Source organism: Dermacentor variabilis, chromosome 8, assembly GCF_050947875.1.
Source record: "Dermacentor variabilis isolate Ectoservices chromosome 8, ASM5094787v1, whole genome shotgun sequence".
Classification (NCBI taxonomy): Eukaryota; Metazoa; Arthropoda; class Arachnida; order Ixodida; family Ixodidae; genus Dermacentor; species Dermacentor variabilis.
This window is the reverse complement of record NC_134575.1, coordinates 137,108,023-137,180,111: the sequence shown is the minus strand read 5'-3', so window position 1 is coordinate 137,180,111 and position 72,089 is coordinate 137,108,023. Positions and strand designations below refer to the sequence as shown.

Sequence of the window (72,089 nt, the reverse complement as noted above, 5' to 3'; positions counted from 1 at the left end):
GGGTAAAAGACAGCCAAGAGTTCTCATAAAGAATGAGAAAGAAAGAGAGATAGTTAATTGGAGAAAGAGAATGGAAGCGAAAACATCCATGGATCATTACAAGAGTGACAAGAAAGAAATTAGAAGGGAAACTCTGTAAGATAAGACAAAGGGCAGTGTCTTGCTACTTGAGGCTCGAGCCGGTTGCCTATGTACAAAAGCATACCGGATAAAGTATCTGGAACTAGATGAGGAAAGTACATGCTGAAGCGAAAATGCCGAGGCCACTAAGCACATCCTTATGGAACGCTGAGGTATTCACCCAATAAATAACGTCAGAAGCGCTTGGGTTTAAAGTGGACGGAAACGCCAACCTGCCAGCAGTCCAGATAAACATGAGACGCTTAGAGTACTGCGGCAGAAAAAGCAAGGATGAAATTGATACGACCGGATTCGTTAAAGTGATAACTAGCGGTGCAAGGAAGATTCTGAAGGCAAAAACCAGTAAGGAGATCTATAGAAAAATACTAGATTAAAACATGCATAGCATACCTCAATAAATGAAACACGGGCGCTATAACGTAAAACTATTCAAATATGTGTTTATTCCAATCTCCTGATGTCAAATTTGCGTAACCGCCGACGCGAGCAGCCGGCGATGACCGACAGGGTTCTCTGAACAGACAAATCAAACGCTCTCCTCGTTTATATATCACTTTTCTTTGCCTTATAAACAAAGAGCATTACCTACAGTGAGCGGCTTATCTTATTTAATTGGCTGAGAAGAGGCGAGGAACACACTCAAGTGGAAAGAGATTCGAAGGGGCCGAGCCAGTGCACTGAAAATCGATAACGGGATGAGGAGGCTGGTGCCGATGCCTGTGATTGGTCCGCTTTCCCTTGCTTAGCTTGCGGTGGCTGGTCGAAAATCGCGGCGGGATGCAATGAAAGGACAAGAATGACGCTAAACCGGACTCTGAGCAAAGAAGAGTTGTAGAATGAGGTCGCAAATGGGCCGAAACTGTTTGAAAACGTTACACGGCAACTCAGAAAGCTTTATTATGCGCAAATAAACGCGGGCTATCCGGCAGGTGGGAGTAGCCAGTGCCTGAGTGATCGCCGGCAGCCATCTTTTATTCCTTTCGGAACGGGACAGCCTGCGGCTATTCACAAGAAAATTAAGTTTTGTTCGACAGTTTAATGCATCCTTAACGCGTACACGCAACGTTGACGCGTTGAGTATTCGCGGTTTTGTGACGTCGCGTGACAAGCAGGTGAAGTGGATGCCACCCGAAAACATTTGACCAATAGTCGGGGGCTAATGGCGAAAAAAGTCGAATGATTTTGACCAATACCGGAGGCCTGATCGCAGAGAGTGAATAGAAAGGTTTTTAATAGCTTTACGCTATGGCACCCCTATACCAAACATTTCTATTCCAAATTTCTCTATTCCATTTCTGCAATCATCCCTCCATGACTGGTAAAAAAATTTTTCGGGTCACCCCCACTTCGCCTGTCTCTCATGCGACGTCACCACAACAACGAAAACACTCCATCTGACAGGATGTGTGCACACGGATTATGCATGTTTAGAGCAATAGAAAAAAAAAATATTCATTTCTCATTTGATGTCTTTTTCGCCACAATACACTGCCAGTGATCCAACGTTTGCAGGCTACGCCTACTTCATCTGTCTGTCGCGCGACCTCACAAAACCGCAAATACCCAGTGCGTGAAAGTGATGCGTACGCGTTAAGAACGCAATAATAAGCCGAACAAAACTCAATTCTTTACGAATAGCCGGAGCCTGCCCCGTTCCGAAGGAAATAGGAGATGGCTGCGCACCAATTGTTCTTGCGCTATTTACTGGGAGCGGCTGCGGAGCGTGGATTTATTTGCGTATAATAAACATTGTTTTGTTGCACTATAACGTACTCGATCCTTTCGGCACGTTTGCGACCTCGCTCTGCCAAATATTCTTTGCTCAGGCTGCGTTCTGCCGGTATTCTTAACGTTCCGCTGCACGCCGCCGCGATTTTCGACCATCCACCGCAAGCTAAGTAAGAGGAAACGGACCAATCACCGACGCCGGCACCACCCTCCTATTCTGGTTATCGATTTTCAGTGCACTGGCTCGGCCCCATCGAATCCCTCTAACTTGAGTGTGTTCCCCGCCTCTTGTCAGCCAATTACATAAGACAAGCCGCTCAATGTAGGCAACGCTATTCGCTCTGAATGCAAAAAAAAAGTGGCCTCCTATAAACCAGGAGTGCGTTTCATTGTGTTTTTCAAACAACGCTGCTGGTTACCGCCTTATGCTAGTGTCGGTGGTTACGTACATTTGCTGTCAAATGCTTGGAATAAAAACAGATTGCAACCGTCTTACGTTATAGGGCCCCGGGCTAGGTGACCATTGGTCACAGCCACGTCTCAAAGCGGATGCCATTCAATCATCATCATCATCATCATCATCATCATCATCATCATCATCATCATCATCATCAAAACAAGAGCGCGAATGTCTGCGTGCAGTCGAGCTTTTATATTTTTTTCTTGCTTTCCTATTTGTTTTTTTTTATTTTTTGCTTTTATTTGCGTCAATGCCGTGACACTTGTTCGTAGCTACCTTACTGTGCTGCGTCAGCCAATGTGTGCGGGGGTCCTTCGCGCGAATTCTGAGGCCGCTCTAGCGTCGTTATCGATGTTTCTCTTGCGGGGTGCTTTGCTACGAAGTCTGAAGAATGCAAGAATGGAGTTGCCTTGCGCGAAGTATCTATCACACATCAGCAATGCAAGTTTGACTGTTGTGAACCAATGCGTGGATGTCGCTGCCTCTGAAAAACTTGTGCATAAGGCGGCTATTCTATGTACGTGATTATTGCTCGCAAGAACCACAATCAATTTTTGGACTGCGTTACATGATAATAATTCTGCGAATTATGAATAAGCTAGAGTACTGCACAATACAGACGAACAAGCGCACGTTTATACATTATGAAAGTTTCATCTGCTCGACTTTTGTAATAAACGCACTCCAAACATAACTAGGCTGCATTTTTTAAACTCCAGGTCCCAAATTTAGCAAAAAATGCTAAGAAATTAAGCACAAAAACGTCAACTTTTGCTCAAACAAACCAAGCACGGACCGCGTTACAAGTTTGGTCCGAGAAACATGAAAATGCCGGTTGGAGTTAGGAAATTTCCAAGCAAACATTCTTGTGCATACGCGTTTGCTGTTACATTACGTAGATCTATGATAAGAAATGTGCGATTGTATCGAATTACCTTAAGATACAAATCGAAAGTATCGTAGAAGATGCAATAATTGCGGTAGTACCTTGTATGTATATCTCAGATTAACAATACTTGTTGCCCAAGTATCTTGTATCGTATCATGACAGAATTGCAAAGTAGCTTTGTCATGCCCTGTGTGTGATTCGTTGTAATGCAAATCGAGACTGTGGTAATCCATCAAAACGAAGCTTTCTTCTGTATTTGTTTTTATTGACGATAATGAGCGGTGTTGTTTAATGGGGAATGTCGAAGTTATTCAGCATTTAGTGCAGTATGTGTGTGGTGATGTGATTAAAGATTGCCTTCCGTGTACTAATGCTATTTTATGCTTAGGTCACAGAACACAATTCGAGATGTGTTTCCTTGGCGCGTTATTGTGGCCCGTTGTTCATAACCTCGATAATATTAGCATTATCATGGCCGCGCGCAGGACATCGCCTTGTGGGAGAAGTGTTAAACTTTATTTGAACTGTAGGGCAGGGCACCTGAAAACCACCTTGTTGGGCTAGTTAGTGCAATGCATTAAAAAAACACACACAAACAAGACGTACACAGGAAACACACAAGAATAAAGGAAAGTGTTCTCGTATGTTTTCTGTTCACGTCTTTTTTTGCTTTTGGCTGGTTTATTTTTAATGCACCTGAAAACCAGAATCTGATAACCACAAACGACGGACTCTGGACTAATTTTCACTCCCTACGATTTTTTAACGTCCACACAAGTTTAAATAATCTGTATAACACCGCCGTCCAAATGCGGCTGCCAGGGTGAGAATTGAACGCGCCACCTCTAGAAATGCCAAGGGCGCAAGCCTACCGCGGCGGGTTTGAAAAGTGTCGATTTGACGTTCAACCCCATTCGTAGTGCCGCCTAGATGCTACGGTACTCCACTGCAGCCTTGCGTCTCAACGCCCTGCGTCAGTTGTCCACTTACCAAATTTACGCGGTGTTTAACTTTCAGATACAGCGGAAGCGCACCATAACGCACATTGAACGAAAATTTATTCAGTCTGTCCGCAACACGCTGTCCTTTCTAAGAGTAGCTTTCCTTGCCTTCTTACCTCGCCTATTGCCTCTTCCACCTTGCCCCCATGTATGCGAGCTGCGAACGGAACAGTGGTAAGGCTGTTATTTGCTCTGTTTGGGACTTCGTCGCTTTGACCCATTGTCTTCCTCCCCTCCTTATCTACAGTATGTCACTATATTTACCTCCCCTCGGAATTGTTGCCCGTTCGTACAAAGGTAAGTGCTGCGATAGTGTCTGCGACGTTATTGATGGGGTCATGGATAATTACACCCGTCAGGAGGGTATTGTGAGGACCGTCAAAGAAAACTTCCGGACGAGTTTCGCGCGCCGTTCCTTTCTGCCACGCTTCTACGCCGTATGTACATGCTCTAATCTACCCCCTCTCCGCCTCCCACCGCCCATGCGGCGTGCAAGACGAATACAGCAGCCGCTGCAGTAGCAACAACAGAAAAGTCGAATGAAGACGCAAAGGAAGCTTCGATGTAAGACAGAAGCCAGTGTTTTCGCGTCGGTTACTGTTGCCAGAACAAATCACCGGGAAGGAAGTATACCCCTTGCCACGGATAGAGGCCACATTGGACCGACTCAGCAATGCGAAGTATTTTTCATCGGCGGATCTGAAGACTCACTACTGACCGCCTTCATCATTACCGACAACCTGTGTGAGTTTAGAACTGCTGTTCGGACTTTGCTGGGCACCTCCAATATTCCAGTACGTGGAGGACACCGTCTTCGCAGGTTTGAAGGGACAAACTTTTAGTCGTTTACTTGGATTTGGTCGTCGTCCTTGTAGCGAGTTTTCACGATGACCTCAGGTGGCTTCGGACAATTTTAGAGGCACTCAAGACATCGGGACTCACCCTGAAAGCATGAAAGTGCCGCTTCGCTTACGAAAAGTTCCTGTTTCTCGGCCAGGTGATGAGCTAGTCCGGAGTTGGCGCAAATCCGCAAAAGGCAGAGGCCATCGCAATGTTCTAGCAGTCCATGGACAAGAAGCAGTGAGTATATTCACTGACTTGTATGCCCATTACATGCGCTTTGTCAACGACCTTTCACACATCGACGTGGATGCCGACACTGAAATCCGCACTCGCGCAAGTAGCGGACTCGCCGTCGTGCTTGCCTAGAGGGAACATGGGCGCTACAACGTAAAGCTATTCTAAACTTTGCTATTCCAATTCTGCAATCAGCCCTTCGCGATTGGTTAAAAACCTTTTTGAAACACCACCATTTTGCCTGTGTGTCACGCGACATCACTAAAACCGTGATAGTTCCCTATCTGATATGACGCGTAGACACTAATTACGCATCAATGCACCGATAAAAAAAAATTATTTCTGATTCGACGTCTTTTGGCCATCCAAGTCAAGGCACCACCTAGGTCACGAAGGCTTGCCTCGGTCCTGGACGGCAGTACGACTTGTCCGTGGCGTCGAACCAGCGCCGTCTGCTCACGTCGATTGTCTACAAGAGCAGTGAAGTATCCTATGTCGTTGGCGCGTACCCGTTGCATAGGAAGCTACCGCCTTTCGTATCGGACGGTCCGAGATGGGGTTTGTTGGCAGTTCTAGTACCCAAGGCGTCCACACAAAAAGCATTTGAGGCGCGACGTAGCTGACTCTTACGCAGTAACGACCACACACAGCCTTGCGCTACCCTGCAACCATACCGCTCGCCGGACGAAAACCTGGAACTCGTGTTCGACTGTCTGCACATAGAGTATGAGCACGTGCGTCAACATATTGTCACGGGCTAAGGCCAGAGTAGGCAGCAGTATCAGGAGCCAGACACGAAAATGTCAGACACAAAAGAGACGGTTCTCCAGCTGGCGCGTGATCTTTGACTTCGTCGTCTTCAATCGCCGTTTTTGCTGGGCATGCAACGCTGGATCAAAACACCAGGTGGAATTATATCCTCCTCCCAAATGGAGCATCAACTCGATGCTGAAACACCAAACGTACTCGGAAAGTACGCAAATTAGGTAAGACAAAAAAAGGAAATGCGCTAGCACACATACAGAAATGCTGACGGAAAAGTGTGTTCTTTGGTCGGGAACAAAAAGAACGATTCGAAGTTCTTTGTAGGACGACGCGACGACAGCAAAAAAAAATAAGCTAGTTTGACTAGCACACTTCACATCACCGTGTAAAATACGGCTTGACGCGGACGACATGTACAGATTCTGCACGTGGTAAACGGCGCTTGGGCGATGGCAGGTATCCGTCTGGAATCACTTCATAGTTCACGTCGCTTACACACTTTAGTACTGTGTATGGTCTGAAGTACTTGCTCAGGAGTTTCTCGCTGAGGCCTCGCCGTCTAATTGGTGTCCAAACCCAAACTTGGTCCCCAGGCTCATAGGCAACTTGTCGATGGAGATTGTACCTTATAGCATCAGTACACTGCTGCTGTCTTATGTGCAGACGGGCCAGTTGACGTGCTTCCTCGGCGCGCTGAATGTACTCCTCGACGTCAGGAGTTAACTGGTCGAGCTGGCCGGTATCTTCATACGGAACAATGGCGTCTAGCACAGTTTGGACATCTCCACCATAAATAAGGCGGAATGGCGTGAAGCGTGTAGTTTCCTGCGTGGCAGTGTTGTACGCAAACGTTAAGTACGGCAGGATTTCGTCCCGCGTTTTGTGCTGCACGCCCACGTACATAGGGATCATGTCTCCCAGTGTTTTGTTTAGTCTTTCTGTCAAGCCATTAGTCTGAGGGTGGTATGCAGTGGCCTTTCGATGAGTCGTGTAACTCAGCTTGAAGATGTCGTCCAGAAGCTTCGCCGTAAATGCCGTCCCTTTGTCAGTGATGATGAACGACGGTGCGGCATGCCGAAGCACAATGTGATACATAAAAAACTGGGCAATTTCAGATGCTGTCCCACGTGGTAGTGCCTTCGTCTCAGCGTAACGCGTCAAGTAATCCGTTGCAACAGTAATCCACTTATTGCCGGAGGAAGACAAGGGCAATGGTCCAAGACGGTCCATTCCAACTTGATCAAACGGCACACGCGGAGGGTCGATGGGTTGTAGAAGGCCTGTAGGCTTGAAGGGTGGTGAGTTGCGGCGCTGGCATTCACGACGTCCTTTCACGTAGCGTTCGACGCAAGCAGTCAGTCTAGGCCAGTAGTACAGTTGCCGTACCCTGTCCAGAGTCCTTGAGTAGCCCAAGTGACCAGATGTCGGCTCGTCGTTCGTGGCAGGCTAATGGGATGTCGTCGCGAAGGGCTTGAGGTACTACTAGCAGATGTGGTTTGTCGCCGGTACCTGTGTTTCTTTTGTATAAGATGCCCCCTCGTAGGCAAAATGACGACAACCGTCGCGAAAGTGGGCGAGGAATGGACGCGATGCCGCCTTCTAAGTGATCGATGACGGGTCTTAACTCAGCGTCCGATCGCTGTTTAGCGAGCAGATCCGGCCCGCTGAGGGCTCCCAGAAAGGCGCTGTCGTCTTCCTCGTCAGGATTCTGAGATTCAACAGGAGCTCGCGATAACATGTCAGCATCTTCATGTTTTCTGCCTGACTTATATACGATGGTGATGTTAAATTCCTGGAGTCGCACTCTGCAACATGCGAATCGTCCAGAAAGGTCTCGGATGTTTGTCAACCAGCACAAAGCCTGATGGTCGGTCACAACTTTAAATGGCCGCCCGTAGAGATACGGCATAAACTTTTTGGTAGCCCAAATAACCTCGAGGCACTCCTTCTCTCTGATGGAATAATTGGATTCGGCACGTGAAAGAGTGCGGCTCGCGTAGACAATAACTCGTTCAGTCCCGTCTTGCCGTTGCACCAGGATAGCTCCGAGACCAATATTGCTGGCGTCAGTGCATACTTCTGTGTCAGCATCCTCATCAAAATGACCGAGCACGGGAGGAGAAGACAATCGAGGTTGCAGCTCCACAAAGGCCGTCTGTTCTTCATCAGTCCAGAGGAATGTTGTGTCGTCACACGTAAGGCGAAATAGCGGCTCTGCAATCTTCGAAAAATTTTCAATGCAGCGCCGATAATATGCACACAAGCAAGAAAATCGTCGGACACTTTCCTGTCGTTTGGAGCGGGTAAAGCTGCTACGGCAGCAGTCCTCTCTGGGTCGGGCCGAACACCTGCCACGCTTACAACGTGACCAAGGAACTTCAGTTCCTCGTAATAAAATGGCATTTCTCTGGCTTGAGTGTAAGGTCAGCCGATCTAATTGTTTCGAGTACGTTCCGAAGGCGTCGAAGGTGCTCGTCAAAAGTTTCCGAAAAGACATCATCGAGATAGACGAGGCAGCTTTTCCATTTGAGGTCAGCGAGTACGGTATCGCATGAATCGCTGGAATGTGGCTGGAGCGGAACAGAGGCCGAAAGGGAGTAATCTAAATTCGTTAAGGCCGTCCGGAGTCACGAAAGCAGTTTTCTCGCGGAAACGCTCATTTACTTCAGTTTGCCAGCAGCCACTTTTCAGATTGATACAGGAGATATACTTCGCGCGCCTCAGCCTTCCAGAGAACCGTCGACACGAGGCAACAGGTACACGTCTTTCTTTGGGACGTTGTTTAACTTTCGGTTCTCAACACAAAATGGAAGCGTGCCATCTTTCTTGCTAACAAGAACGACTGGCGACGACCAGGGACTACATGAAGGCTGGATTACGCCATCTTGAAGCATTTCCTTCACCTGCATTTGAATCGCATGTCGTTCGGTCGGGGAAACATGATAAGGCTGTTGCCGTATGGGGGGCACGTCGTCATAGGTGAAGATACGGTGTTTCGTAATCGATGTTTGACGTATCTTCGACGACCATGCAAAGCAAGACTGGAACTCAAGTAAGAGCTCGCGCAGGGGTTGTCTGTTCTCTTCAGGAAGCGTTGGACTAATGTCGACGTTGCGTAGAGGTGCTTAAGCAGTGCCGATTGCCTCGGAAGAAAAACACTCAGTGACATCGGCGATTGGGTCGGCGTAGGCGATGACAGTACCGGGGAAAATTTGCCGATGTTCGTAGGCGAAATTCGTGATAAGAGCCTCACAGTGGCCATCATGGAGATCGACAAGGCTTCTTGCTACTCAAGCAACGGCTCACCATAAACTACTAAGAAAAATTGATGTTATGTTAAAAAATGCTGCCATTACACAGTGGTTCTCTTCCTATTTTCTTTTCTTTCTCGCGAGCAATATGTCGAAATTAGTGGTACAAGGTCTCTGATTTCATGTGTTAAGTCTGTAGTTCCCCAAGGCAGTGTTTTTGGCCCCCTTTTATTCCTCTTATTTATAAATGACCTCCCGAATGAAGTAGACGTTTCCATCAGGCCCTTTGCAGATGATTGCATTATATACAATAAAATTGATACAGTAGGAGACCAGCCTAAATTACACGCAAATTTACAGAAGGTAAAGAACTGGTGTGATGAATGGCAAATGGTGCAAAACCCGTTAAGAACTGTAGTGATGACAGTCTCTAGAAAGTTAAATTATTTAAACTACTCTTATTTTATTAATAATCATGAACTTATATGAGGTGATCAGTATAAGTATCTTGGCATGATTTTCACAAGTGATCTTCGCTGGAACCACCATATAGATTATGTGTGTGCCAAGGCCAACAAGTCACTCTGGTGTCTGAGGCGTAATTTGCCATTCGCAACTCAAGAAACAAAACTTCAAGCTCATAGAAGATTAATTGGACCTACAATTGAATATGCGAAGGTTGTCTGGGATCCTTACACTGCTATAAATATATTAAAAATCGAAAGAATACAGCGTCTGGCAGATTCATATTCAATAAATACCGGCGGACGGACTCCCCTTCTCAACTTTTTGTACAGGCAGACCTACCGACATTACAGGCTAGAAGTATATCTGAAAGACTTAAATATATTTACCTAATAATTCATGATCATGTTCATATTAGTTATACAGACTTTTTTAAATTCTTTTCCGGTGAAACCACTACACATCGTCATTCAATGTTTATTCGTCCCCCTGTTATTCATACCAATTGGTTGAAGTATACCTTTTTTCCAAGAGCTATGAAAGAATGGAACTCCGTGTCGTAAAAAAGCGTTTCATCCTCATCAATTATTTCTTCGCAAAACACATTGGAGATATCCTAGTTTGTAAATAATATACTTTACTTTGTGTCTTTGTTATCTTCAGTGATTTATGCTGTTACCTCTTGGTGTTAATAATCTTAATTTATTGTCCCTTTCTGTGTTTCAATGCACAATTTTCCATGTACAAAATATTTGATTTGTAAATGTTCGTATTCCCCTTCTGCTATAGCCCTGTGTAAGGGCTGGACGAAGAGATGCTCGCGGGTGGATGGTGTTGGTCGTCGCTTTGGCGCTCTTCGTCGAGAAAGTGACGAGGCGTTGTCGAATGTTGATGATAGCTCCGCGCTCGCTGAGAAAGTCCATGCCGATGATTCGGTCACGAGAACACTGAGGGAGAATGCTCAAACTGGCAACAAACGTAGAGCTGCGAATCTGTATTCGTGCCGTGCACGTGCCGAGTGTTGTGACGATGTGCCCGCCAGCTGTACGAACTGATGTTTGATTCCAAGGCGTGGTCACTTTCTTCAGAAGGGTGGCCAGTTTTCGCTAATTATTCAATACACCGCTCCAGTGTCCACTGAAGCAGTCAATTCACGACCGTAGAGCAGTACATGAAGGTACAAGGAAATTCTTCCGTAATCAGTAGGTACTGTCGTCGTCGATGTATCGTCGGTCCGCGTACGCGTCAGTAGGGGTCCTTGAGCACGTCCAGACTGAGCGGCCTCGCCCTCAAAGCTCGCTGTGGTTAGTTTTCCCGGCGTGGGCTGGTTGACCGACCCTGAACCACGCTGGAATACGTACAGTGAGTCGGGGAAAACCGCCGCGGCGAAGGGGAGCGTGACTGGTGTCGATCTGATGGAGATTCGCGCTGCTGGGCAACGTATTCTTCAATTTCAGGAGAACGCTGGCCGAACCTAGGTCGCGGCGAGTTCGCTGAGAATCCGCGCAGTCCGAGCTCTCGATAGGAGCATTGTCGGTAGACACGCCCAGCTTCGCCACAGTGACTGCAAAGGGGATGGCGCTCAGGTGCCCACCACACGTCTGATTTCCTTGGGGCCTGTCGGTGGTCCTGGTAATACGAGGCAGCTTGGACGGGCTCTAGGATGGCCGGGTGCGCGGCGCGAATCGGGGAGGGAGGTGGGGCAGGTTGCCTCAAAGCTTGCGAATATGAGATACGGGGGCTGTCGTTTCTTAGTGGTTTAGCTTCTGTGTTGAAAGGTGGTTCTCATATTGCATGCTTGACTTCGTCACGGAGAATGCTGGACAAAGAGCTGACCGTCGGCTGTGAGGGTACCGAAAGTTTCTGGAGTTCTTCGCGGATTACGCACCGAATGAGCTCTCGAAAGAAATCGACGTCGCCACCGAGAGCTGCGAAGTCCGTAGGTGAATCAGTGTTCACTTGGCGTTCGTATTATGGTGTCCGCTGCCGAAGACTGTTCCATGGTGATGGCCTCGCAAAGAAATTCTGACACAGTCTTGGGAGGACTGCGCACGAGACCGCCGAACAGCTGCTCTTTCACTCCGCGCATCAGGTAACGCACTTTCTTTTCTTCCGACATGCTGGGGTCGGCTCGTCGAAAGAGACGCGTCATGTCCTCGACATACATTGCGACACCCTCGTTTGACATTTGTATACGGAACTGGAGATCACGCTCAGCTCGCTCTCGGCTATCAGGGCTCGCATACGTCTCAAGAATTCGGCGTTTGAATTCTGCCCATTAAGTTAGGGCATCTGTACGGTTCTCACACCAAACACGTGCGCCATCGTTATGGCTGAAATTAAGTTTTTCAGTTTGTCTGCGTGATCCCACTTGTTGAACGCGGCAACAGGTTCATAGTACACCAGCCAATCTGCAACATCGTCATCTATGGCACTGTGGAAGGAATTCGGCGTTCGCGGATTGAGTGGCGTACAATGAATCGGCGTTGTGCCTTCCATACCGGTTGGGGTGGTCGGAGCTGCCATTTTCATTAGGGAGGAGTCCAAACTCAGAGCTTGTCCACGGATCCTTCTGCTGACGCGGTGTACAGGCGTAACCACCGGTACGGGGCTGGAGTTCCTGCTGCTCGGGTGGGTTCGGTGCATAGATTAGATTACCGCGCACAAGAGATTACCCGCACACGATTACCCCTGCGAGAGGTACGGGGATCGATACGCCGCACCTCCACCAGTTTGTCACGCGCTAAGTCCAGAGTAAGCAGCAGTATCAGCAGCCAGACACGAAAATGTCAGATACAAAAGGGACGGTGTCCACACAGTAATTACATCGGTAATCCCAACCCTACACTGACGCCGATTTCAGCGAACTTAAAATAGATGCTGCTCTTCGCAAGCTTTATGATCGTTGTGCTCCAGGGTCACTAACAAAATCCTTCGTAATCTCGATGACGAGTCTGTGTCCCATCTGACTGTCTACATCAACGATTGCTGGAGCAGTGGCACCCTCCCAGCATCCTGGAAGACTGCCAACGTTATCCTAATCCCAAAGCCTGGAAAACCATCTAGCCTCAATAATCTAAGGCCCATCTCCCTCCCTTCGTGCGTAGGCAAGGTGATGCATTCGCCTTCTTAGCACGTATCAACAGTCACCTCGAAGACAACTCTCTCAATCCCCACACCATCATTGGATTTCGCCATCACCTTTCTACTGAAGACGCTATGTTGCAGCTCAAACATCAAGTGCCGAAGGATCGTTCCCGTAACATGAAAGCCATCCTCGGACTCGACCTCACTTAGCCGTTTAATAACATTTCCCATGCAGCTATCACTGACCAGGTCTCCCACCTCCATCTGGGAGAGCGAGCCTACAATTACATTCGTGACTTTCTCTCCAATCGCACGGCCACCCTCTCGGCCGGGATTTACGACCAGACCAGCTTCCCCTTGGCAGCGAAGGCACCGCGCAAGGTTCAGTTATCTCTCCCATGCTCTTTAACTTAGTCATCATTGGCGTTACCCAGCAACTACAACGAGTCGACAGTATCAACCGTACCATTTACGCCGACGACATCGCCATCTGGCCATACCGAGGCAGTGATGGTCAGGTGGAGTCAGTCCTCCAAACGCCGATTGACGCGGTTGAAGCCTATATCCAAGGGACCGGTCTGCGCTGTTCGCCGGCTTAATCGGAGCTTCTGCTCTACAAGCTCATTCAGTGTGGTCGCCCTCACAAACACCAATCTGATCACCTACCCTGTGACGCCGTCACCCTACGCCTTCAAGATGGCAGTCCTATCCCACACGTCCCTAGTATCCGGCTTCTCGGTCTCGCCGTCTCTACCAACGGCTCCAACGCCTTGGCTCTCAACAAGATCTGTGCCCAACCTCAAAACACCCTACGACTTCTTAAACGTATCTCTAACCGACGATGGGGGATTCAAAGAAGAAAGCCTTCCTCACCTCGTCCAATCCTTTGTCATATGTAACATTACCTACGTTGCTGCGTACCTCAACTGGTACCAGGCTGAGCAAAACAAGCTCGACACCCTCATACGAGGGGTCTAAAAGCAAGCACTTGGCCTCCCGCATTGCACCAGCACTGAATTCTTCAACCAACTGGGAGTTCACAACAACCTTTCCGAACTAATTGAAGCCCAACAACGCTCTCAGCTTGAACGGCTCACCCTTACTGAAACGGGATGCTTCCTTCTATCCACGCTTGGCTTCACCTACTATCAGCAACAGGGCCCCAAACAACCAATCCCGACCGACATCCGTAGCTGGATCTACATAGACCCTATCCCCAGAAACATGCACCCTGAATATAACAGGGACCGGCGCGCAGCTCGGGCCGGAGCTATCATAAAAGCCCTTGCTCAGGTACCTGGCGTCACATTTGTTGATGCAGCCGAAAATTCCCATGGCACATGATTTGTGGCCGTCGCAACACGCGATGGAGACCTACACCACGCCTCCAGCATAACCATCCCCAACTGCCGAGATGGCTGAAGAAGTGGCCATCGCCCTGACCACACTAGATCCCACCTGTCACGCCATCGTGTGTTACTCTCGCTCAGCCGTCCCTAACTTCAGCAAAGGTCGTATTTATAACCAAGCTCTTCGCATCTTCTGCCCGGCACCACACTCTCAAGACAGCATAATCTCCCTAACTTGGATCCCGGCCCATGCGGGCCCTGTCCACCCAAACCTCTCCAATCTCAACGAGGTCTCACACTCCATTGCGCGAGGCCTAGTCAACTGCGCCGGAGTCACTGGATATGAGTTGGACACCAGGGACAATCTGACAACTTATAACGATCTCGTTAAGGCCTTTTACCTCAGCTACCGGACCTTCTCCCCGCCTCACCCCAAGTTCAGCCGAGCACAGGCTACCACTCTGCGTCTGCAAGAAACAAACACGGACTCTTCACCCGCCCGCCTCCACCTTATATTTCCAGACGTCTACAGTACCCCCAACTGCCGGTGCTGTGGCATTCACCCGGCTACGCTTTCGCATATGCTGTGGAAGTGCCCAACACAGCACACAGACTAACACCACGACTCTCTCGTCGAGGTTGCATGAGGGTCTGCGGAGCTCCGCCCTCGACGACCAAACCTGGGCGACCCAGCACGCCCGTGAGGCGGCGGCGAGGCAAGCCCTCGACGTCCCTTCATGGGAGGCTTAGGCCCGGCCATCATAAAGTGCTGGTTGTAGAAGAAAACTTTATTCCTCCTGCTCCAGCTGGCGCGTGATCTTTGACTTCGTCGTCTTCAATCGCTGTTTTTGCTGGGCACGCAACGCTGGCTCAAAACACCAGGTGGCATTATGTAGGCCATCGACGACAAGCTGTCTGGCTTTTTTTAGAAGTCCAGGTCAGGCTGCAAGCTTCCAAGACACGTACTTTGTAGTACATCTACACTGCGACGGCCTCACTCTTGGATATTGCGCGCGACAGCATTTCCATAAAACCAGCATCATAAACGCTAAGAAGCGCTGAAAATGCCCATTTCAGCGCCGCAGTCTAAGATAGCCATGCGGGATACGTGCTTCCTTGGAAGTAATGGCAGGCTTGGTCTGCTCCTAGGAGTCGCCTTTCCGCGAGCAATATCCTGAGAGGTTCTGACCAAGACTCTTCGAGGGCAACATAGTGAACAGTGCGGATCCGGAAGAAAACCACGGAACTCGGGAAGCTATTTCCCTGGAGGCTGTGTAAATGCGGTGCACCCTAAAAAGGAAGGTTAATACAAGAATTTTAGTTTTCTTACAGTAACAAAATTCCCCATCCTGCTTTCCTTGCGCTTCTGCGAACGATATTTGAAATGTAGTTCGTTTTAACTAATATGCGCTTCAGCAATATCACGAAACGCCCCTACTGACTACTCTGCATGCGGATGGCCACGAGAGTCAGAGCACCATCCTACTTACGGCGTCAAGACGCAGAGAAGTTGTGAACTAGGCTAGGGAGTAGCACACTTGCTCCTCAAGTCAATACAGCATAGCTGTCATTTATGAGCGCTCCACCACCTGATTTCAAGCATAAGCTGCGTTAAAGCTCTAATGTGACAGCAGCTGCGCCTAAAAGGGCTATAATAGCTGTCTTTCGATGATCGAGGAGCCATGCAAGTCGGTTGAGAGAGAGAATTTGTCGTGTGCATAGATGCTCTTTAATCGGTGATTAAAGGCCGACAACCGAAAACAGAAAAACAGCAGAAGCCAATAAACCTATTCGATTTGAATTCTATATATGGCATCGCTGTCACCAAACAGAAAAGCCATATTGTCTACCCTGAGGCCAATGTACACCGGGGAATTTATCCATTGTTCACCCGAAATTAGGATTTAAACCGTTGCTTTTATAAAAGAACACGATAATGGCTACAAAATAAGGGAAGCAGGGCGTGGCATTTCAAGTCCCCAAACAAGCATGGGTCCAGTCTTTCTATAAATTCGTACAAGCACACTGATGTCGTGCCACAGCAGATTAGGACTTTGAAACCATTAGCACTATCATTATGTTTCCTAGTGACAACTTTCCTACAAATGCAAGAGCATGTGCGCGCGCCCAACAGGCGCACCACTAAGATTCGCGTGGAGGTGTCAATGTTACGAATGTTCTTCGCATGCATAATATCACGTTGCAACAGCTTGTCTATCTATAAGCGAAGGCGCGCCAATTCCCGCCATATAGAATCATCTCCGCAATTGGTCAAGGTCGTAAGAAACCATATTGTCACGTGGTACCTCCGGAGTAGAAAACAATCTGTGCTTCTTCAATCACGGCAATATTATCGTCACACATTCCTTAAAACAGAGGCCCTCGTGGCCATCAGAATTTCAGAATATCGTTATTTACCGCATGTCCGCGTTCAAACGCGAGTGCTGTTGCGACCGTACTGTGACTTGCAAACAATTTATGGGACCGGAACATTCATATGTGGACAGATTACCTGTGCCTCCCGTTCAGGCTGCATACATGGGCCGCATACATAATAAACTCATACATTTATTTTTCATACGGCACCACACCACGTCGACACGAGCTCAGCCGCAGTCACCTCACCTCCCGTGCATCTGCCGCAACCGCTGCTGTAGCCGCACCTGCACCTCCTGTGCGCGTGACCTTATACCTACAGAAGCGCAGGCCAACACACAGCTTGCGCGGCCAACTTGCGCAGGCGCCGTCGCCACACTCCTTCCCCCCTCGCCTCCTTCACTCGTCTCCACTGCTGCAGCGCTGTCACCAAACTCTTTCCAACTCTCTGCTGCCCACCTCCATTGGTGCACTGCCTTGCCACTCTCTTCTCTCTCACTTACCCGTCTCTATTGCTGTCCGGGCGTCGTGTTCCCGATACGGACGTAAGCTGCCCAAAGTATGACCCCTGGCAACGCATGCGGGGGATGCATATAGGGGCTTGAGGTAAACAGCTTCGCTGTGAAAACAACTGCAGAAACGTGACAACTAAACACACTGCTGTGTGCCTTTAACTTAACCTTTATTTAGTTACTTGCAGATCTGGTGAAGCACCGCAAGATCTTTCGGTGAATAAATCTGCCAGCTTTGTAGTTTTCTTCTTAGTGCAGGTGTTGGCCATATTCTCCGCACTGCAAAACTTGTTTTCTTTGCTTAGGCAAGCTCTTATTTTTCATTTGTACAGAGCTGCTTCTCAAGAACACACATTGATTTTACCAAAACTATTTTGACATTAGATACCGTTGTAGAGCTACCAGTCAAAGGCTGAGGCAAGCTTTTCGTCCTGTCCACGAGACATACTGCGTTGTGTGACGTTTGCGAATTGCGGGGATAAATTATTTTCTGAATATTGCATGGACATTACATAAAGAGGATAAATCACGCATTTTCAAAGACGTTTTGTGCGAAACAAAGATCTTAAGCCGCTGACAAACTGTTCCATTAAAAAGTTGGTTTGCAACCTTAAAGTAAATGCAGCAACCTTAGCTTACCTAGCCATAAACGAAATTCTATTCTGCAGCATTTCAAGGGGGCATTGAGGCACTACACAAAAAAAATTCAACTTTCTCTGAGCCGTGCAGAGCTTCTGGAAATGGAAATAATGAAGCTGATAAAATATAGATCCTCAAATGTCAAAGCAGCCGGGTGACAGCAAAAATATCCCTTGGCTGTCTTTGTTATCAGATCTACTCCGCCGCACATTAATTATTTCTGTACACAAAATAAACTCGGACTTCTTCGACAACAACAAAAGGGAAAAGTTTCCTATTGAGTTCTTTTACTGGTGACAAAAAAGGCAGTCAGAAAGAGGAGAAAGACACTTCTATGTGGCAAAATTTAGAATATGAAAACAGCACAATGTTCTAAACAGAAATGCCTTCAAAATGCGTAAGTAAAATGCCCGAACAGGTGGTACCATGTTCCATATTTGTTACATGAAGCTAATTCTTCGAAGCCCCGCTAACTGGTGTTTACGAGTGGGGCTACTGTTGTCTTTCACAGAGGCGCTTCTGGTTTCACATATTCACAGTACAATGTGTTTTAGAGCTTGAACAATACAAACTTCTGTTTTAGCTCCTTGTGGAAGGAGCTTAAAAATGTGCAAGTTCTACAGGCTCCCGAACAGCATATGCATGGGGCAATAGAGCGAGAAGCACAAACCGGAAAAATCCAGTAACGTTCTGCTGAAGGAAGGTTTCCAATTTGCACTTTGTATAGGATATGAACATTCAGAGGACTTGAACGGACCGAGACTAACCGCCGAGAGCACACGATGCTTAAAAAGTTCACGCTGTGTAGGCACCGTAACGTACCTCGAACGCGTCGATAGTTTGCTACAATACAATGAGGCGATGAAGCGTTCCTCCACTTTTGACGTTCTTTTCATCCTACCACCATAGGCCAAGTTTACTTGGAGAGTTGTCTGTTTGAATTAACAAGCGCGTGCCAATACATAGCCAGTTTTCTTTCCTTGTATTGCTGGTTCATGTCTAATTGCTTCACAAACTTCTCTAACAAAAAATAGCCGCGGAAAGACTGGCTGTAACGGAATCAATTGTAAAAGCTGGTTCAGTGCTTCTTGTCTGACTTTTCTCTTTTCATTACGGCTACTTTGCCTTAACCTACCATGAGTTGGCTGCTTGCATTGTTTTCCTTCCGTGTAGGCTCTACTGCACTGACACGTAGAGAAATATAGTCTCTTTGCACCTGCTCCTTACAGCATTTTTCGCGAGTTTTCAGCTAGGTTGGCATGTGCGCTTTATATCCCAATATGTTATTAGTAGTACCATATTTGCGTAGCGTCCGCTTAACAGCGGTGGCAGGCAGCAGGACATAATGAAACCTTGGTGAAAAATACATTCGACTCTGCATGCAGTAGGCTTGACATACAGGAGATATTGAACATGAAAAAAAAATTCAATTACGCAAGCCACTCTTTATAATGCACGGATATACATTTGACTATATGCGTTACCAGGGAATCACGGGATGTAGACGCCTGCCCCATCCTTCAATACCGCAAATCATTCCATGGGAAGAAGCATCGTCACGATGTTAAGAAATCAGGGTGTCGTGTTTTTATAAGTGTTGTTCAAAAAAAGCCGAAGATTAGCTTAATTATGACATATTTCTATATATATTCTAATGATCTCGTACACTTATTTTTTCCCTGATCCAAACGTCTGAATGAACAAGAAAAAGCAGCCTTGTGTGCCATGTTGTCAGCTGTTGTTTGGAAAGATGCAACACTTCCTTCATGTCATTGCACGTAATGGTTCCACAAGCATATTCATTGAGGGACTTTATTCGCATCTGATACTGCTGTGCCAAAAAATGTTTGCATGCTACTTCTAAATCTATTTTTCAATGTCTATTTCTTTTATTTCATGTACGTGAACACATCGCTCTTGGACGTGATCTCCGATAAAGTTTACATGAAACTTGATGAGGCGGTAAGCCATTTGTTTCTGTCTGTTATTGCAATAAAGAAATGATGTGTGCAGAAAAAAAAGTATGCCGCATGCAGTCCTGCGTAAATACTTAATGTGTTGGGAGCGCCTCACACCGGCTGATGGTAAAAGGATTGGCTACGGCTTCGGCTGGCGTGAGCACTGGCGCGCGTGCTCACAAGGCCCAGCGGTCACTGACTAAACCTTGACTGTATGGGGTCTCGACCTCTTTCTTTAAGGCAACACGAGAACGCGCAAACGAACGTCCTCGCAAATGGTACCTAACTCCCAGCAGCCAGCGAGAGCTACCCTAGAAGTAAGAATTGTTATCTAAATCTTTTTATTAAAACCCTTCCTTCATAGCTTAAATTGTGATGTCGCCTATTTGCGCGCCTATCTCTGTTCACTGTAGCGTAGGTGTAAGGATGAGTACAGCTCAATACGCAAATGGGAAACCATGAGGTCCATTGACCTAACCCGAGTCTCGTATTGCAAAAAAATCGTCCTAAAACGCGGCTCCTCGCTGACGTGAAAGATCAGTTTTGCCCCCATTCTTTCCAAAACAACATTTCAAAACAATATTTGTTTTTTTTTACAAATGCCATGTTGACCCCAGCATCATCTCTTTTATGATTCCATGCAATGCCCAGCTTACCCATTTGTATTACTAAACAGGCATTTATTTAAGGTTGAGCATTGCACATCGCATTCAGTATATTCTATTAAGAGGAAGTACTAAGGGCCTAGCCGAACCTATTCAAGTACATCTGATGAAGAGAATTACCGGTTGAAGAAAGAAATCACATTACTATGGATGTATTTTATTTATAGAAATGTTTTACACAATTCAATATAATATTGCGTTGTAAATATCTGCAACTAGTTTGGCAAAACAAGCTTTTTGGCCTTGCGCTCAGCAGATGGTTCTCGTAGAGTCCACATATCAAACCGCTAAAGGGCAAGTCAATTGTGAAAATGCCATCCTCCGGGAATTTGCAGGCATCAGATGGGTAGGCATCACATCGTATATAATATGTGTACACACTGCTGCAATCCATAGTGACCACTTATGCAGCTCAACACAAGCTCCTGAAAGACTATGAGCTGGAAGCCTTCGTGTATGTTCAGTCTTCTATTGAGCATTCGCCAGCTCCCTTTTCAGGCATTGAGGTTTGCCAAGACGCGTTACTTTCGCGTAACGAGTCAACTTGCCAACCACACCCCTCACGAAAAGCTTAACAAGCGAGATGAGGTATATATGCGTACAATGCGGGAATTTCATTATTCTAGAAGAGTATTAAACGGGTATTTCTTAGCTTCGGCGCAATCGCCATATCCCTCCTAAAATTCAGGAAATGCGTGTAAATCCAAGTTAAATGCAAAAGATGTGCTATGTCTACCATTGTAACAAATTTACATTGCGCTTCACGATCGAGTTCAAGTGTATACGGACGGATGACGCAATGATCGACGCTCTACCACACGTTCTTAAATCCAGTTACGGCGAAATTCCAACACATAAATTTCTCTCCGCGCGACCTTTACTCTAATGAAATGTATATGCTAACAAAGACAACCACGCCGATGGGTAGCTTCACCGCATTCTCAACCAAGAATACTGTCATTAAGAAACACGAGCTTCTGGACAGCCAATGCTGCTTTAGTCGACGAGTTACAAAAGACTTACAATTGTTGCAAAAAAAAGCAATACATCATGTCGTACTCAGGCGGGTACTAGATCCTTGTGGAACGGTATGGTATTAATAGTGCTGTAAATCCGTTATGCATGTGAGGCACATAAATATATAGACAGTTCGCTTTGCGCTTTCCTAGCGCGCTGCGCTATTACGAAAGTCTTCGTCAAAATTGCGAGAGGGACAACATATATTAATCCGAAATATTGGAGATTGCTTAGAATGGGGATCCCCTTCTGACGTCCACGATAACGAGCAAGATCATTCGTGCAATTCGCGATAATTATGATTGAAACAGAGATTGAAACGTTTGAAAGAGAGCGATGACAAATAGTCACCTGGCCTGCTTCAGTTATACAGGCACCTTATTCATACTGTTCATTCTTGCATTTTTGTTATATATCTACTTAATCAGCTTTCCCTTTCTCAATACTTCTCCCTCTAGCTTGTACTGATACTCATGCCTGTAATGAATCCAGTCGTATTGATCTAAATCCTGCTTTTTTCCCGCCAATATACTAAACTTATCTTGCTTATCTCGACTGTTAACTGGTTGAAGCCCTTCCGTTTACTTTAACTACAAACACTTCGGGAAGTTGCACATTCCCTACGTGTCTCTTGGGGTAAATCGCTTCGCATTCCATTAGGCTGTGCTTAGTGGACTGAGTAAAACATTCATATAAAACAAACATGTACAAGTACATCGCGAATAGGTCAGGATGCTGCGTACGTATAGAACTGTGACACATAGCGTGTTTCTTTTTTAGCGCGTTTGTACAATTCTTTGTCAACCCATGGTTCGCGCGCCCTTTTTTAGAAGCCGCTGGGTGAGGCGAAAAGCCAAATTTTAGCAGGCGAGCAAAGTCCGCAAACAAGGTTAACGCTCTCTTTACATCTGTTTCATTATCAATTTCTTCGTAGTGTATACCCTGGTGGAGACATCTGAATTGCCCGTTATTATGCTGCCGTTAGTATGCCCCATTATTATTCAGCGAAATCGTTGTCAGGAGTCTCTCTTTTCTTTGTCGCGGTCTTTAGGTATAAGCGAAAACAGGGGTAAATGATCACTTACTACAGGTATTATAAGACCTCATAAGCACAGGCTTCGGTTTTACAGATAATAGCTGCTATACCAGTGAGCTCTCTTAAAAGCGACCACTGCGACTCGGAGTGAAAAACGTGCTATGCCTCTGTCAACGTCGAGCGAGATGCGAAATTTAACTTCAGTGGGTCATGCGCGCCAAACCGCCATAATCGTGTAATAGTTTATTTTGTCTCGTCCACAATGGCAAAGTAAGGCGCGTAAGACATCTGAATTGCCCGTTATTATACTGCCGTTAGTATACTCCCTTATTATTCAGCGAAGTCGCTGTCAGGAGTCTCTCTTACAGTGGCACAGTGGCATTGATATAAGCCTCAATGCTATAATGTTCTTTCATCAAGTGCGGTTTAGAGGTCCCCCCCTTCTGAATAATTTCAATTATGTTTGACGTCAATTCACGAACCAGAAAAAAACTAACTAGAGCGAGCATGTGGAAAAATATCCCTTGTCCAAAAAGTTTATATGTAATAACAATATTGTCTTTCTAACGCCCACTCGCTATGCTCTCAACTAAGAGTGGCAGTATTGAAAATAAATAAATAAATAAATAATGCGGTGCAAAAATAACCTAATAAAGAAATATGGTCTGTAGTTACTGCATTATGTGACAGTGACAGTGACAAGAACTTTATTAGAATGTCCTGAGGAACTTGATTGGGGGGAACCGAAGGCTCGCCGATCAAGTTGGTGGCTCCGCCCACGACGGGACAGGGAGATGGTGACTCTCCGCGACGTCGCGGGCCCTCTGGACGGCCTGTAGTTGGTTTGGGAAATGCGAGCTCTTCAGCAAGGCGTCCCACTTGGACTTGTTATGAAAGTCGGAGCCCGCGTTGTACGGGCACAGCCAGAGCATGTTGTCGAAGGAGCAGCACGCGTAACCGCATTTGCAGCACGACTGCGGAAAGTTCGGGTCTATCCAACTAAGCGCTCTCGGGGTGACGTACGATCTCGTCTGTAAAAGCCTGAAAGTAACAGCCTGAACCCTGTTCAGTTTCGGGCTGGGGGGAGGGAATTTTCTCCGGCTGTGTCTGTAATGTGACGTAATTTCGTGAAAGGTTGTAAGTTTATCTTTGAAGGGGCAATCCTGTGGGAGAGCCGGACCGCTAGCTCGGGCGCGGTTCGTGAATTCACGCCCCAGGCAGTTGGCCCGCTCGTTAGGGTTGCAACCCGCTCGGTTAGTTGCATCGTCCATGTGGGCCGGGAACCATGCTATGGTATGACCTGCAGTTTCTTCTCGCGTATTAATGCTGCATTAAGTGATGGGAATATTATGATGTTCGTTATTTAGAGCGCTCTAACTGCACAATTTATAGAACCGTGGGATATGTGCTCAAGTCTATTTGTGCTGCAATGACCGGTTTTACGGGTTAGAAAATCAAAGGCCTACTTCTATTCCAAAACAATAAAAAATGACATAACCCATCTGACGATAACTATAGATGGCAATGCAAATAGCATTTGAGCAGTGTAGCGACAGACCATATTCCCATAGTCACGCTCACTTAACATGTGTAGTGGTAATTCTGAGCGTTTCATTGCTTCGGCTACATGCCACGTGCTCCGACATGGTCCCACTTTACTATAGCAACGATTGCCAAGGTCACTAATAAGTCTGACAACATGGCAACGATTGTGTGACGCCGGCGAAATGACGATGAAATCACAAAGGACGATATTGATAGAACGAAAAAGGCGCTATTACGACGACGACATGGCAAAAATGAGACGTCGATTCTTTAATTTGACAACATGACAACATGATTCTTGAATTGACAACAGCGTGACGACGATGACATGAAGACAATGAGATTACGACGTCAGTATGGCCGGAAGATGATGGCATGACGGCAACCGGATGAAGAAGCTGGAATGACGTTAATGAAACGACCACAGCGGCATGACGACGACGGTATGAAAATGGATGCGTGGCAACGTTTGTTTAACGACCATGCAATGACGATGACGGTATGAAAAGGGCAGCATAATCACGATTCAATGACGGCAGCTTGATTACAATAGAATGAAAAACAAACGAGGACGTCGTTGCATTGACGAAGGTCGCATGATGTCCAGGGAAAGACAGCAACATAATGACGTTTCTGATTTGATGACGATGGTGAAAACGACAGCCTGACGATGATGGCATGATAACAACGGTATAATACAACTGTGCGACGACGATGGCTCACGATGATGGCATGACGAGAATTGGATGTGGATGTTACATTATCGTCGATGTAACGACCTCGACGGCATCACGCCGACGGAACGACAGCGAATGCATACGACAACGCAATGACGATGATGGCGCGACAACGGCATCAGGACAATGGGATGCCGACGAGCATACAGTGACAATGGCGGGACAATGGCTGTATAAGAAAGCCTGCGTGACGACGATCGTGTTACGGCGACAGCATGACGACCGTTGGGTGACGAAGCTGGAGTGACCACGATGCTATCCCCACAATAGCAGAAATGTGGTGTGACACCAAACACAAGATGACTGTATGACGACCATAGCATGACGACAACGTCATGATGACACTTGGATGACAAGTCTTAAATGACCATGCAACGGCCCCGACGATAGCACGAGCGTGAGCTACTGGCCCTAGCTATTAGAAAACTAGAAACAGTGGTTCGTGGTAGAGGAGTGACTACGAATGTATGACAAGGGTCAGATCACAAAACTGAAATTACCACAATTGTACGACCATGACGGCACCACGATGGCAGTATGACAAGGAATGAACTGTAACTGCATGATGGCAATGGCGCGCCGACGACGGCATGACGAGAGTAGGGTGATAAATCAAGAATAACGGCGATGCAATGATCGAGAAGGCTTCACGACCATGAGCCTAGTGGCCCAAGATATTAGACAAATTTGATCACTCGGTCAGTGTAGAGGGCGTGACGACGAAGGCATAACAAGAGTAAGATAACGAAGACAGTGTGTGACCCATCGGAAAATTATGACAGCAACACAACCAGCAGCAAATACCTTATGGTCGAAGCACGTAGACCACTTCAATCGCTAAGTTAGCGTAAGGGGATAGCTAGATCGATAGTTTAGGAGAATGTCTTGCTGGACGAGTGGGCGCATGGCTCTGTTAAGAAGAGTTGCGCGTACGAAAGGGCCAACACAAGGGAAAAACGTAGTAGACGGAAAGAGCCCTCTTTCCGTCTACTTTGTCACTTTATGTTTTCGTCCTTTTGAACGCGCAACTCTTCCGACGATAGACAAACAGTTAGGTTCAAAATAGGTGAAGTAGGGCAAGGTAATATCAACGCGCATATTGGTTGGGCCATTTCGTGCGGCATCATAACTGTGATATACAACTTCACGCTTACATTGCAAATAAAATAACGTGATGCATTCGTTACCACGTCTGTGTGTGTATTTAGAATGCAGTAATTGCATGGGTGCGCTTTAAAACCACGGTGCTGCAATTTTGCTTTCCTTTCCTTCCTTCTTCTCCGCCCTTAAACTGGCTCTTTTAACTACTACACGCAGAGACAAAGCAGCAGCGCGCGCATGCGATCTCATAGATGAGATGAATACATATATATATAGCAAATTATCAGTCATAGCTCTCGTAGTATAGCCTTCTGGGCCGTTTCCTATTTTTTTTTCGAAAGTGTTTCTATTAGGGTTATTATAATTACACGAAGGTATTTCGCCCTCGTCAGCCGCAGTCCTTGAGATAGTTATTCTGGCGGCTACCTTCCCACGCTATGCGTGCCGCCCTCGCACCTGTTTAAGCTTTTCCTAGACGCTAGAGTTATACTATGTCCGCGCGGTGAGCCCTCTCGGTGAGCGCATACTTCCCCCCTCATCTTTTAAGAGGTACAATACTTACAAGCATTTGTCTCGCAAACCATATTTATTTCAAGGGAATTTTCCACGTCTCAATAATTTCTCTCGTCGTATTCGAGTGCTGATTGCCGTGTTATTGTTTGTTAACGAAGCTTTCCCCTCAAGTCTAAATATTTTAAGGCAGTTTGTCGTGTGCGTATCATAGCCACGCACGCTTATATCGCCTTCCGTTTCTCTACCACGGGTGCGCTTTAAAACCACGGCGCTGCATTTTTTGCTTTCCTTTCCTTCCTTCTTCTCTGCCCTTAAACTGGCTCTCTTAACTACTACACGCAGAGACAAAGCAACAACGCGCGCATTAGATCCCATAGATGAGATGAATATTTACAATTATTATTAGGGTTATAACTATATTCGAGTGCTGATTGCTGTGCTATCGTTTGTTAACGAAGCTTTCTCTCAAGTCTAAATATATTAAGGCAGTTTGTCGTGTGCGTATCATAGCCACGCACGCTTATATCGCCTTCCGCTTCTCTACCACGGTTGTGCTTTAAAACAAAGGCGCTGCAATTTTGCTTCAGAGACTTTCCTTCCTTCTTTTCCGCCCTTAAACTGGCTCTCTTAACTACTACACGCAGAGACAAAACAACAATGCGCGCATTAGATCCCATAGATAAGATGAATATTTACAATTATTATTAGGGTTATAATTATATTCGAGTGCTGATTGCTGTGCTATCGTTTGTTAACTAAGCTTTCTCTCAAGTCTAAATATTTTAAGGCAGTTTGTCGTGGTGCGTATCATAGCCACGCACGCTTATATCGCCTTCCGTTTCTCTACCACGGGTGCGCTTTAAAACCACGGTGCTGCAATTTTGCTTTCCTTTCCTTCTTTCTTCTCCGCCCTTAAACTGGCTCTCTTAACTACTACACGCAGAGACAAAGCAGCAGCGCGCGCATGCGATCCCATAGATGAGATGAATACATATATATATAGCAAATTATCAGTCATAGCTCTCGTAGTATAGCCTTCTGGGCCGTTTCCTTTTTTTTCGAAAGTAGTTCTATTAGGGTTATTATAATTACACGAAGGTATTTCGCCCTCGTCAGCCGCAGTCCTTGAGATAGTTATTCTGGCGGCTAGCTTCCCACGCTATGCATGCCGCCCTCGCACCTGTTTAGGCTTTTCCTAGACGCTAGAGTTATACTATGTCCGCGCAACCTTGAGCGATCGAAAAGAGCGTTTTCCCCGCTTGGCCGGCGGAGAAGGGGGGCTTTGTTCCGGCCGCAGAGCTCTCCACGTCTCAGTAAGGCGCCTGGTGGTGGTCTCGTGCGGACGATGCCCTCTCGGTGAGCGCATACTTCCCCCCTCATCTTTTAAGAGGTACAATACTTACAAGCATTTGTCCCGCAAACCATATTTATTTCAAGGGAATTTTCCACGTCTCAATTATTTCTCTCGTCGTATTCGAGTGCTGATTGCCGTGTTATTGTTTGTTAACGAAGCTTTCCCCTCAAGTCTAAATATTTTAAGGCAGTTTTCCTAGTCTCTAAAGCCGCTCGAGTTCGCTGTTCTCCTCGGGCGGCCAATTTTTTCCAAGAAAGTATGCCTTCCAACCACTCGGACTTTCGCAGACAACGTCAGTCCCTTTGCACGTAAGTATGAGGCTCGGAGCAGGAGCTATGGCGCTTGAAAGTAACCGTTGGCTTGACGAACCAACCGACTGAGATATCATTACGGGCAACATCCAAGGGTGACGAGTTCAAATCACCCTCTTATGTTCCTTATTTTATTTCTCCCCTTTTTTTCTTTTTTTCTTTCGTTTTAATGTCTTTTCCTTTATTTGATCACTGTACGGGAACCCTCCTAAAAAACTATATATATCCTTAATTATGTATGGCCACACATGTGCAGGTCATAAATACCAGGTTCTCTAGCCGAGTGCCATGCGTGCGGTATAACCGAGCTCAGATTGGTCCACCTTGATTGATCAAATAGGGCACCACTGTAGGTTAAATAAGGCGTACAACTCGTGCGGTACCCGCTGTGGTTGCTCAGTGGCTATGGTGTTAGACTGCTGAGCACGAGGTCGCGGGATCGGATCCTGGCCACGGCGGCCGCATTTCGATGGGGGCGAAATGCGAAAACACCCGTGTAATTAGAATTAGGTGCACGTTAAAGAACCCCAGGTGGTCTAAATTTCCGGAGTCCTCCACTACGGCGTGCCTCATAGTCAGAAAGTGGTTTTGTCACTTAAAACCCCATAATTTAATTTTTTAAATTTAACTCCTGCGGGGACGGTAGAGTATCCGTCTCCCGTGCAAGAGGACAGTGGTTCAAATCCCGGTGCCGCGCGTTTCTCCACCGGAGAATACCGCGTGTTGAGAAAATTGCACAAACAGGCCTGGAGTGCGGCCTGATCCCGGTGACCGGAACCGGAAACGCACTCTCTCACCAGAGCAGCATTGGCCACCCTGGTGCAGTACTTGGCCACAACCTCCTATATGAATACAACAATCAAACCCCGGCCCTCAGTCCCCAGCAGCCGCGAAGCAACTGACCAAGGCGGCGGTCAGATCTGTGACGCTGCAGAGGGTGCTAAGAATACCTGGCTCCGGACAGGCCGCCATTGGAATCTGAACCTGGTAACGTTTAAAGTTAGAACGTTATCTAGTGAGGCGAGTCTAGCAGTGTTATTGGAGGAATTAGAGGGCAGTAAATGGGATATAATAGGGCTCAGTGAGGTTAGGAGAACAAAAGAAGCATATACAGTGCTAAAAAGCGGGCACGTACTGTGCTACCGGGGCTTAGCGGAGAGACGAGAACTAGGAGTCGGATTCCTGATTAATAAGGAAATAGCTGGTAACATACAGGAATTCTACAGCATTAACGAGAGGGTGGCAGGTCTTGTTGTGAAACTTAATAAGAGGTACAAATTGAAGGTGGTACATGTCTATGCCCCTACATGCAGTCATGATGACCAGGAAGTCGAAAGCTTTTATGAAAACGTGGAATCGGCGATGGGTAAAGTAAAAACAAAGTACACTATACTGCTGGGCGACTTCAATGCCAGGGTAGGCAAGAAGCAGGCTGGAGACAAGTCAGTGGGGGAATATGGCATAGGCTCTAGGAATAGCAGAGGAGTGTTATTAGTAGAGTTTGCAGAACAGAATAATATGCGGATAATGAATACCTTTTTCTGCAAGCGGGATAGTTGAAAGTGAACGTGGAGGAGCCCGAAGGGTGAGACTAGAAATGAAATAGGCTTCATACTCTGCGCGAACCCTGGCATCATACAAGATGTAGACGTGCTCGGCAAGGTATGCTGCAGTGACCATAGGATGGTAAGAACTCGAATTAGCCTAGACTTGAGGAGGGAACGGAAGAAACTGGTACACAAGAAGCCAACAATGAGTTAGCGGTAAGAGGGAAACATGAGGAATTCCGGATCAAGCTACAGAACAGGTACTCGGCTTTAACTCAGGAAGAGGACCTTAGTGTTGCAGCAATGAACGACAATCTCATGGGCATCATTAAGGAGTGCGCAATAGAAGTCGGTGGTAACGCCGTTAGACAGGAAACCAGTAAGCTATCGCGGGAGACGAAAGATATGATCAAGAAACGCCAATGTATGAAAGCCTCTAACCCTACAGCTAGAATAGAACTGGCAGAACTTTCTAAGTTAATCAACAAGCGTAAGACAGCGGACATCAGCAACTATAATATGGATAGAATTGAACAGGCTCCCAGGAACGGAGGAAGCCTAAAAAAGGTGACCTATGTTCAATCGACAGCGTTACCGATCTGGTAACCTATGTTAAAAATCAAAAGACGTGCAAGAGATTATCTGTCGCAATGTTCCCAGATAAACAACGTTCTTCATGATGCCATACTGGAAGCATTGAAGTCGGTAGGCCTAGGCGGTCAATTATATCGTTGGACACGCAGTCATTTACATAGACGGAGTTTATTTGTTAACACTGAAGCTGGTCCTACCTCGTAATATTATAAGCATCATGGAGTTCCGGAAAGTAGTGTCTTGAATCCAACGCTCTTCAACCTTGGACTCATTGGTGTCGTGGAATGACTGCCGAAGGCGGTCAAAGGTTCAATGTATGACGATGAAATCTGCGTGACACGGCCGCAGGTATGCGCAAGGCTTCAAAAAGATGCAACCTTAACATCGACGTTCCTAGATGAACAAGACCTCAACGTCACGCCAGAAAGATTCTCATTCGCCGCTTTTGGCCGAAAGCCAATGAAATCATACGATGTCCCTATCGACGCTCAAAGCACGCCTTATGTCAGGACGCACCTGTTTTTAGGCGTACTCATAGATCGTGACTTCTGCTCGAGCACTCATGTGGCCTACCTAAAGAAGCGCCTGACGGTTGTTTTTTAATCTGTGCAAAGTTTCTTGGTGAAAAAGTTTGGGGTACTTCAGTATATGCATTGATGCAACTATACAGGACGCTCTTTCTCGGCCATTTGTGATACAGCTTGCAGGGGCTGAGCAAGCACAGCATAACTAAAATTCCTATACTCTAAAGCCTCCATGCCCAGGCACGTAGAGTGTGTCTTAGATATCCGCGAGCCTCGTCAACAGCTGAAGCAATTACCCAGCCGAAGACCCATATAATGATGGAAGCACTCACACTAGACGTAATACATCTTGCTCGACTCCCTGCCCATACTCTGGTCTCACTTCCAGAGGATGGACCACGCGCCTCCTTTTCTCAGGCAATCCTGTCTTGTCGTGCATACATTCCATCAGGTTATACAGCTCCAATGAGAGTTCCATTTACCCGATTGTACATTGCCTAAGCATAAGTTTGACTAATGGTACCAAAAATAGGAAAGAACCACAGCTCTCGTCTCCAGCGCTCAAGCAGCTCTCACTGCACTTTCTGTACGAGACATACAACGAGTATAACCATCTATATACTGACATTTCAACCACGGTGAATTGATCTCTACGACCGGTGATTTTTTCTGAAGAAACATCCACCGTAATGATTCTAGTATCTCACCAGACTGCATCAAATGCTGCGTAATTTTCTGCTATTCATTGTACACTTCGCGTATTTTCTGATGAACTGCCCAAGGCATGAAGCATGTTCAGTTACTGTAAGGCTGCTCTTCATTGTTTGGTTTCTGCCTTACTCCGTAGACCCCACAAACAACTAGTTCTAGAAATTAGACTGTTGCTTCAAGACCTCATCGAACAAGCACAGAACAATAAGTTACAGTAGATTCCAAGCCACTGTGGCATAATGGGCAAAGAACATGCCAGTGCAGCAGCACGATCTGCACATGAGGAGGGCTTGCAAGACTCCATAGCATTCTCGAGAACAGACGCAGCAATGACAATGTTTGTGTTTGCAAATGGAGCCAAAGCCCTTCATGCAACACACCAAGCTTGAAGCACACAAGTCTGCACCGACTGTACCCATCCCTTCGACTTTGATCCCCATCAGGACTCTCTTGACTAAAGACAACAGTACTTTTCCGACTGAGGTTTGGCGTCGCTTTCACAAGATCTTTTCTCTTCCTAGTCGGTGTTGTTGAGAGCGCGGCTTCCAGTCATCGCGGCAGCAAGGAGACTGTAGAATACGTACTGCACCACTGTCCTCGATACAGCGTGCACCGGCTGTCGCTAACGGCCCTGTTGGCAGCCTTGACGACAGGCCAGTTTCAGAACAGACAGTCCTGGAATGCCGACATGAACTGTCGCCACAGCGATGTTGGTCAAGGCTTTGTTGACCATTTTACGCGACAATGGCCTATTAAAAATAATATAATGATCCCGTCCGTTTTTACGCTTTTATTTTCCCCCCGCTCTTCTGGCCATCTGTACTTCCCCTTTTCCTTCCCTTAGTGCAGAGTAGCAAACCGGAGGCTTTAATCCGGCGCCACCCAGTGGCACCAAAGACGATAATGGAAGAAGGAATAGTCTACAGGAATTTGACATCCCACAAGTAACGCGGGAAGAAGTAAAGAAAGCCTCGGGAGCTATGCAAAGGGGCAAGACAGCTGGGGAGGATCATGTAACAGCAGATTTGTTGAAGGATGGTGGGCAGATTGTTCTGGAAAAACTAGCCACCCAGTATACGTGATGCCTAATGACCTCGAGCATACCCGAATCTTGGAAGAGACCTAGCTTTATCTTAATCCATAAAGAAGGGGACACCAATGGCTTGAAAAATTATAGACCGATCAGCTTACTGCCCGTTGCCAACAAAGTATTTACTAAGGTAATCGCAAGTAGAATCAGGGACACCTTAGACTTCCGTAAACCAAAAGACCAGGCAGGATTTCATTAACGCTACTCAACAAGAGGCCCTATTCACACTATCAGTCATTGTGATAGAGAATTGTGCGAAATATAACCAACCCTTATATATAGCTTACATTGATTACGAGCAAGCGTTTGATTCAGTCGAAATTTCAGCAGTCATGCAGGCATTACGGAATCAGTGTGTAGACGAGCCGTATTTAAAAATAGTGAAAATATCTATAGCTGCTCCACAGCCACCGTAGGGCGCAATAAAGAAAGCACGAAATTCCAAAAAAGAAGGGCGTCAGGCAGGGAGATAAGTTCTCTCAAATGCTACCCACAGCGTGTTTACAGGTGGTATTCAGATACCCGGATTGGGAAGAATTGGGGATAAGAGTTAATAAAGACTACGTTAGTAACTTGCGATTCGCTGATGATATTGCCTTGCCTAGTAACTCAGGGGACCAATTGCATAGGATGTTCACTGACCTGGACAGGCAAAGTAGACGAGTGGGTATAAAAATTAATCCGCAGGAAACTAAAGAAATGTTTAAAAGTCTCGGAAGAGAAGGGCAGTTTACGAAAGGTAGCGAGGCACTGGAAGTGATAACGGAATACACCTACTTAGGGCAGGTTGTGACCGCGGATCTAGATCATGAGACTGAAATAATCAGAATACGTATGGGCAGGGGTGCGTTTGGCAAGTATTATCAGATCATGAATGGCAGGTTGCCATTATTCCTCAAGAGAAAATTGTAATACAGCGGTGTCTTACCAGTACCCACCTACAGGGCAGAATCCTGGAGGCTTACGAAAAGGGTTCTACTTAACTTGAGGACGACGTAACGACGTATGGAAAGAAGAATGATAGGTTTAACGCTAAGGGATAAGAAGAGAGCAGTTTCCGTGAGGAAGAGAACGCGAGTTAATGACATCTTAGTTGAAATCAAGAAAAAGAAATGGGAATGGGCAGGGCATGTAACGAGGAGGGAAAATAACCGATGGTCATTAAGGGTTATGGAATAGATTCCACGAGAAGGGAAGCGTAGCACGGGGCAGCAGAAAGTTAGGTGGACGGATGAGATTAAGAAGTTTGCATGGACAACATGGCCACAATTAGCGCAAGACCGGGGTTGTTGGAGAATTATGGGAGAGGCCTTTGCCTTGCAGTGGGCATCGCCATGCCGCCGCCAGCGCCGCCACCGTTTCTACCGCCGCTGCCGCCTCTGGTCAACCGATGGTCATTAAGTGTTACGGACTGGATTCCAAGAGAAGGGAAGCGTAGCAGGGGGCAGCAGAAAGTTAGGTGGACGAATGAGATTAAGAAGTTTTGCAGGGCCAACATGGCCACAATTAGCACAAGACCGGGGTAGTCGCAGAACTATGGGAGAGGCCTTTGCCCTGCAGTGGGCGTCGCCAGGCCGCCGCCGCAGCCGCTGCCGCTGCTCGTTTTCGTTTACTGCTATTCTTTTCTGACATACTCGCCGTGGTTGCTCAGTGGCTATGGTGTTGGGCTGCTGAGCACGAGGTCGCGGGATCGAATGCCGGCCACGGCGGCCGTGTTTCGATAAGGGCAAAAACACCCATGCACTTACATTTAGGTGCCCGTTAAAGAACCCCAGGTGGTCGAAATTTCCGGAGTCCCCCACTACGGCGTGCCTCATAATCAGAAAGTTGTTTTGGCACGTAAAAGACCATAATTGAATTTTTTTTACCTGAAGTCACCAAAAGATATCGCCTATCAAAACTACGTATGGTGTACACTTGATATTTTTCCACTGCAATGTGCTATCGACATGCAACAAGTACGAGGAGCTCGCTACACTTCTACAAGAATTTTCCTGCCATTGTGACGTTATTATGATTGCGGAAACCTGGTACAAATGTGAAGATGAAACGGTCAGATTACGTGGCTACAATAGTTACTACTTGAATGGATATTCCCGACAAGGGGGTGGAGTATCGCAATTGATCTTGGAGAAACCTTCTTCAAGGTTGGTCACTCACTTTACAATATTACAACAGATTGTGAAGCTTTAGCTTTAATCCAAGATAGGCTTATCCATGATGTTCTTTATCGCCCACCTGATGGTTGTGTTGAGAACTTCAGCGTCTTAGAAAAACTGTTAACTTTAGAAGCGCATATAGGTGGTGTGTCGTACTACGTGCGGACTTTAACATCAATTTTTACAAAGTAATGCAACGTCACTCGTTCCAGTGATTGCTTAGTTCTTTTGTTTGCATTGTTGAAGGTGCAGAGTCTGTGCACCTTAAATGAACCGACCCATGTTAAGATTCCTTACCATTCCCTCTGAAAGCCTTCTCGACATATTTATTACAAATGAAGATAGGACAGCATAAAACAGGGTTCACTTCCGAACATATATATATATATATATATATATATATATATATATATATATATATATATATATTCCAAAAAAATAAGGTGTCTGGATGGCCAAAAGCATGTCGCCCCGAGTCCTACCACACACAGCAAATCAATCCTAATTCTTTGGAGCAATTTGGACATCAAATTGCAAGGTCTGAGTACACTGCAGCTCAAGTACATTGTATGGCTGCACAAATGCTGAGAAAGCTTACGATATCTTGATGTATCTTTAAAAAAACTCTTATCACAGTTCCTTAAGGCTTTGCGAGCATCGCAAAGAAAATCCGAGAGCCATGGATGACAAAGGAATGCCATGAAATGATTCGTAAAAAGAATGCTTTATATTTCAGATATATGAAAAGTAGATAAAGCAATGATTTGGCTGAATTCAAGCAATTTAGAAACTCTTTAAACAAAACCTTGCGTAATAAAATTATTAATTTCGAAATTTGTTTCAAGGAACAAGCACTCGTAACGATATCCTAGGGCTGGAAAGGAACTGTTTACTAAATTCGGGTTATAGCCAAGGTAAGGAATTAGAGCTCGTAATGCGCAATAAAGTACGTAGGGTGGAGTCCCCGCAAATATTTTTTTCAGGTATTTCACTGCTCTTGTCTCAAGTAGCACACCAGCTGCGGATAAGCGCACTATATTGCAATTTATGGGTGCACCAAAAGTGAAATCTGCATTTCTTAAACCAACAACTCACGCGGAAGTGTATTAAACTTTTTATGGGTCTTAAGAACAGCAAAGCGCGCGATATTGATGACGTTCAAATTAGCCTAATTATATGCGTACTTTGCCTTTTAGCACCTAATTTATATGAAGTAATTATGATGTTGCTACAGTCTATTTCAATGCATCTTATGAGACAACACACAATAGGATTTGAATATGTAAACTAAGGTAAAGTGCGACAATGGGCAAACTAGTACGGGAAATGATTGCACACAATACAGCAAGGAAATCATGCAATACAGTGCGAATTCGCTGGCTTTTTAAAAATAGACGAAAGAAGATTTATACAGTACCAGTGGCACCCACGACGATAATGGAAGAGAAAATAGTCTAGAGGAATTCGAGATCCCACAGGTAACGCCGGAAGAAGTAAAGAAAGCCTTGGGAGATATGCTAAAAGGGGAAGGCAGCTGGGGAGAATCAGGTAACAGCAGATTTGTTGAAGCATGGTGGGCAGATTGTTCTAGAGAAACTGGCCACCCTGTATACGCAATGCCTCATGACGTCGAGCGTACCGGAATCTTGGAAAAACGCTAACATAATCCTAATCCATAAGAAATAGGATGCCAAAGACTTGAAAAATTATAGACCGATCAGCATACTGTCCGTTGCCTACAAACTATTTACTAAGGTAATCGCAAATAGAATCAGGAACACCTTAGACTTCTGCCAAGCAAAGGACCATGCAGGATTCCGTAAAGGCTACTCAACAATAGATCATATTCACACTATCAATCAGGTGATAGAGAAGAGTGCGGAATATAACCAACCCGTATATATAGCTTTCATTGATTACGAGAAAGCATTTGATTCTGTCGATACCTCAGCAGTCATGGAGGCATTACGGAATCAGGGTGTAGACGAGCCCTATGTAAAAATACTGGAAGATATCTATAGCGGCTCCACAGCCACCAGAGTCCTCCATAAAGAAAGCAACAAAATCCCAATAAAGAAAGGCGTCAGGCAGGGAGATACGATCTCTCCAATGCTATTCACAGCGCGTTTACAGGAGGTATTCAGAGACCTGGATTGGGAAGAAATGGCGATAAAAGTTAATGGAGAATACCTTAGTAACTTGCGATTCGCTGATGATATTGCCTTGCTTAGTAACTCAGGGGACCAACTGCAATGCATGCTCACTGACCTGGAAAACCAAAGCAGAAGAGTGGGTCTAAAAAGTAATCTGCAGAAAACTAAAGTAATGTTTAACAGTCTCGGAAGAGAACAGCAATTTACAATAGGCAGCGGGGCACTGGAAGTCGTAAGGGAATACATCTACTTAGGGCAGGTAGTGACTGCGGATCCGGATCATGAGACGGAAATAATCCGAAGAATAAGAATGAGCTGGGCTGCGTTTGGCAGGCATTCTCAGATCATGAACAGCAGGTTGCCATTATCCCTCAAGAGAAATGTATATAACAGCTGTGTCTTACCGGTACTCACCTACGGGGCAGAAGCCTGGAGGCCTACGAAAAGGGCTCTACTCAAATTGAGGACGACGCAACGAGCTATGGAAAGAAGAATGATACGTGTAACGTTAAGGGATAAGAAAAGAGCAGATTGGGTGAGGGAACAAACGCGAGTTAATAACATCTTAGTTGAAATCAAGAAAAACAAATGGGCATGGGCAGGACATGTAATGAGGATGGAAGATAACCGTTGGTCATTAAGGGTTACGGACTGGATTCCAATGGAAGGGAAGCGTAGCAGGGGGCGGCAGAAAGTTAGGTGTGCGGATGCGATTAAGAAGTTTGCAGGGACGACATGGCCACAATTAGTACATGACCGGGGCTGTTGGAGAAATATGGGAGAGGCCTTTGCCCTGCTGTGGGGGTAACCAGGATGATGATGATGATGATGATGATGATGAGCAATTTGACTTCGAAACATGTCTTGTTTTCTATGGCTGATGTGCACAAGCAATACCATTGAATTACTTATGCTTACTTGAAGTGTGCTTTTGTACTCACGCAGATATTCTGGTTCCCCAACAAGTTATATCTGTTTGGAATATCAAGTCATTTTAATTTGGGCTCGATGATCAAGTGCATGCATTGTACATACCATTCGGGCACTGCCACAACTGTATCACGAAAGGTTACTTACCATGTAGGAGATAAGGTAAGTAAAACGATTTAAGCCACCTTTGCCTGGTCGGGCCACGCTCTATTGTGAAATTCTAGCACAAAAACTCGCTCGGATCTGGGAAATGTGCACGGAGAGAACGAAATCATTCACCGCCAATTCCTGTCCGGTGAAGCTAAAGGAAAACGAGATTTAGTCGGTATACACGCCTCAGAGAGCCAGAACAGCGTGTTAAGAGGAAAACGCTAAAAAGGAGCCATGCTAAGTACGCACCTTATACAGACGAATGTTCGCGGGGACATTGTGATGTGTGGCTACAACGTTTCAATGCTAATCGCCCTAACGTCGACATTCGTCGTGAGATGGGTTCTGCCGGAACATTCCTCGCTCTTATCACAAATTATTTTTGGAGTTGCTTATGGATCTGTTACAAACCGGTACATGATTTGGTCATCAATATAAGTCGCCGTACTAAAATGGTATTATCGCACTTGACATTACAAGCGATAATGACGACATGTACTTAAGTATAACCCTATCACTTTGATGGAGTGTAGAAAGAAATAGCAGTTATGAGTATTTGTGAAAGAATGCGCAGTGCCGCAGAGTCACCTGCGTCAGCAGGCGTTTGGTGTCTTGCGACACCACGTACCCGTTAAAATGATGGTTGGACCTTCCCGCGTGTAGCCGTGTGCAGCATAGCCTTGTCTGGGGAAAAGGAGATCCCGGGAGTTGAGCTGATGCAGGGTGCTGGGACGTTTAAGCCACCCCTCCTTCCTCCCCTCTGGCAGGGGCTACACCTCTTTTACTTCGGCTTTACAAAGATGGCACCTCCAGAGTGACACATGGGGAGCAAACGGGCAGTGAACAGTTGCTGTCTTCCTGTCTTCGTCTTTCTGCCTCACTTCCAATCTATTCTGTTTTCTAGCCACTTCCTTTTACTGCGATTTTCTGAGCAGTGAGGGTTAACCTTGGCTATACCATCCTTTATTATAAAGGTGACGTACAGCTGGCGCTTGCAGAACCTGTGTGACACTTTCTACGGCGGCCCCTTGCTGGGCTCTGTTTTGGATGGCAAGCCTTGCAGTTTCAAACTGAAGATTCTTTATTAATAGTTCTTTTCCCTGACTCCATCATCGAGAAAGCTTTCCCAGGTATCAAGTAGTTACACTCTCAAGAACCAGAAAAGGCATTGTGAGTCATCGTATCTTTCGTTGCTGCAGAATGTCTAGCTGATTATATATGCCCAGGTTACAAAGCTACCATGTTAGCTAGTGGCTAACTTCTCTTGGTACTGCAGGGCAAAGACAGTATGAAAAGCTGCAGAACCTTGTCTCTTTTCGGAATATTCCAGTTACCGCGACCCCACACCGAATTATAAGCACTATCTATGGCGTCATTTCTAATGACGATCTGATGGAGTTGACTGAGGGCGAACTTTTCGAAGACTGGAAGGAGCGTAATGTCATCATAGGAAACGAAATACAATTAAACGGGACGGAAAAAATACAGGCAAAGCATCTTATTGTCACATTCCGCTCAAGTATGCTGCCCGAGGCAATCCAGGCCGGGTGTGTCAAGCTCCGGGTCAAACAATTTGCGATGTTTTAACTGCAAGAAATTCGGCCATAGATCACAGAACTGCGAGGCCACCAAATTGGTGCAAAATGCAGTGCACACGAACACACCTCTGAAAACTGACTATCTGCGCTGTGTGAATTATTATGGGGAGAATGCCGTATACTCGTGGTCCTACCCATCGAGGAAAAAAGAAAAACAAATTGTAAACATCAAATTGAACGAGTATATTGCAACGAACAGTTCAAGGAGTTCAGACACAACTATTTATATTGAGCTAACGTGTGTCCGGGGAGTAAATAAAAAGATGACTGCCACGCTCTGAACAGAAGTTAGAAATTCCCTGATCTCTTTCTCTCTAGAGCGTCACTTCAACTCTTCTCTCCTTGTACTCCCCGACAACAGTCACCTACAATGCGAGTGCGTGTGGCGAGTGCACGTGCCATTAGGTCTTCGTCTTTTTCGGCAATTCGCCGTTGTCATCTTGGAGGGCGCATGAACCTGGGCGCGTTCTTAAAAATAGTTTCTGCCTTGAATCATTATCCGCCCTCCAAGAACGCATGAAGCCGATGAGTAAAGCGATGAATTTGTTGACAAGCTGTTGTCCATACTAAAGTGTTATATGGTACGGAATAGATGTGCTTCGTAGAATATTCACTGCCTTTCATAACATGCCTTCATTGTGACCACATGCACAGTTTCTGTGCGACATCGGCATCGTGAGGAGCTCACTTGTCCTTCAGGTGTTACTTCGTTGTTTAAGGGACTCCTGCGGCGAAGTACTTGGTAAGGGCCGAAATAACGGCGCAAAAGCTTTTCGGGCAGGCCACGTGACCGCACGGGAATCCACACACATACTCTGTCACCTGGTGGATACTCAACTTGGCCGTAAGTTGTATCGGTCCACGTCAATGCGCTGCCTTTATTGAATGTGATGTCGCGCCAGCTGACGTACTTCTTCGACCATATGTGTAAAGTCGCTGAGGTAAGGGTTCTGTTCTACGCTGTCGCTGACAGGCAGCATTGCGTCCAAGGTTGTGGTAAGTGTTCGGACAAAAACAAGCTTGAATGGCGTTACGTGAGTGATCTCTTGCAATGCGGTATTGTAAGCGTGTGTTGCAGAGGGTAGTATTTTGTTCCGTGTAGGTTGCTTTAAGTTTACGTAAATTGACAACATATTTGTCAGCGTTCTGTTCAATGCCTCGCTTAGCCCATTTGTTTGGGGGTGATAGGCAGTTGTTTTGCTATGGCTGGTATGAGTCAGTTTCATAATGGATTGCGTCAAATCAGCTGTGAACGCAGGTGCTCTGTCCGTGATAACAATTGCAGGGCCATGGTGTCGTAGTACTACGTCGGTGCCACAGAATTGAGCCACATCAATGGCCATTGCACTGATTAAAGATGTCTCGGCATATCGGGTTATGTAATCTGTCGCTACTACAATTCATTGTTTCCCTGATGACGATGTCGAAAATGGCCCGAGCAAGTCCATTCCTACTTGTTCGAATTGGGCTTCTTAGGGTTGTATTGGCTGAAGGAGGCCTGCGGGTTTTAATGGAGACGTTTTGCGTCTTTGGCAATCCCGACATGTCTGTAGGACATGCTGAATTCAATAGCTTTGGCCAATAGCACTTGGCATCAATTCAGGCAAACCTTCTACTTCACTCCGAGGGGTCCTGCCGATGGGTCATCGTGACAGGCTTCCAAGATTTCGAATCTCAAGGGTGAAGGAACGACGAATACGAATTCCTCTGTTCTGCGCTGAAATTTCTTTTGTACAAGACGCCATTTCTCATCACATACGATGACAATGCCCGGCTGAAAACTCACGCAACATGGACGGGATGTTCCTCCAGGTGCCCGATAAGTAGGAGCTACTCGGCGCCGGACTGTTGGTCTTTGGCCATCTCAGATGCGGTCACTGCTCTAAGAAACGGAAAGTCGTGTCCACCTTGCACAGGAGCAGATTAGACCAGTGTACATGTTAAGCAATCACGAGTCACTGTGCTTGCGACCAGACTTGTACATGATCATTATGTCGTATTCCTACAGCCTCGGACTCCATCTAGCAAGTCGCCCAGAAGGATCCTTCAGGTTTGCAAGCAAGCACAATGAGTGATGGTCGCTGATTGCTCCGAACGGTCTACCGTATAAGTATGGTCGCAATTTTCCAATGGCCCATATTACTGCGAGTCATTCTTTTTTCCGTTGCTGAATAGTTAGTTTCAGCGCTAGAAAGAGTGAAGCTAGCGTATGCAATCACTCTTTCCTCTCCGTTTTGCCATTGAACGAGGACGGCACCAAGTCCTAAGTTGCTGGCGTCTGTTTGGATGTCTGTTTCCACTTCGTCATCAAAGTGCGCAAGAACCGGGTGATTTTTAAGTCGCCGTCGTAGCTCATTGAATGCACCTTCCTGTTCATTTAGCCAGATGAAAGGTACATCATCTTTAGGCAGTCGCGTTAACGGCTCGGCAATCTTGGAAACATTTTTGACGAAACGTCTGTGATAGGCACAAAATTCGAAGAAGCGCCTAGTAGGCTTTTTAAAACTTGGTCTGGGAAACTTTTCTACTGCTGCGGTCTTCTCAAATTTAGGACGGATGCCTTCAAAACTAATCACATGGCCGTAGAAAAGGAGCTCACGGAAGCCGAAGTGGCATTTTTGTGGCTTCATCAACAGCCCTGCTGAACTAACAGCTTTGAGCACAGTCCGCTGTCGTTTCACATGCTGATCAAAGGTGGTAGAAACCAAATCATGAAATCACCAAAATAAACAAGACAGGACGGCCACTTTGACCCGGAGAGCGCAGTGCGCATCATCGAATGAAAGGTGGCTGGTGCAGAGCAGATGCCGAACGGAAGTACCTTGAATTCGTATAGCCCGTCTGGTGTGACGAATGCTGTCTTCTCGCGATCTCTTTCGTCCACTTCTATTTGCCAGTATCCGATTATGAGGTCGAGAGAGGGAAAGAATTCCGCATCCCGTAGTCTATCAAGGGTGTTATCGATCCTCGGAAGTGGATAAACATCCCGCTTTGTGATGATGTTCAGCTTTCTATAATCAATGCAGAAGCGCAAGGTATGATCCTTTTTCTTCACCAGCACCACAGGTGAAGCCCCCGGTATGGTCGATCGTTGAATTACGGTCTCCAAGAATTTCTTCGACTTGTTTGCTGATGATCTCACTCTCCTTCGGTGACACTCGGTAGGGATGCTGGAAAAAGGGCCTCGCAGCTTCGTCGACAATGATATGGTGTTTGGCGATGGATGTTCTCTGGAGTTTTGATATTCTTCAAAAACACGAGGCGAATTCTCGGATAAGGTTCTCTATTTGCTGCTTCTAGTTCGGCAATAGCACTGCTTCTATGTCGATGAATGCGATGGATGCAATTCTACGTTGTCAGAATTGAGTAGTGCAGCATCGGAAGGGCTCAAATCCAAAATCTCTACGTAATCGTCAAGGCAGGCAATGATGTTTTCCTTCGCAACATGCTGGACTTGACTTTCAAAATTAGTCACAAAGACATTCGAATACCCGTCACGCAGCCGAACAAGACCCCTTGCCATACAGATTCCTTTTTTCGGGCAAGTGCCCAGTGTAACTGTGTGCTATTCCTGCATAGCCGCTTAATATGGTGCTTCTTACGGCGACACCTATGCTGGATCTTGGGGGTATCGTGAAGTCGTCGTCTATAATCCGAAGCGCATCAAATTGTTCTTTACACTGGAACATCACGATGGCGTGCTTCGTTGAGAACTACACGCAAGATCCCTGCATTTTGATTACTGCCCCGTTCGACTGCAAAATGTTTCTTCCAATAATAAAATCTCTTGAGCATTCTGACAGTACAATGAAACTAGCGACGTGTGAAGAGCCGCATATTCCGGTTCTAGAAGTGCACCTGCCCACCGGGTCGACAAGGTGACCTGCGAAGGTTCGAATTTGCGGTCGTCTCCAAGGTGTCAACACTTTCTTCAGTCTTCTGGCAAGTACTTTACTTATAAGGGCTGCACATGTGTTTACTAAAGTAGTACTTTCGCAGCCATATATAAACACACATAAATCGGAAGCAACGTCATTCTTTCCGCAACTGCTCTCATGCCCGTTGTTATATTTCAGAATCCGCGCTGGAGGCTCTGCTCTTGCATCGACAGCGGCCTTACCTCCTCAGGTCCCCGGTATTAGTTCTCCCGATGCGGGCTTTGGGAGCGTCGCCTTGGGGAGCTTCAAGATGGACGCGGGCTCGGTGATAGATATGTCAGCGACGCTGTTGACCGATGTATGTGTTGCTGTGAAGTCTTCAGGCTTTGGCGCGTTGACAAATGCTCCCGGATTTCGAAAGGAAGTTCACCGTTCCTTGGCAAAGAAGCGTTTACAGAAAAAACCCCGAAGTCCCGCTCTGTGGTATTCGCACATTCTGTAGAGATGACGAGCTTCGCCGCAGTGGTGGCACAGCGAGATTCTATCAGTAGTGCGCCGTATGTCAACCTTCCGGAATCTCAACTCAGGTGGAGGTGGCAGAAATAGAGGTTCGGATATATGGGTAGTTGCCACGACAGAAGTACGTCCTGGGGATCCTCTAGGGAGTGCCACGGCGTATTTTTGTGCCCCTCAAATAGCAAAAATAACCTAAATAAAAAATGAGGGAAACCAGCACCACCAAGGTATAGCTGGTATAAGCCAATCAAAATTAAATGAACAGGGGTAGAGACCCAAAAAGTAGCTTGAGAAAAAGCCAATTGTTGAAGAAAAAAACCGAGATAAGCCGACAGAAAATGTACATAATTAAAAGTGGGGAGCAGGAATGAACATCGGAATACCTGTCTGCATTGACATGTGGCGTGTGACGTCTCGGGATTCGTCCAATTCTTTATTAAGTCACCGAGCAGAAGGAAAAAAAACTAACCAAAAGGGAAAAGAAAGAAGAAAGAATTAGGACGACAGAAGAGGGCAGGGCCAGAGGAGGCCTGCAGGTCCAGGAGGATGGCGGGCATCTGGAGCAGAGCTTTTGGTAGGCCGAACTGCAGAAGCCTGGAGAAGTACTGGCGTTTGGTAGGTGCCTCCAGACTAAACGCGGTGGTATACTCTTGAAGGCTCTTGGGATGGCGCACTTCTCGTACATGTGACCGGAGGTCTCCGGTTAGTGCGACTTTGCGTCAGGTATCAGGAGCAGATTGCAGTCCGCTTGACTGCAGCTCGACTGAAGATCTGCAAGAGACCTGAAAGTGGCGGCAAGCAAGTTCAGTAGGTGTATTTTGGGCATTCAGCAATGGTTACAGACAGGGAATGGAAGAAAAACTAAAAGGCCAAGTCAAGAATGCAGCCATTCCGTCTATAGTGTCCCCGGAGACGAGCGCCACCTTAGTTGGCATAACTATGGACACTATAAAGCGAAAGGCGAAGGGCAAGGTGTGAGGGATATGGAAGGGAAACAGGGAAGAAGGAGAGCGAAAGGGAACCGATGAAGAAATAAGGGATGGCTGAAGAAAAATAGTAGGAGGAGTCCGGGAAAGTGAACGAAGAAATGACGCGATAAAGACGAATGAGAAGGGCCCGCTTTCTTTGATCGGTGAGAAGGGAGAGGTAAAGATGAGGTGTTACGGTAGTGGGGCGATTATCTTTAGGGAGATTAGCAATGTGAGAAGTAAGAGGACAATCGTTGAAATAATGGAGCAAGTCTGTGCAAGGATTGCCACAGGAACAGTTACTGTGAGATAAAAGATGAAAGCGGAAATAATAGAAAGGGAAGCGGCCATGAGCGCTGATGAGGTGAACAATGGGTCTTTTCGGCGGGAAGAAAGGGGGAATGCGAGTGACGTTCTTTATCCGCTTAAAGAGTCCAGTGTCGCTGTTCTCTCGCGTCCAGTGAGTATTCCACTGGAAGAAGGAACAGGCACGCATCTTTGATTTTAGGGACGAGGGAGTGGCAAGGAGGAATCGAGAAACACCATGGGAGGCGGCGGAGTTAGCGAGGAAGTCCGCCATCTCGTTGCCTTCGATGACCCCGGCACATGGAAAAGAGACCCGTCGCCGGGTAGAAATGAAAAGAAGGCGCTTCTTGATGTCACTGACAGAGGTATTGGTTTTGGTGGAAGAGTTCAATGCAGTGAGCATGGACAAGCAATCGGTGTAAATGTGTAGAGGGATGAAATGGGGCAAAGCCCGTATATAGGCTAGTGCCTCCTGTAAAACGACTGTTTCGGTGGCATAAGAGGAAGTGGCACCAATAAGATTAAATTTTCCAACTTTAGTGATGTGGCCTGTTGGACTATAAAGTATGAAAGCGGCTCCAGCAGAGTGGGAAGTGTAGGAGCCGTCGGTATACAGGTGGTAGGCCGGCTTAGTGGTAACAGAGGGTACCTCTTGAAGTCGAAGACGGTGATGGGAAAAACGAGATTTAACGCTGGGATCACAGTCCCAAGGATTCATAGGGTAGTGAACGAGCGACGGATGGTAGGAGTCAGGGCCATAAAAGGTAAGGGCCTTGAGTACAAGTAAAGAGAAGTGTGCGTTTAGGCGGTCTAGTTCAATGTGGAGCGGTGGTGCGTTAGCGAAAACCTGAAGCGACGAGGTACGCGTCGTACGAAAAGCACCGGTGATTGGAAGGAGAAGAGCACGTTGGATAGAGGAAATTTTGAGTTTAGACTGTGAAGCAGGAAAGGTTGGCAACCAGACAGGAGAAGCATATGTGATGGACAGAAGCAGAACCTCATTATAGAGGAGACGGGGAGCGGATGGGGGCATCGAATAGTGCATTCGAAGGAACAGGAGAAGACGAGGAGAGAGAAGGTCTGCTTCGGTACAGAGATATGTTTAATGAGCGTTAAAGGTGAGGTGGGTGTCAAAGATGACGCCAAGAATTTTAATACTCGACTGAAATTCGAGGGCGAAGCCGTTAAAGCGAACAATGGGAAGACGGGTGCGTGAAGAGGAAGCAAAGTGGCTATTGGGGAACTGTAGAAAGGAGGATTTGTCGCTACTGATTGGGAGTTTGGTGAGCTGTGTCCAGGTCGAAATAAGATTAAGAGTGAGAGCTACCTTCGATTCTAAAGCGCGACGATTGTCTGCGAGAGCACTATAACAGTGTCGTCTGCGTAGGCCTGCACAACGACGTCCGGGGGAAAGGGTAGCTCAAGCAATCCGTAGATGACAATGATCCACAGCAGCGGACTGAGCGGTGACCCTTGAGGGCTGCCCAATGTAGGCGTGGCAGACACCTGACCTGCCTGCGATCGGAACGTGATCCCTCGGTGTTCTAAGAAGGATTTTAGGAGCTGGTAAAGGTTGGAAGGACAATTATGCGAGCGTAAAAAGTGGAGGACGACAGGGTTCCAAACACTGTCGAAAGCCCCTTTGAAAAAAAAAAGGTGTTTGTAGGTGTTCAGAGTTTGTCTAAGACGGTAGAAAGCGGCGGACGCACTCTTCCCATGTGTAAAACCGATTTGACGCGGATGAATTAAGTTTTTGGAGTGGGGAAAGAAGTAGAGCCGGGAATTTAGAAGACGTTCGAGAATCTCACTAAACAAAGAATTCATAACAATAGGGCGGTAGGATGACGGAGAGTCGGGAGGGCGATTGGGTTTAGCAATAAAGATAACACTTCCTTTACGCCAGTGAGCTGGGAAGTAGGATAGATTGAGACAATGGTTAAAAATGAAGAGGAAAAAGGACGGGTGATAGGGAAAAAGCGTCTTGAGCATAGGAAGAGTGAGTCCGTCTAGACCTGGGGCGGCGTTGGTGTTGCCTGAATTGATGGCATGTTCAATCTCTGCAATAGTGAAAGGGAGGTCGATAGTATTGGAGGAATAAGGCGTGTCAGTTATTTTACGCAGGCGCACGGGGTCGTCGTCATCTGTTGAGGGGGACTCTTGAGTCACGTGAACCGTAAGGAGAAAATGGGCCGACTCACGTACGGTGCATGTGGAACGACCATCGGGTAAAAGAAGGGAGGTGAGCTGGTTGGTACGGGAGAGTTTGTCAAAGCAGATGCGGAAAGGAAGGCCTAAAAGGTTTCGTTTGGAAAGATCGGAGCAGATAGATTTGGAGGCAGCAGATTTGGCCTGGTCGATATGCATTTTATAGTTGGCATGGGCATCGTAGTTCTGAGCCTTAAACGTCTGTCGAAGGAACGGGTCTGTGGTGCGTTGGAAGCGGCGACGGAGAGCACGGATGTGTTTACGTTCAATAGTAAGTTCGGGAGTCCACCATGAATTAGTTGCAGAGGGGCGCGGCTTTATCCAGCAAGAATGAAGATGACGAAGCTTGCCGAAAAGAATGTAGAACTTCGCCGAAACCAAATCAAATGCTTTGGGTGATAGTAAAGTTGTCTGTTGGGCCAACGAAAACCATGGAGAAGTGACGAGTGACTATAAAAGATGAGATGTAGTCGATTTTGTTAATCGTTTATGGCGGCGTCTGATATGGCCAAAAAAGGACAATAAGATATATTTGTGGTCGGATAGCGTTTCGGATTCGTCGACGAACCAGTTGTAGCCGCATGAGGCGAGAGGAACCGATGCAAAGAAACATCGATCGAACTCTCAGCAAGGTGGAATTGAGAGGTAGGCGGCGAACGAGGGTCATTGAATGGTTTTAAGTTGTTTGCGGCAGCAAATTGTGTGAGCTGCGCACCCCTGATATCACCTTCCACTGGGCCCCACAGTAAGTGTTTCGCATTGAAATCACCCGCCATCACCAGAAATGATTGAGTAATACAGGACAGGTGAGCTTGTAGGGCGTCAAAAAGGGGTTCCAGTGGTTCGTGAGGGGGAGCGTAAACGGCGAGGATGACGAAAGAGACTGAAAAGGCAACACAGGAGACCACGACATAAAGTGGATGGGAATGGATTAGGAAGAGATCATAGCTATGTTTAGGGGCTAAAAGAGCCAGACGGGGAGCTACTGGTGAAGCGAAGGTGATGTGCGTGTGAGGTAGGTGCGAAAGAGAGTTGCCTCGTGTATAAGGTTCGAAAATAATGATAAAATCAATGTGGTGCTGCTGAATAAAGTCCGACAACTGCAATATTGGTTGTCCGGAATGTGCCAGATTAGCCTGCAAAAATTTAATGGGTGTGGAATGGGCCATGGTCGAGAGTAGATGAGAAAGTGGAAGAGAGCGTTAAGATGAGTATAGGAGCGCAGGTGTCAGAAATAAAGGAAGGCATAATGCGCGGAGTAAAAAGGAGGCAAAAGTTAACAGATAAAAGGAGAAAATGGAGGAGAGATAGAAGATAGGAAGGAAGCAAATAGAGAGAATGAAACCTCTGGAAGGAAGCGAGGGACATTGTGAGCTACGAAACACGAACAAGGATTCAGAAGGATAGAGGGGCGTACGCACCCTCCCTATGGGGAAAGGGCCTGCGTAGCGGCAAAGCGACACGTGTCAAGTCCGGAAGCCGAGGGATAGTGAGCATACAGGTGTATCTGACGGCAGGAGGTATAGATGGGAAGAGCCACCACGCAGCCCCCAAGGGACAAGAGTAGGTGGTGCGTGTTATCTTATCCATGGTCTGTGTGCATGCGCATATGCGCTATGCGTTCAAGCAAAACTGGGCAAGTCGCATCGCCCGTGGGATGCGGCGACGCCCTAGCTACCCGCTGGCACTCGGCGCACGACAAAGCAGCGTCCCCCACACGGACCGAGCATGTTTGTGCAAGATGCGACTCTGCACATTTCGTGCATAGCATCCGCGAGGGGTCCGACTTGTGCGGGTAGGCGCGTTTGGAGTGCCCGTACGTCGAGCAGTAGGTGCAGGTGCGGACATGCAAATCTTCCCGCACCGTCACCAAAGTCCATCCTATGATCAACCGCCCGAGGGCAGTAAGGAAGCGGAAGGAGGCTGCATCGACGGCAAGGTCATGGGTGAAGTTTCCGGAGCGTTCGCGGAAAGAGACTCGCACTTTACAGAATTCAGGATCGAGTTGATAGATGGGTTACGCGCACTGATAGCGGCGAGGGGGCCATGAGCGGGTACGTCAGGATCGACGCCTGATATGTGAATATGGGGTTGTCGATTTGCGCCACCTTGATGGAAATCGCTGTACGCGTTATCGGGTTCCTTTCGATTGCAGCCTTAAGATGTTCGAAGGAGAGTCGCTCATTAGTGAAGATTGTGATGCCGTGTCGTGTACGGCGCATAGAGACGTCACCGATTCCCTCCGTGATCGGGTTTATGTTTGTCTTCAGAAGGGCTACAACATCGCGTGCCGGCGAGGCGGAAGGAGCACTAGGGGTGAGGAACAGGAGAAATTCGTGCTCTCGCCTGATTGCATCGAGCCGTGGAGGAAGTACCGTCGGGTTCGGGCCCGTTTGTATCACCTCTGGAGGGGTCCTGATTGGGGGCTGCCGGGTCGTAAGTGGAGCAGCCTGCATACCAAGATGCGCCGCAGCCGCGTATGTCCTGGGCTGGCAAGGAGGAGGCGGTGGAGCTGCCAGCGTATCGCCAGCAAGGCGCCCCGCCTACTGTAGCTGGTCTCGCAACTCTTCAACGCGACCCGCCTGATTGGCAGCAATCGCACGCACGTCAGAACATTCCTGCAATATCTCGGCAAGCCAGGATACCATTTGCGAGCGTTGAGCATTCGCTACTTTAGAAGAGGCATGGAAGATCAAGTCGGTGATTTGTTTTTACTTCTCTACTATGCGGTGGATGGAGGCGGTTATCCGTTGTTCGGAATCCAGTGGAACAGTGGAAACCGAGTTGCTGCAAACGGAAGGCGGGGAACTGAGGGCAGCAACAACAGGAGGTAAAAGGGCGGTAGTGGGGCCGTCCCTTGCAGGCGGATTGCGTTCCCCTCCAGGTATCTCGGCTTCGAGAACCACCGCGTCTCCTTCATCAGAGAATACTTACACACTTGAGCCGTCCGAACGAGGCGTTTTGACACCACTAGGGGAGTCTCGCCCGGACGTCTGCTCTTCCTCGGGAACCTCAGGCTTAGGCATCGCCGCGTACATAGGCGGCCATGGCCATCAGCCGGCCGGTTCACGGTATTAGATGGTCGAAAAAAGCAAAAGGAGCGCATAGAAGCCCCAATCGCACGACGGGGCAAGTCCTGACAGATTTAAAAGGATCCTCAAAACAAGGTTGATTTGTTGAGGTCGAAAAAAACCTCACCTTTTCCGAGAAAACTCAGGAGCCGTACCGGTGACGACGCGTGTGGCTGTGCTGGCGGGTGCTGCTCGCGGACTGCTTGTCTCACTTCTTCGCCAACCACTTCTGCTATAGGAGACACCACTGTAAGGCCATTGTTCGGCTGTTGCCTCTGAAGCTCTTCTCGAAGCCCAGATCTTACGAGTTCTCGTAACACCTCGACGCTGTTCCCGAACATTGCCGACACTGCATCCACAGATGCAACGTTCATATCGCGGTTGTGGAGGCTCGCTCATCGTTGAAGTATCCTTTCCTTCGTTGTCAACTTGGAGTGGCGTTCCGCGACGGTGCGTGCAGGGTTTCGAACTAAACCGGCAGAAAGCTCTTTCCTCACACCGTGCATCAGATGCCGAAGCTTCTTTCCCTCACTTATGCTCGGATCGGCGCGGTGGAATAAGCGGGATGTATCTTTGAGATACATTGCCACGCTTTCGTTGTTTCGTTGGCTTCTTGCTTGCAAAGCGGCTTCAGCTCCTTCCATGCGGTCTGCACTCGGATACGCGGCCAACAACTTCCGTCGGAAGTTATCCCGCGACCGGAGGGCAGCTTCTTGGTTTTCAAACCACGCTAGTGCACAGTCTTGCAACGCGAAGTAGACGTTGCTGAGCTTTCCGTTTTCGTCCCATCCATTGTAGTCCGCGACGCGCTCAAAGCCTTCTAACCATTCCTCGGCGTCTTCGAAGGTGTCGCTTCGGAAAGGCTCGGGCGTCCGCGACTGATCAACAACGATGCGGGTTGAAGCGGTCTGGGATGTAATTTCGGTGTTGTCTACTGCTGCTACTCTAGTTGGCTCCGGCGAAAGAGGAAAGTCAGGCGACTCACTACGTAGACGACGGCTCGTGCGCTGGTGGACAGGCGTGAGCTCGTTGGGTCTGAAATGGCGTGGCTCCGTGCTGCTTTCTTATACTCGAATGGGGCTGGAAATCATCACCCAGCACCTCAAACCGTATTGTAACGAAGAATTGAAGGAGTTCAGACACGGCTATTTATTGTGGGCAAGCTTTTGCCCAAGCAGTAAATAAAAAGAGGAATGCCGCGTTCCTAACAGGAGATAGTAATGCCCTCTTATCTTTACCTATCGAGCGTCGCTTTACCTCTTTTTTTTCTTGTATCCCGCGACAACAGTCGCCTACGATGCGAGTGCGTGCGGTGAATGCACGTGCCATTATGCCTTCGCCTTTATCACCAATATGCCATTGTCCTTTTAGAAGGCGCACGAAACTGAGCGCGTTGTTTAAAGATGGTTTCTGCCTTTTGTCAATAATTCATGTTGAGAGGCTTGAAGGCGGGTGACATACGTGCCGAAGAATAGCTTTGCCGATGTGGCGCGTCAGGAAGCAGTGCCGCAGCGGACCCCGTCGGCTTTCCGGTCCACACCCAGTGAAGCGGAGGTGATGTCATTCGCCCTGTAGGCGGCTGCAGCCAGCGCTGCTCAGCCGTTCCGGAATACGAAGCCATCGACTTCCGGGTTGGTAGCTGAAAGGGCTTCGTCTACCGAGGCGAATGCTTCGGGACGGACAAACCACTCGAAATAACGGGTGTCCAGCTGCTTTGATGAGGTGATGGACAACTCTTCGAGCCAGACGGCGCAGCAATTGCCTATGCAGCTGCGGGAATCCGGCGACCGCTCCAAAAAAGTCATAATAATGGAACGCCGCATGACAGGCCCGGAAAAGGGCTTATAGGTTAGGCGAGATTTCATACATTAGACACACAGGACGATGCTTTTATAAAAAAATGTACAGACAGTTATTACAGTGGAATATCAGGTGTCTTCTACGCAATGTAGATGATTTTAAAGAACTTCTTCATAAACTAATTCCAGAAGTGCTGTGTGTCGAGCGAACAAACTTAACATCTGCACAAACAAACTTTCGTACACAATGTAATTTTTTTTGAAAAACCGCGATGAGGCTAACATCTCATCCTGCGGTGTAGCCACAGTCATCGACAAGAGTTTTGCTAGCTAGCATTTGACCCTACGAACACCGCTTGAAGCAGTGTCTGAGCGGGCTGTTCTTTCTGGTCTGTGTATGTAGCAGGCAACTATCAACTCAAAAAAACATATTTCTATAATCTCATAGGTCAACTGCCGGTACGTACTCATGGGTGATTTTAACCTGACAACACTTAGGGCGGAGACCCGCGTTGTGATACGAGAGGTCCAATCATTGAAATTTTTCTTGTGACTTATGGTGCGTGCCTGTTTAAGAACAAAGAGTGCATCTATTACAACCTCCAACACAACTCATTTATCGATAGGTCTAAGAATTGCCTCTGCCTCTCTTCTGCCCAACCTGGAATAGAATGTCATCAACAATCCTTTAGTGACTACTTCCCTATAACTTTACACTTAATAAAGCAGCATGACAACCTTCACCATATTCGTCGATGAAAATTACCATTGGCTGAGTGGAAGCATTTAAGTACAAACTTATTTACCTCATAGTTTTATCAACAATTTTAGTATAGACAATGCCGTCGCATATTTGACCGCTTTTATTATTGATGCAGCCGAAAAATTTATCCCACAAACGAATGGTGTTTCACACAAACGGCGTGTTCCCAGGTGGAACAAAGACTGCAAAGAAGTGCGGCAGAGGCAGAATAAAGCATAAGGCACACTGCGTATATGACTGAATGGGAAAATATAGCAGTTAACACTATAAATCGCAGGGAAGGCGGGCACGTCGTCATGCAAAGAGACAAACTCGGGATGGACGTTTATCGGGCATAAATTCATAAAAAAAGGAGCATCAAGGGTGGTATGTCTTAAGGAAGCTAAAGGACAAGAAATCCATCCGTTGCCTTTGGTGAACGACCAAGGGAATACCTTTCAAGAGCTGGCGTACTCTCTTGGAGAGCACTTTGAACGTTTCTCAAGCTCAATCCACTACTCACAATGTTTACTGAAACGCACACAAATAGAATAATGCAAGAAATTAGTCCACAGATCCCAACAAAAGGTGCCATATAAGTGTACTTTCAATATTACCGAGTTGAGGGCTGCCTTGCTTGCATGCAACAACTCGGCACAGGGACCACACAGGGTCATGTATGACATGACCAAAAACTTAAAACTAACGCACAAGTTGCACTACTCGCACTTTTCAACACTACTGGGTCTGTCGGATACCTAATATCCGTATGGAAAAAACAGATTGTGGTCCCCATTTGGAAACAGGGTAAAGATCCATCCTCAGCAGCAGCTTACCACCCCTTAGCTCTCACAAGTTGTCTTTCAAAGTAATTTGAAAGAATGACCATTCGGAGGCTCATACATTTCGTTGAACTGAAAAAAAACCTTGACACCTATAAATGTGGCTTCAGAAAAGGGTAGTCCACAGCTGGTCATCCTGTGCCCATTCAAGGAAACATCCGTGACGCATTACTACGTAAATGGTTTTTCTTATCCATATTGCTCGATATGGTGAAGGCGTGCGACACAACCTTAGTTTACGGAATCTTGAGGCACTTGAGGCTCATGAGGAATGGGCATCCGTTGCAATACGCTCAATTTAATAGGCAACTATTTGTCTAATCTTAACTTCCACGTCAACATCGGCAAGTTATTGTCATGTACAGTTGTACAAGAAACTGGAGTACCGCAGGGAGACGTGCTCAGCTACACACTCTTGATTGCTAACATGGACACGCTGCGAGCTTTACTTCCTGTAGCAGTGCAGTGTGGGAGAAATGAGCACAGCAGGGCTTGAAAAATGGTTCTAAGTGGGCAAACTAAAGTGGGTTTAAAGTTTACCCCCAAAAGATATCTTATGTTCTTTCTACAAGAAAGAGACGCCCAGTTCCCAATCCTAGCGCAGAACTGTGTGGACAACAAGTATCTGTTAACAAAGAACACAAGTTTTTAGGGCATCATATTTGACTCTAACGTTACTTTCAATCCACACATAAATATATGAAAGCCAAATGCCTAAAAACAAATACCTTAACAAAAATTATACCTCACACAACATGGTGCTGCAACAGGAAGCGTTTAATGAACCTTCACAAGAGCCCCATTTCAAAGTTACTGGATTATGGTTCTGTAGTATATCACTCTGCTGCCCCGAATGCGCTAAAGATGCTAGATCCCGTTCACCATCTAGGTATCCACCTGGCCACAGACACTTTCAGAACAAACCCCATTGAAAACTTACACGTAAAATCGAATCAGTGGTCACTCCATCTGCTGGTATCAAACATCAGCTTCACATATTTACTCCTAGTGCACTCTAATCATAAACATCCGTGTTTTAAAACTGTTAACGATTTGACATGTGTAAAGCTTTTCCATAATACCTTCAATAAGGCAGCCTTTCTCACAGTGTGGGGGAGCTTAGCTTTCAAGTGGGTGGGCCACAATTTGAACATCCCGTAATGCCTCCAGCTATGGTGCTAACACCTTGGGAGTGGCAACTGATAGAATGTGATATAGTTTTGTAAGTAACAAAGTAGGCACCAGAGCTCGACATGCGAATGCCTTTTAATGAAGTCCAATTGAAGTGCTCTTGCGCTGAATTCTACACCAGTGCATGAAAGTCGCATGCTGGCGTATCTTACGCGGATGTTCATCCTTTATTTTTTTCCGAATCGGATGTAGCGAACCCTCATACAAGCATGCTTACTCTATAAAGACTATATATTTGAGTCTGTGGTCACACAAATAACGAAATTAAAGCTAGACAAGGAAGTAGTATTCGCGGACTCTGAAGGTGTCTCAAAAGCACTATTGTCCTTAAGAAAGCACAAAAAGCATGTTTTTTATTGAGCTTTACTCGTACTTGCGCAATGTTGATTGAGCTCGTAGACACCTGGCAATATTGTCGGGACTCACCGTAAACAAGAGCGGAGAGGCATATTTCATGGAGACAATTGCAACAACGGCTCAGTTCAGGGTTCTTCTCTAAAACCACGCTCGCACTCTCGCAGTCGTCGCCTTCAACTGCAGTGTATAGGCCCAGATAGGGAGGCGGCATTCCTCGCCCCCTCCCCCCCCCCGAAACAGGATCGTACCGATACTCCTCGGGTAGCACCCGGTGTGTACCGAACAAGAAAGTATTGGTGTCATTCAGAAAAATAGTGTTTCATGGGCACTACGTGCACAGCCTCAGGCAGGTCCTACGGCGCCTGGAGCAAGCTCGGCTTTGAGGGACGACTTCGTAGTTGACGTCGCTAGGGCTTCGTTGAACCTAGTGTTGTCCAAATTGTGGGCGTAGAAGTTTCTCCGAGAGGCCTCGATGGTGTAGCGGAGTCCAAAGTCTTTAGCCGGGCTGGTAGACGGCGCATCGATGATACTGATTTTAAGGTATGGGATGACGGTTTTTCTGGACCGTTATTAAAAAACGCGCGAGTTGTCTTGCTTTGAAATGAGCTTGAACAGAGCGAATAAAACAAAACGAGGAAACAAATACCACAGACAAGTGTTGTAAGCAAATACAAACGACAAGCACAGACAGCGATTGTCTGGGGTATTTGTTTCCTGGTGTCGCTGTTCTTTCGCGCTGTTCAACCTCAGTTCTAAATCTGAACCAACTAGCCCTCATCCAGACCTTAGTAATGCAAACTGTCTTGCTTCTCGGCGCGCACTGTAAAAATCTACGGCGTCAGTCTCGGAATCGCTCGAATCATGAGGCAGCATAACATCCAGCATAGCGCAATCACTTCTCTATCGTGGAGGAGACTGAATGAACTCATTCGCTTCGTCTCTTTTCAAGCCGTATTATAAGCAACGCTTGCATGGGCAATATTTTGTCCCAGTTCTTGTCGACATACATACATACATACATACATACATACATACATACATACATACATACATACATACATACATACATACATGCATACATGCATACATACATACATACATACATACATACATACATACATACATACACACGCACACACATACATACATACATACATGCTTACATACATACATACATACATACATACATACATACATACATACATACATACATACATACATACATACATACATACATACATAGATAGACATACATGCACAGCATGTCTCTGAGAATCTTGTTCAGGCGTTCCGTAAGCCCCCTGTTCGCGCCGTGCCACTGAGCGTGAGTACACTTCGCAGAAGCCGAGCCGTGAACGCGGTTGCCCCGTCGGTTACGATGACCGCTGGAGCACCGCGCCTCAGGAAGACGTTTTCAATGGAGAAGTGTGTGCCCTCAGCTGCTGTGGTGCTCGGAAGTGCCTTGGTTCCGCATATCACGTGAGATAATCCGTCAGAGCTATGATCCACTTATTTCCAGTAGTATATATAGGGAATGGACCCAAAACATCCATCTCAATTTGTTCAAACGGCGTTTGCAGCGCTGCAATCAGATGTAATTATCCGGCAGGTCTTGGAGGTGGCACTTTTAGTCGATGGCAGTCCAGTTACGTTCAAATGTACAGCTTCACCTGTGCTACGAGCTGTGGCCAGTAATACTTCTTGATTCGCGCTAATATTCTTGTGCAGCCTAGGTGGCCTGAAGTAACTTCAACGTGAAAGGCTTGGAATATCTCGTCGCGGAGAGTTCTAGGCACGAGTAGTATATATTGCTTCCTTATTAAAAAGATGTTCTACCTAAAAAGAACACTTGCGTGTGCAGAAGGTTGACAGGCTCCTTGAGAACACTGCAGGCATGTTCATGGTGCCGCCTTCTGTGAAATAAATTACTGAAGCGAGCTCCTGGTCCTCTTACTGTTGAGAGATGATGCCACATTGAGAACACCAAAGAAGAATCTGCGGATTCGTCATCATCTACGCCTCTTGACTCGAACGGCGATCTGGAAAGGTAGTCAGCATCTAAGTGCTACCTTCCCAAATCGTAGACCACTGCCATGTACTCTTGAACCCGCAGGCTCCGGCGTTAAAAACCTGCAGATGGATCGTTTATCTTCATCAACCAACAGAGATAATGATGATCACTTATGAGTTCACAAGGGCAGTCATATTGGTACGGGCGGGGCATGGTAACTTCTCTTACGAGAGCCAAAGATTCCTTCTCTCTGGAGGAGTAGTTCGAGCCGGCACATGATAGTGCTCTACTCACGTAAGCAATAAATCTCTAAGCGCCGTCTTGCCACTGAACAAGGACGGCGCCGAGACCCACTTTTCTGGAATCGGTGTGGATTATCGTCGGCGCTTCAGCATCAAAGTGGGCAAGAGCAGGCGGAGATTGTAGATGATGCTGGAACTCGTAAAATGTTGCTTCCTGCTTCTAGCTCTATACGAAGGTGACGTCTTCTCTTGCTAGGCAAATAAATAAGCTGTGAGGCGATTCGCGCAAAAGCCGCAATTAATCGACGGTAAAATGCGCAAAGGCCCAGGAAGCCTCTGACTGCCTTCTTGTCCATGGGCCTTAAAAACATTGCGACGGCTGTGATTTTGTCAGCATCAGGTTTGACACCTTTGTGACTTATAACCTTGACCAAAGTTCTTTATAGCAAAAGTTTCACTTCTCTGGTTTAAAAGTGAGCCCGACAGACTTTATGGCTTGAAGAACTAACCGTAGCCGTCTGAGATGAACATCAAATGTGGCCGAATAAACAGTTAGATTGCGTAGGTACTTTAAGCAAATCTCCACTTAAGGTCTGAGAGAACTTTATCCTTCAACGTTTGGAGCATGGTTGGGGCGGATCAAAAACTAACAAGTAGAACTTTAGATTCATAGAGTCCATCAGGCGTCACAAAAGCATTCATTTCTAAGTCTCTGCTAATCGGCCTCTAATTGCCAGTCTCCACTTTATAAACCAATCGTTTTGAAGTAATGAGCATGCCGTAGGTTGTCGAGGGAATTGTGCATGCGCGGTAGAGAATACACATCTTTCTTCGCAACCTGATTGAGCTTGCTATAATCAATACAAAACCACAGGCTATGATCGTTCTTCTTTATAAGTACCAGGGGCGATGCCCAAGCGCTTTTTGACGGCTGGATGACATCGTCTTCGAACATTTTCTTGACCAGTTGCTGTATTCCTTCATGCCCTTTCTGAGCCACGCTGTATGGGTTCTGTCGGATGGGTATTGCTATTTCCTTCGTAATGATGCCGTGTTTCGTCAGTGGCGCTTGACACCCTCGAGAGGTTGTAGAGAAGCATCCCTAAAATGGTGAAGCAGTTCTCTGAGAATCTGTTTCTGCTGCGGTGCTAAACATTGCTCAATGTCGACGACGGGTGCACATTGCATCGTATCATTTTTTTTACTCATTTTAGAGAAAAGTAGTGTTGAGGAACGTCAGCTTCGTAAAGTATGCCACCACGGTACTTTCAGCGCGTGCCGCGATTTTTTAATAAAATTTGTAAGTAGTACCTGTGTACGACCACCGATTAGGCTGAAGATACCCGGAGCGATGACAACACCTTGTTGGAACAGAAACGCAGTTAATTGTTCGGCTAATCTGTCATCGTTACACTGTGTTATGCAACTGGAGCAGACAAGACTGCATGATAGAGGCGGTATGCAGACGTCTTCGTCTGCAATACGTAACAATGTACATTCGCGCTCATCACCGTATTTCGTTTCCATACTAGCTTATAAAGTTATCTCACCATCCCGTATGGTAATCATGGCGCCGCACTCCCGCGAGGAGCCCATACCAAGGATGAGTGATCTGCAGCACCCTTGTAAAATTATAAAATTAACGCCAAAATGTCTATTTCCTATCTGGAGTCCTGCAGTTGGCTATAGGTGCCCACAGCATTTTCAATATAAGAGCTCGTCCATTTCGTTTTGATTTTCTTAAGGCGGTGTGCAAACTGGTCACTCATATTCGAAAAGTCTGCGCCAGTATCAACTAAAGCTGTCAGTTTGTGCGCATCAATCGATAAGTGTAGGTCGACATTCGAAAATTTGCTCACTCTTAAGCCGCTTAAGTTCAGCAAGGTCCCTCTAGATTGGAAAATGGTGAAGTATACCAATTGTTAAATAGTGGGAAACTCATAAGACCTCTAATCACAAAATAAAGGTGATTGAGCGCTAGATTTAGCGCCTGGGCGTCGAATGTGCCTTCCCTTGTACTTGTGTTTCCCTGTGCTCAACCTCCTTTCGTCAAAATGCGCCAACAATCCCACATCGCCACCCTTGTCTAAATATTAGCCCGTTTCTTTGACATAAGTTCCCTGTAGAATAATGGTCCATGGTATTTGCTGCGATGTTATAAGTTAACGCGTATCATGAACTACTTTACTCCCAGCGAACACGGTTTTTGCTATATGTACTCATGTGACACCAAGCTCCTTTGCTTTATTGTTCAAAGGTGCTACTGCTCCTTTGAATAGATGTCTCGCCCTCGTGTTATGGCCCATTCTTCTGCAAGAAGAAATCAATGGTTATTATTTTTTTTGCAATGTGTCATGCATTGCTAATCCCAATGAGAAAACATTGTGTTCTGTAAATATAAGTGTTCGATATAAGTGGCGAATGCGCACGAAATGCGCTATAACTATTTATGTAAGGCAACTTTCACTATTCGCCTATATTACCATGTTTTCCCAATCATTTATTCATCAACCAGTTTCAGCCTTTTTCTTGTCTTTCGTTGCGTCTAATCCATTCGATTGTACATTAGGTAATGTTCGAAATTTTGAGACGAACGGTATGGCGAACGATCTTCAATAGAACTCGACAATTCAATTTGCGAAATTCCTGAACGCAAAATTTTTTTGACTAACTTGCAAGAGATACAAAAACTTATGGAAGTCTTAAGGAAGATAAAATCGAATTGAATGATGCGATTGTACGTGTGAAAATCACGATTTGATTACGAGGTACGCCGTAGTAAGGGACTCCGGATAAATTTTGACAACCAGGGGATCTTTAAATGGCCCCTCATCAGGTCTGACCATGTTGAGCTGACAAGCGTCACGCATGCAATGTGCGCTAACGATCGCATTTGCTAAGTACTGCATCGCTACGCCCCACAGGAAGAGCTTAAATTTGAAACCGAAAGACCTTTGTGCTTCTACTTGCGCACGCAGCACTACCAGCCGGAGAGTCGACGCATATCCCACAAGTGCGCCTACGTGCTTGGCAGTGCTGTGACGTCGCTCGTAGTGGCACGTGATTTCTAGAATCATTGAAGGCAACATCTGTTATGTGTGTACTCTGTTGCTTCAATGGCCGAATTAAAGTTTAGACAAACGAGAAATCATAGAAACACGAATGTCTGGGTGTCTTTGTTTTACTACGCACCGCAGCAAAAGAGATGTACTTCCGTTGCTTCTTTTTTTTTTGCCTGTTGCCACGTCGTGCAGTCGCGTGCGCCGACAACGATACTATGTCATTTTCTACCGTGTTCCAGCGCCCGATCAAGCTCCGTGATCCGCTTGTGTCGACTTCAGTATTCGTGTAGCACTGACTTATACTGATAGTCAGGTGTAATCGTGCGCAGAGCGCAAAATTGTGCGCTGCGCCATGCGAGACAAACGCAACAGTTCGCGCGCGACACCTTTAGCGGAAGTGCGCCACGAAATAAAAAGCAAGGAAAAAAATGAAGGCGGCGCCCGTGACGTATGCGTCACGCGATCCTCGAGGTCGGGTATGAGCGAACGCCGGGAAGGAATTTCGCTTGCGGAGACTAGACGGGGCATGTGGTTAGAGTGCTTCTTTTTGCAGTTCCACTGGCCTCCCTAAATCACTGGTTCTCGGCACTGAAATATTCCTACCTCGGCTATTAATGAACCAATTTCAAAATTTGTTGCGGCATAACGCTCCCAAAAGGGCACGTAGCAACTTCCAGCGTTTAACTAAGATATAATATGTGTCCTGGTGAGGGGCACTTAACGTGCCTCCATTGCACTGGACAAGGGCAATCTCGCGTTTCGCCATTACTGAAATGCGACCAACACGCCCGCGATTTCATTCCCTGACCGAAGGGAAACTTATTGTACTAGGACAAATGGGGGCAGAGAACTTCTGATGAATACTTTCGGGCACATTTTTCTGAATGCATCAATTTTAGGCAGCCTGCAATTGAATTTGTTCTCTCACATAAAGCAAAATACTTTATTATGTCAATATTCGCATCGTTTTTATCTTTGAAAACAACGTGGCGTTGTAGTAGCAAACTTCCGGCCTTGATGAACGGAACACTCTACGCGCGTCCGCGGCTTTGTATGTTCTCAGTTTTGTTTTATTGGCCTTGCTATTATACACCGAACACATGTAATCAGTTGTTTAAAGGTTTCGAGGAAGGCCAGACACCCATTTCGTAATGGCATTACGTGCATTTAGGTGTGACTGTCACAGGCCATGCAATGTATAAATCAGTTGTTCTTTTTTCGACCGCCAGGCTTTCATGTAGCCACTAGATTTCGTTTTGCGCAGGAAAAAGAATGTCGGATAATCTATTCAAACTTTCCGGGCGGTTTTCTGAAATAGCTTAAGCTCTTTCGATTCGGAAATTTTGTTGTTCAAACAATACTCATTTCACCTATTTATATATAATTCTTCGCGATTTTACCAGTACTGTACTCCTCAACTATTATAATGTTATTTTACAGAAAGAGAATAAATATCTTAGGTCTCAACACTTCATCTTCATGACTCCAAAATACGAATTTAATTTCAGAATGGAGACTTGGTAACCTGGACAGAACGGTAAGTATAAAAATATTATTAGTTGACTTGGCATTTAATGTTAATGACGTGGGAAAACGGAACAATTTAGATTCGTTAGAAAACGACCTTTTACATGGTTCCATTTCTGATAAAGCCATGAACCGAGAAAACGCAAACAGACTTTATCGCATCTAGGGAGTGCAGCTGACAAGGTTTAAGACAATTATTGGAAGTGTGACCTACTGCGCCTTTAGTAAATAATTTTATCACTCGGCTTTCTTCTTTTTAATAACTGCAATTGTTCTTTTTCTCACGTCTACCTTAGATAATATGATCACTTGGCATGCATAAAAATTATTTAAACTTCCCGTGTGCACACTACAAGAATGGACACATAACACTCCTAGTGAGTGCAGAATAATTGACTAATGCATAACTCTACGCACTCTCCGCAACATTTATCGCTATAATATCTCAATCGACAGTGCAAAAGGCCCATGATGCAATATAGGTCAATAACCGGGTGTCACTATATAAAAAAGGAGCTTTCTTGAATGTCCGACGTGACGAGAGGGCGACCACAGGAGCACGAGCGCACCAGGCGAAAACTGTACGCCACAGTGGCGGGCGTTGTACTGACGCCGCTGAGTGGTTTGCGAGTCCGTCAGTCGAGCACGGGCAAGCTGGCGTGCACGGTCGGCGAGGGCGATGGCGTCGCGCGCATACTCGCATGCTGAGATCGCTGCAAGAGGAAGTGCCGAGTCAAGGGGCAAGGTCGGTTCGCGACCGTAGAGCAGATAAAATGGAGAAAATCCGGCGGTATCGTGCCGGGAAGAATTATAGGCAAATGTTACGTAAGGAAGGACAAGGTCACAGTCTTGGTGGTCTTTGGAAACGTACTTGGACAGCATATCGGTAAGAGTACGGTTTAACCGCTCTGTCTGGCCATTGGTTCGAGGATGGTATGAGGTAGTCAGATTGTGTTGAATGGAGCAGGAACGCACAATGTCAGCGATAACTTTCGAGAGGAAGTTTCGACCACGGTCAGTAAGCAGCTGTCGCAGGGCGCCATGAAGTAAGATAATGTCACGCAGGAGAAAGTCCGCGACGTCAGTGGCGCAACTGGTAGGGAGAGCCCGCGTGGTAGCGTATCGGGTGGCGTAATCAGTTGCGACGGCTACCCATTTGTTCCCAGAGGATGACGTGCGAAAGGCACCGAGGAGGTCTAATCCAACACAAAAGAATGGTTCCACAGGGACGGTGAGCGGCTGGAGATGACCGGAAGGTAGCACCTGAGGTGGTTTACAACGCTGGCACGTATCACAGGCAGCAACATGGCGTTGGACGGAGCGAGCGAGACCAGGCCATTAGAAGCGGCGGCGAACGCTGTCGCACGTGCGAGTTGCCCCAAGATGTCCTGCAGTGGGGACGCCATGCATCTAAAAGAGCACAGTCTGTCGTAGATGTTTCGGCACGACAAGAAGAAGATCAAATCCGTAAGGCAGGAAGTTCCTTCCGTACAGAATGCCGCCCTGCAGGACATGTCGGCGAACGGATGCATCGGTAGGTGTAGAGCGCAGACGCTCGATGAGTGCTCGTAGCGATAGGTCTAGGTACTGCTCATCGTACTCACCTACGGGGCAGAAACCTGGAGGCTTACGAAAAGGGTTCTACTTAAATTGAGGACGACGCAACGAGCTATGGAAAGAAGAATGACGGGTGTAGCGTTAAGGGATAAGCAAATCGCAAATTGGGCGAGGAAACAAACGCCAGTTAATGACATCTTAGTTGAAATAAAGAAAAAGAAATAAGCATGGGCAGGACATGTAATGAGGAGGGAAGATAACCGATGGTCATTAAGGGTTACGGACTGGATTCCAAGGGAAGGGAAGCGTAGCAGGGGGTGGCAGAAAGTTAGGTGGGCGGATGAGATTAAGAAGTTTCCAGGCACGACATGGCCACAATCAGTACACGACCGGGGTTGTTGGAGAAGTATGGGAGAGGCCTATGCCCTGCAGTGGGCGTAACCAGGCTGCTGCTGCTGAAGATGATGACTGCCCATCGGCGATCTTAGCGAAAGCAGACACAGAGAAAATGCCGTTGGCGGTACTACTGTCGTAGTCGTCAGGCTCGTCTACCGGGTAACGAGACAAGCAGTCAAGGTCCTTGTATAGTCGGCCAGATTTGTAGGTGACAGTAGAGGAATATTCTTGGAGGCCTAAGGCCAAGCGGCCAAGCCTTCCTGTATGATCTTTCAGAGAGCATAAACAGCAAAGCGCGTGATGGTCTGTGACAACGGAAAAGAGTCCGCCTTATAAGTATGGGCGGAATTTCGCAACCGCCCAAACTAGGGCCAGACACTCAAGCTCAGTGATGTAATAGTTGGGCTCCGCGGGCGAGAGGAGCCTGCTGGCGTAAGCGATAGCATGGTCGTGGCCACGCTATCGCTTACGCGATAGCGCGGCCACGACCGTGCTATCGGTACTGCGCCAATTCCGTGACTGCTGGCCTCGGTACGGACTTCGGCAGGCGCAGAAGGATCGAAATGGGCCAGAACGGGAGGCGTTGTGAGAAGGTAGATTCGAAGCGAGAACCCTGAGGTCTCGTTATCGCCCCACTGGAAAGAGACGTCTTTTTTCAAAAGCTCGGTTAGTGGTCGTCCTATGGCCGCGAATTTTTCACGAAATGGCGGAAGTACGAACAAAGGCCGATGAAGCTTCGCACATCCTTGACACACTTCGGAACAGGGAAGTGCTTAACAGCATGGATTTTGCCTGGGTCCGGTTGCACTTCGTTTGCGTCAACGAGATGCCCAAGGACGGCAATGTGGCGACGGCCAAATTGGCACTTCGATGCGTTCAGTTGCAGACCTGCTCGACGAAAAACGTCCAGGACTGCCGAGAGGCGTCCGAGGTGCGTAGCGAACGTTGGGGAGAATACTATAACGTCGTCCAAGTAGCCCAGGCACGTGGACCTTTGAAACCGTGAAGAAGGGAGTCCATCATGCGTTCAAAAGTGGCAGGGGCGTTACATAGACCGAATGGCATCACTTTCAATTGATAAAGACCGTTGGGTGTTACAAAAGCAGTCTTATCGCGGTCGAGATCGACCACGGCAACCTGCCAGTAGCCGGAGCGAAGGTCAATAGAAGAGAAGTAGCGAGCACCGTGGAGGCAGTCAAGGGCATCATCAATCCGAGGTAGGGGATACACGTCCTTTTTGGTAACCCTGTTAAGGTGCCGATAACCCACGCAGAAGCTCCATGAGCCTACCTTCTTTTTTACCTGTACAAGTGCAAGCCCACGGACTACATGGCGGTTCTATGACGTTCTTGGCAAGAATTTTGCGAACTTCTGCGTGAATAATTTGACGCTCAGCTGGTGACACTCGATATGGGCGGTGATGAATAGAAGGAGCATCGCCGGTATTAAAGCTATGTTTAACAGCTGTAGTTTGGGCCAAAGGATGATCGTTAAAGTCAAAAATATCGTGGTAGGAAAACAGAACGCGGTAGAGCCCACGAGCGTGCTCGGACGGCATGTCGGGCGCAATCATTTTCTGTAAGTCGGCGATGGTACAATTTGTCGACTGCGATGGTAGAAGAGGATCGGCTGAATTGTCGTCTACTGCAATAGATTCTATTGAGTGATCTTCGAATGAGCAAAGCTTGGCCAGAGACATCCCGCGTGGCAGCATTCATGTCGTCAAGCGAAAATTGACCACTGGCAGACAGACGCAATGCGCCGTGATTGACAAAACTGTATGAGGTACTCTGATCCCGTTTGTAAGTAGGACGTATTGCATAGGAGCCGCGATGCAGTGACCGTCGGGTACTGGTGGGGATGACACTAGGTCAACGTAGGTCAGTGCCGAAGGTGGCAAGCGAACGAAGTCGACGGAACTGAGGCGACTTGGGTGTGGTTCAGCGGGATCCAGAACAGGCAGGTCAAGGCGGAGAGTACTGGCGGAACAATTGACGAGAGCAGAATGTGCAGAGAGGAAGTCTAAGCCGAAGATGATGTCGTAGGGACAGTGGGCGATGACTGTGAATAGCACGATTGTGGAGCTGCCGGCGAAGGGGACACGGGCGGCACAAATACCAATTACGGAGGCTGTTCCGCCATCGGCGACACGGACAACAGGCGTCATGGCGGGCGTGATTATTTCCTTTAGGCGGTTACGAAGGTCAGCGCTCATTACCAACAAATGCGCCCCAGTATCTATAGTGCGGGGTCACCTCGAGGCGCTGCATCACCTAGTTTTCCGACTGAGAGCGGCGCCCGAAGGGAGTCGGCGAAAAGGAGTGACGGGGCTGGGGAGAGCGAGATTGTCGTCGTTTGGGCGATGGTGAACGAGAATAGGGGTGCTTTGGAGCAGGAGAATCAGTGGCGGCATTATCGGAGTGTTCGCCATAGGGACGAGAAGGGCCACTTCGGGGTCGAGAGCAGGCAGTATAAGCAGACCGGGTCGGGGAAGTCCAGCGACTGCCACAGTGCCGAGAAATGTCCCGATTCGACGGCAGTGAAAACAAATGGACTTGTCGTCAGCAGTGCGCCGTTCAGATGCGTTGCGGAAATGTGGTGGTTGAGAAGATGCGGGACGGGGCGGAATCGAAGAAGCCGGGCGGGTATCAGGACGATGGGCCGAGCAGATGGTGTGAAGACCAATGTTTGCGAACTCCTGGCGTACAACTGCCTGGATCAGGAAAACCGTGACTGCAGGTGCGTTTGTGGGGCTGGAGTGGAAGGCAGTCGGATAGGCGGCCTCAATCTCACGCCGGACGATCCTGGTAATATCGCCAGTGTTGTTGGGACAAAGAGTCTCGGCACAGGATGATTTCGCTGGATTGTTGGGCAAACGGGCAAACTGCTGGTCGATACGTCGGCTTTTAGGGAGTTCCAGGCGGCGGCACTCTTTTATAACTGCATCCACTGTCGCGATGTTGTTTAATACGGGCAAGTTGAAGGCGTCATTGGCAATACAATTGAGGATGTGGCATACTTTGTCTGACTTAGTCATGTGTGCGTCAACTTTACGGCTCAGAGGCAAGAGGTACTGAATGTACATGACCTAGGGCTCTGTTGACGTCTGCACACGGCCGGAAAGCGCCTTCTGCGCGGCAAGTTTGTGGCCGTAGGGGTTGCCGAACAAGTCACGGAGCTTTTGCTTGAGCGAACCCCAAGTGGTGAGCTCATCTTCGTGCGTCCGAAACCAAATTCTAAGTGTGCCAACGAGGTAAAAGACTACGTTGGCGAGCATTATAGTAGGGTCCCGCCGGTTATCGCGGCTCATGTTTTCGTACAGGCTGATCCAGTCGTCGACGTCTTCTCCATCCTTGCCCGAGAATACGCCAGGATCACGAGGAGCAGGGAGATAGATGTAGGTCGTCGAAGTGACAGCAGGTGTCGGAGGTGGCCGAGTCGAGTTGTCATCGCCGGGAGCCACGAAGGAAGGCTTGACGTACCATCCACTGCGAAGGTCCGTGTCGAGGTACAGGGAACGTCCACCTCCACAAGATGTGTTACGTAAGAAGACGCAGATGAAAAGCTATATACAAGTATATTTACAACGTAATACGCCGCACTTGGCCAAGAGGCAACAGCCCGCGCTAGCCTCCAAACGTCGTCATCGTGTTCTTACTGCTCGCCTGTTCGTCATTGGAAATACTATTCCGTAGCAACATGATTGCATTGCGCAAAAAATTTCTCCTCCTTAAAACTTCCTCCTACTGTTATTTAAACCTGTAACTCACATAGCATGCTGTCTGTCCAAAGGATGACATTTCCAAAGGACACAGTGCACACAATCGCTGCACTAATGGCGCCCAATATGATTGATATCTTCAATCGAGTTGCTTAAAAAGCAACTAGACATATTTTAGAAGCCTGCCCTTTCTTGTCATTGCTCATAATGGGATGCCGTTAAGATAATGGTGCTGTCATTTAAAGTCGTGCATTGTCAAGAAACGGCGCTACTACTGTTGCTGATTCCCTATACGATAATATGTCACCACCCTCCTTGTAGTAAAACTTTTAGGCGACGAAGGACGGTAACTCGTGCTCTTGATCTACAATAAGTTTTAGTAAACGCTTACCTCATAATCTTGCAACTTAAATATATTAAATACACGGTGCGCCGCAGGAAGTATTGTACCAGACAAAAACACAGGCAGGCAGTTTTTCAGCCATCCTTTTAGAGGCTTCTGCTACATGGCGGCGGATTTGCAACGTGAACTGCTACTGGTAGGTGCATGAATGGAACTCCTTAAGCTCAACAAAGAAAATAAGACGATCTTGATTTTATAAAGAGTATTTACGCAAAGCAGGATAAAGTGTGCCTTGGTGGTACATGAAAACTTAGTGCACATAACATCCAAATCAATATATTAACAAAGTAACTTTTGCGGCAACAGAAAGAAAACTGTGCAAAAGAGGGTTAGATAGCGACAAACAATCTGGTGGAATTATTCAATAGGATGCATACACTTTTAATGAAACCTCGACGAATGAGTAGGTACTTGACGAGTCAAGCGTCTTGCAGTGAACCTGCAGTGGTTTGGGCTGCTTTGTCAGCCAATATCTCACATTTACTGATATCTTTTTACACCATCCTCTGCTATAGTTGTGTTACATGTCATTGCTTTTAATGCTTCTTTCCAAAAATCGGTGCCATTTCAGAAAAATATTATTCATCTCTTTGTTTTACAGCAAAACTGTTGACCTCTAGTTGGTCTAGATCTTTCGTGGGCTCTTTCCGTTCTCACCCAAGCACCATCCTACCACCTAGCAGCCGCAGCCGCTCAGACCGACCTCAAACGGAAGCTGTAAAGTTGTTTTTCGTTGAGTTTCTGCGCATACGAATTATGCTATCTGCTGTATTCGAAATATAATCCTAAACTATCATTTCTGCAGGTTATCTGTGGGCCGTACTTTAGGAATTTCCTGGCGCATGTTACTTTGCGAAATTCACTTGTTCAATAACAGACTTGCGCTAGGTGGAGCGCCTAGGAGAATGAGGAGAATGAGAATGTGTGCTGTACTAATGCGCACGTACATGTGCGCGTGAAGTACGGGTGCACACAATATGTCTGTCTTCGATGCGTCGATGCTCTGCCCGTTGCATCTGGTGAACAGCGTGTGCTGCGACCGTAATCGACATTGTGGCAAACACTGCCTAAATACAGCACCCCCCATTAACGGCTGCGGACACTGAGGCAGACCTCAAATGGCAGCAATAAAAGGTTTTTTTAGGGGTTCTGCCTAAAAGAAGTGGTTTCTCATTTTGCCAGATCCTATATTACTGCCACGGTTATGTGTCAGGCCATGAAAACGACGCTGAAGTAGTGCGCGGGTAGAGAAGTAGAGACGACAACGACGTCGCGTCGATTGCTCTCATAGAGTGCTGTTATACATGCTGTACAACAGCTTTCCCGTCTCCTACTAGGCTGTGACACTGGTGGAGGTGCTGGGTAGGATTGCCTCATGCTTGGCACCCCTTCGTGGAGCCATACATCAAACGCGGAATCACCATCGTTCGTCGAAACTCCTGTTCACTGGTATAGCCGCGGCCTGCTAGGTTGGTCACCCGAGTTCAAACGCTCGCAGAACTCTGCAGGAAGGCGTCTACCTATTTGCGGCATGGCCATCGCAGGTGACGCTGCAAAACCTTAGATCACCGAAAGCTTGCATGACGATGCTTTTGAAGAAGTCCATGATTGCATGGACCAGCTCGAGCGTGTTGCCAGTTATGACTGGGGGTCCCAGCAATAGCTGGCTAATGTCTATTTTCGTCTTCAAGGTAGTTCGCGGACGTGGTTTGTGAACCTGGAGAGGACTTTCACCATATGGGATGCCTTCCGTGGCCGGCTGCTTGACACATTCGCTAGTAGCTTCAGAAGACGCAATTCACAGCGCTATATCAATTCCCGTATTCAAAAAACAAATGAGAGCGTTGCCATCTTTGCAGAAGATATGGCCCACCTTTTCCGTAGAGCAGACTCTGAGATGGCCGAAAAAGTTGCGCTATCTTTCCAGAGAGTGACGCAGGAATTGTTTGATGACTCGTGAGGAATCCGTCGACGACCATGGGCGAGTTTATCAAGGAGGCTACCGCTATCGAACGGACACTGCAGCAGCAGAGGTACCACCAATACGATCGCAATAACTCACCTGTGAGTGCTTCATTACTACCTGAGAGCTGCGGCAGATCTGAGCATGAAGTCGTTTGAGAGATTGTTTGCGAGGAGATCCGGCAGCTGGGGATCGCTCCTTTGGCACCAGAGGTGGCCTCTGTCACGGATGTCGTCTGGGAGTATGCTCAATAGTCCTTTTATTGGCCCGCATGGCATGCGCTGCCGCGACGATTCAGCTATGTGGAAGCCGTTTGTCATCCACCTCAAGCCACTTCACTGCTGCTCAAACTGTCGTCCACTCCGACGAAGCCACTACGGCCACTCTCTACCTCCTTGTCTTCGACAGTCACCGCCACCACCAGCTATGCCGTCCACCGTGCATATGGCTGCCACTGTGGTTGATGTGAGCCTCACTTTATCGCCCGTCGAACGCAATGGCCTTCTTGAGCTCATCAGTCAGTTTCATAACTGCTTCTTATCTGCGTCACGAGTTAACCAGACGCCGCTCACGAAGCAGCGTATTATCAGCGAAGCCGATGCCAAACCCATTTGGCATAATTCTTATCGTGTAGCACCGAAAGCGTAAGAGGCAATACTAACTTCACTGCAATACAAATACTTCCCTACTTCAAGATAGACACGCGCACTCGGTCCCTCAAGAGTTCATGAGGACCACCGTGGTGCAGAAAGAGGTGATGGAAGATGAAGAAAGCGAAGTCGTGCGCTCTAGCAACTGGGATGGCAGCGGGTTCCGCATGTCGCCTCAGGTGATCGACCGCGACTTTGACCCAGCGGTTGCCATCAAGCGCACATAGAAGACCATATAATCAATCCCGAAACGGATAGAGGCGGACAGCGCATGGAAGTGGCTGCAATTGAGCGGCAGAATGAGTAGCAACATTGTGACGCTGGCAATGAAGTCACAAGCGCACCCATTTGCTCACCTAATTGTAGATGCCCGGCAGGTAATGTCAAATTTGAAGGCGCGTGTAGGTATCGGACACGCCGCCATAGTCATACTGCAAGTCGACGTGAAATGAAGCGCAGGTATTCCTATGAAGTTAGCGCGGGACCACTAAAGGTCACTTGCGGCCATCGTAGTGGTAATTTCGGCAGTAGAGAATTCAATTCTCGAACTGCGAAATGTAGTCCTCGATGGCGAAGCGCACGAGGAAGCGGTAATCCGACAGGATTTCTTTGAAGGTTCAGAACAGTGGCTATCTATGGGTCCTTTTGGTGCTCTAAAGTCAAGTCGGTGATGTGCAAAGGTAAAAGACTGGACGTCATGTGCAAAATGCTGTCGACGTCAGGTGGAAACGGCGAACGGGTAAAGCGTAGCCAGCCTGAGTACGCATTCAATATTCAAAGGAACCATGACCACGTCCTTAAGATGAGTGAGCGCGCATGTGCGACCTAAGAAAAGCAAGTCATTTATCTGTAAATCTGAAACAGACTGCCCATCTTTATTTTGGAACACAACAGCACCAAAACTACAAATGTGGTGTGTCTGTTTAATAACTTATAAAATCGCTTCATCTTTAGCTTTCCTCAACCTTCGCCAAATAGAATGGGAATTTTTTCCTCCAAAGAGAACGGTATATGTAAAGCGTCTCGTATCGCTCCCTTGCTGATCGATTTTATTTTTTTGGCTTACCTAGACAGGAACCTCATGGCATGGTTGGAAAAATGAGAAGGGGGTTAACCGAGGGGCCCGATTTTTTTTTAGTCATATCATAAAAAGCCAGCAGACACTGACACGAAGGACAACATATGGGAAATTACTTGTGCTAAATAAATTACAATAAAGAAACGACAAATTAATGAAATCAAACCGGTT

General features: G+C 47.0%; 1 long non-coding RNA gene across 1 annotated transcript; it reads left to right on the top strand.

Annotated features, from left to right (window-relative positions):
* Positions 1-19,678: 19,678 nt before the first annotated feature.
* LOC142591296 (uncharacterized) lies at positions 19,679-62,164 on the top strand. The gene is made up of 3 exons (XR_012830444.1): positions 19,679-19,702; positions 37,701-37,847; positions 62,132-62,164. It is a non-coding gene; the product is annotated as an uncharacterized LOC142591296 (long non-coding RNA).
* Positions 62,165-72,089: the final 9,925 nt, after the last annotated feature.